This window comes from Mercenaria mercenaria, chromosome 4 (genome assembly GCF_021730395.1).
Source record: "Mercenaria mercenaria strain notata chromosome 4, MADL_Memer_1, whole genome shotgun sequence".
Classification (NCBI taxonomy): domain Eukaryota; kingdom Metazoa; phylum Mollusca; class Bivalvia; order Venerida; family Veneridae; genus Mercenaria; species Mercenaria mercenaria.
The window spans coordinates 49769132-49841220 of NC_069364.1; the positions used below are offsets into that span (position 1 = coordinate 49769132).

General features: G+C 36.4%; 1 protein-coding gene across 1 annotated transcript; it reads right to left on the reverse strand.

Moving 5' to 3' along the window:
- Positions 1 to 12363: 12363 nt before the first annotated feature.
- Positions 12364 to 40805, reverse strand: LOC123551635 (translocation protein SEC63 homolog). The gene is made up of 13 exons (XM_053542182.1): positions 40622 to 40805; positions 38328 to 38433; positions 37922 to 38036; positions 37347 to 37462; positions 36542 to 36603; positions 35861 to 35919; positions 32440 to 32490; positions 31928 to 32036; positions 30547 to 30641; positions 30043 to 30178; positions 29708 to 29800; positions 29054 to 29265; positions 12364 to 12558 (listed from the first exon to the last, which is right to left on the reverse strand). The coding sequence occupies exons 1-13, from the start codon at positions 40743 to 40745 to the stop codon at positions 12364 to 12366; spliced, it is 1473 nt and encodes a 490-aa protein (XP_053398157.1). The 5' UTR covers positions 40746 to 40805.
- Between the last annotated feature and the right edge of the window lie 31284 nt (positions 40806 to 72089).

A 72089-nucleotide genomic window follows, 5' to 3' on the forward strand; every position in this document is an offset into this window, starting at 1 on the left:
GAATTTTAACAGGTTCCCCAATATTTAGAGGGCTCATTCGGCGTGCATTCTTATCATAGTGCTGTTTGCTACTTAATTGCAACTCTTTCATTTTCTTTCTTGCGTCGTCATGATCTATGGTTTCTGGCAATAGCTGCTTGTTAGTTGTTGGAATAAGTGACTTTAGTCGTCTGCCCATAAGAAGTTGAGCGGGCGACCATCCACATTTAAGTGGCGTATTCCTGTATTCCAATAGGGGCAAGTAAGGATCTTCGTTGTCACCTTTAGCTTTTTGAAGTATGCGTTTTGAAATTTTGACATACACTTCACTGAGACTGTTCGAACTCGCGTGTGTAGGGTTTGAAGTTTCAACAAGTACCATAAAACCTTGACCATTCCATGTGAATAGATCACATGATAAAAATTGCCACGGTCTTTGGGCCACATCGTGGGGATGCAATGGTTCCTTGGCATTTGAGTCTCTGTGCTTGTTGCAAATCTGACAACGAAGTACGTATCCTGTAATTTGTTTTGATATTGATGGCCAAAACATTACACGCTAGCCCGTCTAGTCGTTTTTTCTACTTCAAAATGACCTACATGCACAGCGATAGTCATTTCTTGTCGTAATGACTTTGGTATGACGATTTTGACCCTTGAATACTATATCGTGTGTAAAAGACAATTCGTCTCTATGATTCCAGAAGTCTAACACAGCCAAGGGACAATTTTATCTCTCTTCAGGCCATCGGTTAGAAATGACACTGATAAGCGTCTGTAACTGGGCATCAATGGAGTTGCAGTTTGAATTTCTTGCAATTTCAGATCGCTAACTGGCAGCGATATCACTACTGTATGTACGTTAGTATCTGATCCATCAGTCAGATCAGGAAATGTGTCAGTTATTTAATTCCGAATGAGAGCATCTCCAAGAGGAATATCTTTACCTCTGCAGTGTATAACGTCAAGGTCAAAATCTTGAAGTTGTAAAAACATCCGTTGTAACCTAGGCGGGGCACTATTAAGTGGTTTTCTCATTACTGATACTATCGGTTTACAGTCAGAATCAACAACAGTACGCCGTCCGTAAATATAGTGTTTGAATCAAATGTAGGCTTTGCAGCCAAATAATATTGCAAGCATTTCTTTCTCAATTTGAGCATAACCTGTCTCAGTCATTGTCAGTGTCTTTGAAGCGTATGCAATAGGTTTTCCATTTTGCAAACAACATATTCCAAGGCCTTTGGACGAAGCGCGTCTACTTGCAACCTAACAGGCTTGGATGAGTCATAGTAACTAAGTACAGGTGCTTGCGTAATTACCGCTTTGACCTTGTTGAAAGCTTCAGTTTGTGCGGAATCCTATCTAAACTCTTCGTCATTACGTAACAACTCTCGCATGGGGCTTGTTTCTTCAGCAAGGTTTTGCTAGAATTTGGTCAGGTACGTAATCATTCCCAGTAGGGTTTCTAGCTCAGCGCGGTTTGCTGGAGTTTTCATATTGAGAATTGCGCTAATTTTCTCAGGGTCAGGTTACAGTCCATCGGCACTTATCACTTGACCGAAATACTTAACCTCTGTCATACCTATTCTCAGTTTGTCAGGGTTAAATCGTAAACAAACTGCCTTTGCTCAAGGACATTCCTTAGGTTGATGTCATGATCTGCACGTGTGAATCCGAACACTAGCAAATCGTCAATTATTGACGTCACACCTGGTAACCCTTCGAACGTCTCGTCAATTTTCAGTTGAAAGATGTCTTGAGAACATCGAATTCCCATAAGCAGCCTTAGATATTTGTAGCATCCAAATACTGTGTTAAATGTTGTAAGTGAGGAGGAGCGGTCATCTAGCTTGATCGACCAGTAGCCTTTTGTCACGTCTAGTACACTAAAGGACATGGCACCATGAAGGTTTGACGTAATGTCGTCAATGGAACGTTGTGGGTAGTAGTGTTTTTGTATGTTTTCATTTAATGCTTTAGGATCTAGACAAATTCTTAGCTTCCCAGATGAAGGTTTCTCAACACATACAAGCGAATTAACCTAATTTGTAGGTTCAGTAACCTTACAAATGATTTGTTTAGACTCCATTGAGTCGAGCTCTGCTTTGAGCTTTTCTGTCAATCCAAAAGGAACTTTTCATGGTGGACAAACAACGGGAACAGCATTTTTCTTAAAATGCAATGAACATGTCCCGGGAAATAACCCTATCTAATGAAACAATTCTTTGTATTCGCTAAGTACATAGTCCTTATCAAGGCCAGATTTACCCATGGATTCATTCTTATTGATTGCGTATGTTAACTTTATCAGATCTAAATCTACAGATGTTTTTGAGGCTTAACAGTGGGGAAGCAGAACTCTCGATAACACAGAAATCTGAACACACTGACCTGTTATTGTATTTACAGTGTAACTGTATTTTCCCAAGCACTGATAATCGGTCACCTGTGTAGGATGTTAACCTTGCATTGGATGGTTCCAAGGGGTGCTTAAGGTTTAACTGCTTAAATGTGTGATTTGGGATGCAATTGATTTGTGACCCTGTGTCAATTGAGATTTAATTTTTAGTGAGTAGTTAGTTTCGAGTTAAAAAAGTAAGTTTCGAGTTAAATTTAAAAGAGTGAGTTTCGAGTTAAAAAAGGTGAGTTTCGAGTTGAATTTTAAAAAAGTGAGTTTCGAGTTAAAAAAGTGAGTTTCGAGTTAAACTAAAAATGTGAGTTTCGAGTTAAATTTAGAAAATGAATTTCAAGTTGAAAAAAGTTAGTTTCGAGTTAACAAAGTGAGTGATCGACGAGTAAGAAAATGCGAGCTCTAGACAGAAAAGGAGTGTTTCAATATAGGTATGTTTCAAGTTTATCTATCAAAGGTCTGTGCTGGAACTGGTATTTCCAGAATCTGCTACTTTTCTGTACAGGACTTAATAATATTTTTATATTATATAGCATGGATTTACTAACTGATACCTTTTGAAGCACACAGGTGATTACTGAGTAAATTGTGAAAAATCTGTCTATCACAAAAAATCCTCTTAAACACCATTTTCTTAAAATTGCACAACTCTCTAACTCTAATCCCTGACTTACACAATGTGCTCATCAGGTATTGTGACCTTTGGCTGATTTCAACGGTCATGTACGTAATATTTATTAGTTCAAAGAGGCCATAATGGCTAAGGGGGATAATTAGAGACATCACATTTAGGAGGATATGAATGCATGTTTTATTATTTTTTAAAGTAACCTATAACCATATGCATAACAATGGATCTTGGAAATGGGTTAAAGTTATATCATGCATGTAACAGCTGTATAATTATATAGTTATTACTAATACTCGAAAAGAAAGTTAAGCAGACTCAAGAGATAAATTGACAGATAGTCAACTAACATCCTGCCAAATCCTCTTTTTAACTTTCGTTATTAAAACAACTGAATTAAAATATGTGCTAAGTGGCAACATACTTGCTGGATTTATTATATGTTTTCACTTCAACGCAAATATTTGTGGAACTGGTATTAATCCCTTTCTATAGATGTTACGAGGGTTGTCCCAGAAAATCGTGATCTTTTTTATTATTTCGAAAAAAAGCGACGCACCAAACAGTTATTATTACAGATATAATTTCAATGTATACTCGACAGGGATGTAGAGTTTAAAATTAAATATCTGTCATATTATTTGAGTATTTTTCAAATAATGGTCGGCAGTCAGTGCCTGTCGGCGAACGCACAGTTTTTTTCTCTCTAAAGATGCATTTCTAAAAGTTAGACTGGACACGTAACATAATTACGCGCCATATTTTGCCGTTAACGACGATATGAGTTTTAATCCTGTGAGATGTATATCAGGTAAGTTACATGAATTTAAAAGGAAGCCGCTTCTTTTTTGTAGGAGGAAAACTGAGCGTGCGCCGACTAGCACTGACTGCCGTCTTTTATTTAAAAAATACTCACATAATATCAATTATTTTATCTTTTAAATAATTGCTTTTATTTTTCACGAAATCGTCAGTTTGTCATCGCGTAAGTATACCTAGGTCAGTTTGTCGTTGTGCATCTATACCTATACATGTATGATCATGTATGTTTACTGTAAGCTTTGTGAGGCAAAACCAGTTTTGGTTCCAGGTCTATTATAAACGTTGTATATAAATAATACAGATTTGTTTGGAAACCAAACGTAAAATACGTACATATATAACACAGAAACACGTGCAATATTCTCAGTTAAACTTGTACTACCTACGAAGTAACAACTGTTAGATTTCATCGGAACGTCTGTTAGAATTTGCATAACCAGACAACTGCATATTAGCACTGATGCCACGTGGCAGAGCTAGAAGAAGGGATAGACAGGAGCCCGCCGGGAGGCAGGAACGCGCCGGCAACATCAGACGCCAACCGGCCAGAAACGCTAGACAACAACCAGCGGAGGAGGTTAGACAAGAACCCGCCGGCAATGTCAGACGCCATCACGCCGGAAACGAGGAACCCGCAGGCAACGCAAGGCGACAAACCGCCAGAAATGTTAGACAAGGGCCAGTCAGGGAGGTCAGGCAAGACCCTGCCGACGACGCGAGGCACCAAGCGGATGCAAGAGACGAACCCGTTGACCAGAGAAACGATGGCAGGGGCCGGAAACGAACGGCGGACGAGTTGGAAGGCTTAGTAGAGTACAGAATGTTGCAAGATAATGACTGTAGGTGTAATTTTATAGATTTTGAACACCTCATGAGATAGGCACAAGTTCTACCTAACAGACATGATGAAAATATTTTAAGGAATGATGGTATTGGGTGTGGCCAACCTATGTTAGTAAATTCTATGTCAGACAGAAACGCAAGGGCATTAGAGCATAATCAATTTAGTGACACTTCAAACAGTCTTGTAAATACACAAAATACCCCTTGTTAAACAACGCAAGCTCCAATAACATTTTTGACAATGTAAGCTTACCGTCGGTACGGTTAGCCGACGAAGACATTGCAGTTCACTTACCAACTGCGTTGAAACAACAAATTTGCAACGGCTCGTATGTTAATTTGGCTCTAATGCTCAAAGGAGCGGTAGAATTGTCTGAATATTGTAATGGTTCAGTTTTAAAGTTAAATTCAGACTTGCAGATTCAAACTTCTCAAAAAGAATGCAAAGAAAAAATCTATGATATAGAAAAATGGACAAACGCGTTTCTAATTTATGCATCAGTCTACCTGTCTAATCATGCTGATAAAGTATACGAATTGCTATATTACATGTACAATATTAGCTGCGATGAGACAAGGGTCTTTGAGCTGGCGGGAATATGATGAGCAATTTCGCTTACGTCAAGCTGTCTCACCGTCATCCTGGTCAAAAATCAATAATGATTTATGGTGGCGTTGTATGCAATTGAGGCCAGTTCCGAGAACCCCATTAAATTCATATAGGTATCCGTGCAATGATTTTAATACCGGCAACTGCACTTGGCCTAATTGCAGATTTAGTCATACATGCTCAAAATGCCAAGGCCCGCACCCACAGCTTAAATGCACAAGACCAGGCATACCTGCCCCAGTCCCAATCTACATCTAGCAATTTTTTTCGTGGGAGACCATTCAATAGGCGGGGCACCTTTAGGCCCCCAAGAAGAAATTAAAAGGGAATCACAGCACCAAGAAAATCAATCTAACTTAGATAAATACAATTTAGCGAAGTCGCCAATTAAAATTTTCCCATTGAAAAAATACTTACAATTTTATGACAAACAGGAGTCCGATTTCTTGCTTGATGGTTTTACGCACGGGTTTCCTATTCAATACACAGGGCCACGTGCACCCAGAAACTCTAAAAATTTACGATCCTCTGTTCTAAATCCTGATCTAATAAAATCCAAAATAAATAAGGAAATCTCTGCTGGCAGGGTACCGGTCCTTTTACAGAACGACCGTTACCAAATTTAATTGTGTCACTAATCGGCCTTGTCCCAAAGAAAACACCGGGTGAATTTAGGATGATTCACCATTTATCCTATTCTCCAGGCGAATCGGTGAATGATTTTATTGACCCCGCATTATGTTCGGTTCAATACACAAGTTTTGACGAGACCGTTAGACTGGTTCAAGAATTAGGACAAAATTATAAAATGTTCAAAACAGACATCCGCAATGCTTATAGATAATTACCAATAAAACCGGCAGATTTTGAATTAATAGGTTTTTGTTTTCAAGAAAAATTTTACTTTGATAAAGCCTTGCCATTTGGTGCTTCGATAAGTTGTATAACTTTCGAGAGATTTTCTAGATTTTTAGAGTCTTGTGTTAAAAGAAAATTGAAGTCGGGCGGATTAATACATTTTTTAGATGATTTCTTGGGTGCTGGGAAAAATACACAAGCCTGTACTCAGGCTTTGAAAATTTTCTGCGAAATTATGACAGAACTTGGCGTCCCTTTAGAGGAAGAAAAAACAGAGACTCCTAAAGAAATCTTGGTATTCTTAGGTTTAGAACTCGACGCTAAACATATGACTGTAAGAATACCTTTAACAAAAATTCAAGAAGTGATTCAGAAAATCAATGAGATGCTATCTCACCAAAAAACTACCTTAAAAAAGATGCAATCACTCATAGGCTCTCTGAATTTTTGCTGTCGTGCCATACCGATGGGCAGGCCTTTTTCTCGCCGTTTAATAGACTCAATCTGCGGTCTTTCAAAACCCTTCTACCGTCTTCGTCTTAAAAGGGGAATTAGATTAGACTTATATATGTGGCTGACATTTCTAAAGGATTTTAATGGTTTATCACTTTTTCACGACAGATATTGGGTTTCCAATGCTGACGTACAACTGTTCACCGAAAGTGCAGGCGGCGAAAATCTAGGGTTTGGAATTTACTTTCAAGGTCACTGGTGTCATGCAAAATGGCCGGCTGAATGGCACAGGCTAGGCATTACTTTGGACATTACAGTTCTCGAATTGTTTCCAATAATGGTTGCATTATTTGTTTGGGGTCCTCAGCTAGCCGACAAAAAGATTAAATTCAACTGTGACAACATTGCAGTCGTTCATATTTTAAATAAATTATCATCCAAAGCCGAAAGGGTTATGTGTCTGATAAGGTTGATTACATTACGTTGTCTAAAGCTGAATATTTGGATTAAAGCAGCCCATGTCCCAGGTCATGAAAATACTATTTGTGTCTGTTTATCTCGTTCACAGTTGACACGATTCACGGAGCTCGCCCCAGAAGCGGACCTCGAACCCAGTCTGGTGCCCTCTTTTCTGTGGAACATTTTCAGTCTAGAGCAAGACAACTCGTTTATTCATCTTTAGCACCAAATTCATCGCTAGCATACAATACGGCATTAAATGTGTTTGAGAAATTTAAGAATAATTATAACCTCGCCTTTTTATGGCCAATTCCATTAGCACATATTATATTGTTCATATCCTTTTGATTTGAAAAGGGACTATCACCAAGATCAATTACATCATATTTGGCGGGAATAAATTATTTTCATAAAATTAATGGTTATTATAGTCTAAATGACAACTTTCTATTAAGAAAGATTTTAGAAGGTTGTCACAGAAGTAGGTCAACTTACGATAAACGGGCGCCGCTAACTATGAATATTCTGGTAGAAATTTGCAACAAACTACCAACCGTTTGCTATGATAGATATGAAACAGTACTTTTCTCAGCTTTATTTACAATAGCTTATTTTGGTCTTTTTCGGGTCTGTGAATTGACAGCAACACGCTCGTTTCAATTAAATCACGCCATACACATTGACGATATTTGTTTTTATCAAAAAAATCAGTATGTTGTAATCCGTCTTCGTCATTATAAAACAAACCAAAAAGGAAAGCCAGCCTTTATTAAATTACCCAGGCAAAACAATGTTATTTGTCCGGTTTTTAAACTAATGGAGTTTTTGAAAATACGGCCTAAACATCAAACTCTCCTTTTGTGCCACGAAAACGGCACTGTTGTGACTAGGTCTCAATTTTCTAGCGTGTTATCAATGGCTATCGGTAAAACGCGTTACAATTCTGGACATTTCAGGTCACACAGTTTCAGAATTGGTAGGGCGACTGACCTGGCGGCTCAGGGTTATCCGTCAGAAACAATAATGAAACTGGGCCGTTGGTCATCAGATTGCTATAAGACATATATACGTTAACTTCTTAATTAAGGATATATGAACGATTCGGTATTCATAAACATATAGTTCAGTACCGTTATTTTTACATTTAGATGTTTGGATTGTTGGTGATTCAATCCCGTATTGGGCGGGGACACATGCTACAGCCACTGGAAAACCTAACTTAAACATAGAGGGAGTGTCAGTTGCATGGTGGGGTAAGAGAGGTATGGGTTGGAGCGGATTTAGACAACACATAGAGACACAGGTTCTTCTGTCTTCACCGCTTAGAGTAATCATGATCAATCTAGGTGGTAACGATTTACTCCAATTCAAAACCCCAGATATTGGAAATCTCATACGGCAAGAGATAGTTTACCTTAGAGACGCCTTTCCGCAGACAATGATTATATGGTTAGATATTCTGCCAAGACAGGTCTGGCCGGGGTCAAGAGGGGGATACATTCCTATCGAAACTAAACGCAAACGACTGAACAGAATCGGTCGTAAAATTGTATTAGAGTCGGGAAGGGCAGACATAATTTCAACAGATATTGACGCAGAAACAGCCTTTTCGTCGTCCCGACGGAGTTGATTTAAATCTAGTTGGCCTTGAATTTTATTTAGACTTCATTAAAGATGCCATTCTGAGAAACATATCTGAATAAATAAGATTTGCAAAATTATTGAAGAGCTCTTAAAATTTGCTTGAAGTATTGAAGTTTATAAGCAAGTATTTAAAATCGTTTCTCTCCAGAATTTTCGGGGGATAAATTTCAATAAAATTTATTGTGGCGGGGAAAAATTCTGCCGATCGGAAGTTGACTGGGCGTAGCATACTTTAACATTTTTATTTACTGTCAAGTAAGTACTTTATTCAAAATGTATATAACTCTGGTTCTGGTTTTCGGCTCGCGCGAGTTACCAACGTGAATCGGGGACTAGAGCCAGAGCATTTCAATTCTCTTTTGGAGGGTCATTTTTATAGACAACTTGCGTGGCATCGAGTAGTGGTGTACAAAAGGTATTGTCCTAGTACTCTGGTAATATCTTTATAGCGTTGCGTTATAGCCTTGCCTAGCTCTATATAGCCTTGCCCAAGGGATACATTGCCTTGCCTTGCCTTGCCTTGCTTTGCTTGGTGATTCTAGCTGGTTATCCAGCTAGATTTCCGTTATGGCTAAGGAGTCATACTTGCTGATGCTGGTCACTACAGTGCTGTGTCCGGTTTGGTGACACGTTTGGTATTTTTCATTATTGCTGTGGTTGCCCGTAGGATAATGGAAGATATCACTCGTCTGTCATTTCGTCCGTCGTAGTGAACCGTAGCATTGATGAAAGTTGTGTCATGTTAAAAGTTGTTTTTCTGTAAATAAGTAAATTTTGCTGGTCATGGGTTAGAATGTAGACTCGGAGCACGCCTGGTCTTCTTTTGGTCGGCTGATTTGTTACCTACAATTTGGGCTGGTTACCCGGCTGAATTGGCTGGTTTGTCTGGTTACTCGTTTAAACCTTGAGTGGCCACAATATCCCAATATTTTAGGAAAAGCTACTCACGCTTTTGAATACTTTGTATTGATTATATCATATTTATTCAAAGATTAAAAATATTGAATTAAATTGAGAATATTGCACGTTTTCTTTTGGTTTTGATTTCGGGTAATGAAATAATATGACAGATATTTAATTTTAAGCTCTATAGTCCTGAAATAACACCAGTTAAAACAATTATTTGTTGCGTCAGTTATTTTCAAAATAATAAAAAGCGTTTGCGATTTTCTGGGACAACCCTCGTATATAACACCAGAATGTCATTTTAGAGGCATGGTTCATTAATGACCATTTTATTGTTACTTAATAACCGCTTCTAGAATGTTCCATGTATAATGATTTAAGGGAGTCTCTTTTCAGTTATGTAGTTAAAGGCAATAAAAATTTCAATAATTTGTCAGAACATGAACAACTGAAATACCTATTTACAAACCCATTGTTAATAAGATCTGTTGCCAAAACCTGTTGCAAAATTTTAGACCGCCGCAATTTGTATTTGTGTAAATAATCTTACATAGAATTTAAGACTTTTTTTACATCATTTGATTAGTTTTAATCACTTTCTGAAATGCTATGATGGTAAAAAAATTTGGGGAAGCTGGCATTAACCAGGTTGCTCTCGATCTGATCTGAAGTATTATCCATTATCTTAAATATGTTTTTAATGCACTTGTGTGCCATTTTTTATTTCTAGTTTCCATAGTCTATGTAATCTTTCTTAGTACATGTACATCTTTTTTAAACATGAACCAGTCAGGATTAATGCCAGCTTCACAAATTTATCTTGTGTCTATAAATATGGTTCTTAGTACTAACTGTGATAATAAATACGTATCACTGATACAGAGTACGGTTTATATAAATGCTTTTTAAATATTTAATAGATAATTTTAATACTTATCTATGATAGTCATTTATAAGTCTGAAAAGACTGGCTGCTTACAATAGTTTTAGTTGTCTTTGTATATGAATACATTGTATATAACGTATGTATGCAGATTTGACTATAATAAACAAACAAATAATTAATAAATATCAATTCATAAATAACAGTTACTTGACCTTCGAGACCAAAATGGTGTGAGGAGCAAAAACATCTTGTCCACTAAATTTAATTATCTGATGATTCACATCAAGTTACCCATTACGTTCATTAACTAATGACCAAACAACAGTTATTTCGAGTAGCCTTTATCGTTAGAATCGAACATTAAACTGATCATTGGGAGATGTCAAATGTGCTAGTAGTGACAGTTCAGTTTTGGCATGGACATTAGCAGAACAGAACAGAAACGAACGAAGAATTTATTTAGATTTAAGATTGATCATCTATACAGATAGATACAATGCAAATAAATAACAGAATGAGTATTATCAAAATCATTAGAGGGTGAAAATTCTTTAATTGTTTAACACTGTAAACAGTCGTCTCTTACAATATTTGCTTGATAGACGATGTAATAATGTCTTATTAGAGATATAAAACTGTTCTATATTAGCTTGAATATACTTGTCCCCCGCGTATAATATGACGGAATATACTGCACTTCTGTCTCGAGAGTATTCGTCACAAACCAGTAAACATATATTCCCGTTAAATAGTTATTTATTTTTTTATATTACAGACTGTTTTATTTAAAATCATTAAGCATTTCATAATCCATTGTTAAAATTTAACTCGAAACTTACCTTTCTAAAATTTATCTCGAAACTCACTTTTTTAGCTCGAAACTCACTTTTTAAAATTGAACTCGAAACTCACTTTTTTTTTTAACTCGATACTCACTTTTTTAACTCGAAACTCACTTTTTAATATTTAACTCGAAACTCACTTTTCCAACTCGAAACTCACTTTTCTAACTCGAAACTCACTTTTTTAACTCGAAACTCACTTTTTAACTCGAAACGCACTACTCGAAAGAAAGAAATCCTCGTGTCAATTTTACAACTTACATTTGAAAAATCATCTTTCGTGCCAATCAAAACATTTACAAAAATTTGATCAGGAGTAGATGAAAAAGAATTAACCGTGTGTACAAAGATTTATTGGTCATTCTCACTGTCCGATTCGCATTTGTAATCCAAATTGTCACCATCATTATGTAATTCGTGCACTGATTTAGATTTGCACTGCTTTGAAAAGTGATTTAAACGTCCACAGTTGAAACACTTTTGTCCCTGTGCTGGACAGTTATTTAAAGCACTCGAGGCTTTATTTCCGCATTGTTCGCATTTTTTGTTCTGCCCTCGTTGATATCCTCTTTGTTGCTGCTGCGGCATCTTCCGGTCTTTCCGGTATGAAGTCTGATCATGCCTGCTGTTTCCTCGTCCCCGGTGTCGATTTATTGCGTCAACAGACTGTTGAGGTATTTGCGATCCGGTTGCGATTGCTTGCGCTTGCGACTGGCTCAATTCATACGTATGAGCTACATCCATGCATTTTTCTAGTGTCAGGTCAGAACTTTCCATGATTAACTTCTCTCAAACTTTGCTCGATCTTACTCCGAAAACAATGTGGTCCCGGATAAGATCATGTTGTATGCCCGCCGGATAATCACAGTCCTTGATTAACTTATTGAATTCTGTAACAAACTGTTCGAATGGTTCACTTTCTTGTTGCTTTCTGGATTTGAAAAGATACCTGTTTTATATGATGTTACTTTTTGGTTTGCAATATTCTTCGAATTTGTCGTAATATGATTTTAATTTCTTTTACTGCTCATTGGATAGGTCCCATGTTGAGTATATTTGTCGTCCCTTCTCGCCGACCCACAACATTAAATAGTTGCACTGAATTTCCACCGTTTTGCTAGCTAACGGTCCTTTAAACATGAACTCCGCATGTTCCTTGAATCTCTTAAACGCATTGTTTAAGTCCTTTGAACTCCAGTCCATTCGAGGATTTTGCTGGTGATTATTCACAGTCCTAAGTTAATTCACTTGTAAACGTTACAATTTAAAAAAAATCCCTTGATTTCTTATATGACTGTTATATTGTCAGAAGTTTTACTGTCACATACTGTATTCAAACTATTCTGCCACCATGTTTTATTTGGTGTTTATTCTGTTATTATATAGCCACAGATTGTGTGCTAGAGAGAGAACACAAACACGTATTGATCGTTCTAAATTTTACTGACCACTAGATATTCCAGGTATATGTGTGGCGGGAAGATACTGAGCATGCGCATTATAACATTCTAAATATATTCATATATGATTCATTGATTATACAACAAAACTATATATTGGTAATGGTATACATCTGTTCTGTTTTTTTAATTCATTTTGTACATTTATGCATGTGCGTAAAATTAGCCAGAGCAGCCAGAGTAGCCAGAGTTTAGCCAGAGTAGCCAGAGAAGTCAGAACTCTGGTTACTCTGGCTGGCCAGAGTAGCCAGAGTTCAGCCAGAGTAGCCAGAGTTCAACCAGAAAAGCCAGAGTTTCTAGGATGTTAAAATGTTCTGGCTACTCTGGTCAGCCAGAGTATCCAGAGTAGCCCGAGTCACCAGAATTTCATTTGCTCTGGTTAGTCTGGCTGACAAGAGTAGCCAGAGTTTCTAGGATTTTAAGAGTAGCCAAAGTAACCTGGTTCGCAAAACATTTTCCCTCTTAGCTGAGTTTGATTATGAAACTTAATATGTCATTTCTATCTAGATAGCATGGTTAAACTGAATTTTAAGTTTATTACTATTTTCAAGTGGCTATAGAGTTGCCAGAGTAGCCAGAAACCTGGTTTCTCTGGAGTAGTCAGAGTAGCCAGAGTTCAGCCAGAGTAGCAAGACTTTCTAGGAATTTAACATGTTCTGACTACTCTGGTCAGCCAGAGTACCCGGAGCAGTCCGAGTCACCAGGCTCTCATTTGCTCTGGTTACTCTGGCTGGCTTGTTTTCTATCACTATGTCCTGTTATAGGCAAAATTACATAACTCCATCAAGGATTTAGACTGAATTATAGCCCCTTTTGACTTAGAAATCTTAGTTAAGCTTTTCGTACGGATTCATAATTTTGTGTAAAGTGTTTGACATATGACTTTGAAACTTTTAACACTTGTTCAGTATTATAGTCTCTATCTGTAGGCTACATAACTCTGTCATCTATTTTAATTGAATTATGGCCCTTTTTGGACTTTGAAGTTGGTTCTGTTTTCGTACAAGTCCAAGTTTTGTCAAAATTATTTCACATATGGCTTTTAAACTTTAAAATCTTGTTTATCATCATGATTTCTAACTGTAGGCAAAAATACATACTTCTGACAACTATTTTTGCTGAATTATGTCCCTTTTTGAACTTGGAAATCAGTTAATTTTTCCATACCATTCCATATTTTGATTAAACTGTTTGACTTTGAAACTTTGAACATTTTATTACCATCATGGTCACAATTTGCCATTAGTGCAAGACTTATCGAAATCAACAAATACAGGAGCATGGCTTGTCTAATTTATTTTTTCTTTTGTCTGAAAATCTGTAGTAATATTTTGACCCCATTCTTCAATCAATTCTTCGAATAGTCGAGCGCGCTGTCATCCGACAGCTCTTGTTGATAAAATTGTTTTTGTACCACTCAATACATGAACAACGGTGTAAGGTTAACTATTTGCTTTTAGGAATTGACTTACCACACATGTATAAATGAATTTTCCAAATAGAAAACATGTATAAAACTTGTAGTACATTCAGTTGCTTTAATATAGTGCTGTTTGTAACATGCATGTATAGCTTGATATTTTATAACTTTCGAAAGATTTCTTGTCATTATTATACCGTTGCCATGTTTTGTTATTATTTGCTTGCAATTGCCACTTGGGTATATTGTTTTCTTGATATATTTGTATAACCTCTTGAAACGTTGGCATACCTAGTAAATCTTCAACAAAACTGTTACGAAACTATTAACATGTTATATTGGTAAAAAAATATCAATGTCATATTCAATTAGGACTTCACAGTACAGGCAACTGATATATAATATGTTCACATAGACAAATAATACATTAAATTCGTGTTCCTCATCACTCTAGCAGTTACCTTGTGCCTTCAGTCTGCTATAAACGTTGTCACATTAGGATGGTATCAAAGACAAGTTGAATAAGAGTCACATTTAGTCACTTACTAGGTCATGTTGTTAAATGATACCTTGAAGAATGGTTTTCAGGACATAAGTGGATACAAATTTACTAGTTCCCATTATATATTGATTGATCCTCATACATTATACTTGATTTTTTTTGCTCAGGTGTCACTGTGTGACAAGGTGAAACTTTGTGATCAACTTTTGTCTTGTCTATCAGATTGAGTTAGGTTCTTTGACTGAACTCAGTACTTATTCCATTTTATATAGTAAAACCTTAAAACTCTTCTCAAGTATCACAAGACCAAGAGCTTAGATATTTTGCAAGAAGCATTGGCTAGTACATCTCTTTCAAAATTGTTCAAATCATGGACTACGGGGTCGTACTGGATCTGCCTTGGGGCTTTAAGTCTCACACGGAGTAATATATTAAATCCTTTAAAAATATTTTTATTTCCTTAAGGCCCAGACTATATATATTTTGTATGTAGCATAACCTAGTGAATGCCTCTCTTAAAATTTAGCAAATCATGTCCCCTGATGTCAAAATAGTCCCCCGCTTGTGCTAATGAACTTGCAAAGTCTTACAGGAAATTCTTTTAAAATCTTCTCAAAATAATTGTAATGACAAGAGTTAAGATATTTTACATGTAGCATTGGCAAGTGGGACTTTTTAAGAGTCAAAATGGGGAAAAAAGAAAAAATATCATATTTCCATAAAAATTACTTAATCAAGAACTAAAAACTACAGAAAATGCTAAATATCTTGAGATTACTATTAGTTATGGCTTAACTTGGAAACACATATTGAAATTACATCTTCAAAAGCTAGTAACACTCTCAGATTGATAAAAAATATGTACAATGTAATAACAATAATAGCAAAGGAACTGCCTAAAACATACGTTCGCCCACAATTAGAATACTGTAACATTATATTGCATCCACTGCAGAAAAAAAACTTTTATTTTATTATTATTAGATTATTATTATTATTATTATTATTATTATACCAGATTTGTTGAGCGCCCATTTAATATAAGATATATGTGCAAGGGCGCTTAACAATTAACATGTGACATATCGCAGATATGTAGGAAAATCACAAAAACATGGCATATGCAATATTAAAACTGAAACTGAATGATTTAATTAATGGTTATTTGTACAACATTATTCACGATTCATGTATTCTTCAAGTTCTAGTGTCTGCCATTTAAGGACGCTCGCTACAGTTTCGTGTTTTTTTTCTCAATAATAGATTTTGATGAAATGTTTTGTATTAAAAGACCATGTTATGATGTATTGAAAAATGAAATAAAAATACTAGGTCACCAGCTTTGTTTCAATTATATTTGCCCCTAGATATGGTGCTATTTTAAACATTTTTCAAAATTTCTGTAATCCTAAAATATATTTCAGTAAAGTACAATAATCAGCATATATTTGATTATCTAAGCATTTTTATAACGGAAAACAATATGTCTATTTGAAACATGCTCAGAGAAATCAAAAGAACATGATTTTGTAAAGAAAGGAATACTTGTTCAGCAGACCCAAGGGCTATTTTTGCATATTTTTGTCAGTTTTAAGTTGGTACTTCTGCTATTTTATCGAGTTTCACATAATAGAATTTAATCAAACTCTGCACATACCTTTGGTTATGTCTACCTAATCTAAAACAAAAAGAAAATTGATAGGTCACCATATTAGATTTCGCTTAAATCAAATTACAACGAGGTGGGGTGTGGCGGGCATTTATACAACACAGGTTGGTACGAAATACTCTTTCAGTGTTTGAGCAAATGACTTAGAAATATACATATAATTATCAAACGGCAGATATCTTTAAAAGCGGATTTTAAGGTGTTTCTGAAGCGTTTTGATGGCATAGAACGATGAAAGTTTCCGCCCTTTTTTAACAAAACCTATAGTTTACGAATGTACGGTACGGGTACGGTACGGGATTAGAAACAACTGTGACTCAATGCAGAGTTTGGGCGCTGGTATAAATAACAGACTCCAGTATATGTCGGATTGAAGCAATTTGAACGAAAAGTACTTTAAATTTTGTAACCATGGTAATACTTATCCTAACCTTAAGTCAGTATATCATACATTTTGCACATTAAATGTATGCGAACATACAATAATTTGCGAAGTTTTGCCGTACGCGACATTAGATAATCACTTCCGGGCATGTACAGAAGACCGCACCAGCTCTGCAGTGAGCTACATCGATTACAAGTTGGCACGGTGTTAGCGTAAATATCGACCAGTCCGGAAAAACTGTAGCGAGTGCCTTTAAGAGTTTCAAGCATTGATGTTACGCTTCCCGGTATGAGTAGTCAGAACATGTTAAAATCCTAATTAAGTCTTGCTACTCTGGCTGAACTCTGCCTAATCTGGCCAGCCAGAGTAACCAGAGTTCTGGCTACTCTGGCTGAACTCTGCCTACTCTGGCCAACCAGAGTAACCAGAGTTCTGGCTACTCTGGCTACCCTAAATAGCCAATTGAAAATAGTTATTAACTTGAAATTCAGTTTTAAACATGCTATTTAGAAAGAAAAAACATATTAAATATCAAAATCAAATTCAGCTAAGACTGAAAATGTTTGGCGAACATGGGATCTGGTTACTCTGGCTACTCTGGCTTACCAGAGTAGCCAGAACATGTTAAAACCCTAGAAACTCTGGCTACTCTGGCCAGTCAGAGTAACCAGAGCTACTTTAGTTTACCACTCGAAAATAGTTATTAACTTGAAATTCAGTTTTAAATATGCTATTTAGATAGAAATGACATACTAAGTTTCATAATCAAACTCAGCTAAGACTGAAAATGTTTTGCGAACACGAGACCTAGTTTCTCTGGCTACTCTGCCAGAACATGTTAAAATCCTAGAAACTCTGGCTGAACTCTGGCTACTCTGTTAGAAATAGCCAGAGTAACGAGAACAAATGATATCCTGGTGACTCGGGCTACTGTGGCTACTTTGGCTGACCAGAGTAGCCAGAACATGTAAAAAGTCTATAAACTCTGCCAACTCTGGTTGAATTCTGGCTACTCTGGCCAGCCAGAGTAACCAGAGTTTTGGATAATGGCTGAACTCTGGCTACTCTTGCTGAACTCTGGCTACTCTGGCCAGCCAGAGTAACCAGAGTTCTGGCTACACTTGCTGAACTCCGGCCACTCTGGCCAGCCAGAGTAACCAGAGTTCTGACTTTTCTGGCTGAACTCTGCCTACTCTGGCTGAACTCTAGCTACTCTGGCTGCTCTGGTTAATTTCACGCACATCATTTATGCTGCATGTACACATGTTATCGTACATGTGTAGTAAAATGACGACTGACAAACATTTTCACACAAGCCTGTCAGAATGGTTTTGTAATCTAGACCGGAACTTCACCAGGGAAGTTCAAGCAAGTCTTTTTGTGTAACGTTGAAAAAAACTGTAAACTACGCGTTGTTTTTCTAAGATAAGAAGTATTGAAGAAATGTGACCGGTACGCAACGCAAGATCAATTATCACTTGTTTAATATCCATAGTACACATTTACCGAACTGCGTGTTTTAGGTATTAAATGCGCGATTGACATGGGTTAGTATATTTTCCCGTTCACGACCATGGTTCTTATAGAATACCTATGGGTAGGGTATAACATGTACAGAGGCATTTTCTTTCTGGTCTGGTGCCAGTGGAATGGACTAATGCAAAACCATCCTATTACATCATTTTAAACAATAAATGAGAGACTACTTTTGAAAAAGTTCTTGTCCCTCACACTGCTTGATTTGAAATGACGTGGTATCTGATATGTATTATTTAGGTAAATGTTTGGTAAAGATTACATTTATGGTATGGATCTGAAAAAGAAACCCTTTTGAACTTTGACTGCAAATGTGATCTTGATCTTTGAGTTTGAGATCTAGGTGTTATGCATGACACAAAGTTTCATTATGGGGAACATTGGTGTGAAGTAATATTAAAATCCTTTGATGGGAGATAAGTTATGGGCTGAAAAAAAGCTATCGATCTTTGACATCTGAATGTGACCTTGACCTTTTAAATAGGGATCTTGGTGTTGTGCATGGCACATTGTTTCATTATGTGATACATTTGTGCCGTGTAATATTAGACTCTCTTCAAGGATTATAGAGTTATGAACCGGACAGGAACAAAAAAACACAACCGGCATTTGACATCCAAGTGTGACCTCGACCTTTGAGCTAGGTGGCTTGGTGTTACGCATGACCCGTCGTGTCGTTATGGGCTAAGAAAATTTAACTTACTTACCTTACACATTTGTGAATGGAAGCAACTAACCCAAAAATCCCTACGATTATGCCAATAACCATACCAACCACTGAAATGTGTAAAAGAGAATTAAATACTGACGGAAAGGACATTCAATGTATCCAGATCAATTGCCAAATACAGAATAATCCCGAATCAGCAAGTGCTCTTTTATTTGTAAGCAATAACTTAAAAATATCACAATATACACACGTAACATTGACTTTTAAAACACTCTTTTTGTTAAGTAAACAAATGTTCTCATTTTTTACTAATTCAAGGTTCATAACTGCTGAGATACATATATAAACTGGCCCGTAATCAAGCCAGATCAGCTTTTATAGAGATACACATTCTATATAAAGTATGGTTGAGTTCAAAGATTTTTTTAGAAATCATGTGATTCGCAATTTTAAGCAATGCAAGAGCCACAGCGACTTAGCCTGTCATGCTGATTATCAAAAGTGGCCGAAATACCATGTCCATAAACTTTCTGAGTTTGATAACAGTTTGATAAGAACTGGTTACGTTATTAATTAATCGGATATTGTCTTCTGTTTTCGTAATTTTAAGTTATTCAATGAACGCATGAGTGACAGGACCTATCCCGCTGGCTATCATATCTGGCACAGGTATTACACCCATAAACATTCTGGCCAACTTTAGTGAACGTTAAATAAGACCGACTCAAGTTAGAGAGCGGACGGTGCCAAATTTCGCAGTTTTGAGTAAGTCAAGGGCTGAACTATCCGGATGGATATCAAATTTTGCCGAGATATCATGCCTGTGAAACAAATTCATCGATAAAAGACGAAATTTGCGGGAGAAAAATAAGTTATCTATGCTAATAAAAAAGTATATATATGTATATATTTATACATTTGTATAGACATGTATTAGCGAAAGTGATAAAAGTATTAATGAACATATTGCATAAATGAACCTAAAATGAATCTTTTAAAATTTTTAGAGGGATTTTGTAGAAACTCCTGCGTCAGTTCGGATTGTGTTTTTAATATAAAAGCAAAATTAAGTTTCAATTAGTACAGAAAACAAATAAAATCGAGATCTTCTTCATTTTGCATTATACGTAAATTTTACGTATCCATGCACAGTAAAAAATACTCAAAGAAAATTTAGAAATAATGGCTCACATCAAAGCCAAGGTTTGCTTTAAAAGTTCCACAAAACAGACTTAGTTTCTGTTCATAGTAGTTTTGCATAGGCGTTAAGAACGTTTTTCTCTGGGCTATTCAGAGCATAAAGATTACTTGCAAGAGAGCTTCCATGCAACAGGCTTGTTAATGCAGTAAACTGCAAACATTGATGCTGTTAAGTCAACTTTAGACAAGCATGAGCGTTATCTAGTTTCTTAGATAGCATATCAACGAAGCATCTATACTGGTACTGCCTATCATATTACTTTTTTCTAACAAACTGCTTCAAATTAAAGCAGATTTGCGGTAGACATGTCCCCTTTTTAGATTCCGGACCAAAAGTGCAAACGTTTGAAATATAATAAAATCTTTAAAAACATATGAAAATTACAATTAAAGAATGATTTTTGATTTCGCTCACTTGGGATGTAACTGGGTACACTATTTTGAGCCCAAGTGACGAGTAAACGTCAGGAGTCCCCTCCTAAAGCAAATGGTATTTGATAAAGGTAACCAAGAAGAGGCCAAATTTTGAAATAACGCATAGTATGTAAATTGTTGTTCAAAGAACGCCAAGAAATAAATTAAAATAAAGTGAAAACAAGATTTAGTTTAATCATATTTTATTGCTTATATATACATGTATATACAGAAAGAAACAAAACCTTTACGATACAGTGGGGCCCAAGTTCTTACAATATTAACGATCAACCCTCCTCGACAAATATAACTCGGCCTTTTCAAAAGTTTCAAATTTACTAAACAGAGATATTTTAAGAAGAAAAGTAAGTAGAGTTATGGTTCTTGTGCAGTGCAGCTCCTCTCTATATCTTCTGCCACTGTGTAAAGTTTTAACAAAACCCGCATAATAGTTTTGCAGTTATACTTATAATGAAAATACATGTATTTACAGAATTGAACATGCTAGAGGCTGTCTTCCTCAATGTCCTCCATCTTTGCCATAATTTCAATAAAATCCCGTCAGTACTTAAAAGAGTTATGCCTTGAACATGTAAATTCAATAAAGGGGAGAATTAAAATAGTAAGCAAGGTAGAGTTATGATTCTTGTACATTGCACTTCCTTTAAACGACCTCTGTCATTGCGTAAGGGTGTAATAGAATCTCTTTCAAAAGGTTTGCTCTAAACAAACGTGTAATGAGTAAATTAAATAAAGGAAAGTAATTCCAAATGTAAGCAAGGTCGAATTATGGTTCTTGTACTATGCAGTTCGCCATTAAGATCTTTTATTTTTGTATGCAGTCTGAATAAAATCCCTTGAACACTTTAAGATTGATGCATTGAGCAAGTGCACTCGAAAAAGGGAGACAACTCAAAAAGTAAGCAAGACAGTTATGGTTCTTGTACAATGTACTTCATCCCCAATAGCCCCAGTCATTTGCTATCCCTTTTAAAGTTTTTCAGTTTTGTTGTGGCATAGAAACAGTAAAAAGAAAAACTGCGCGAATAAAATGGTAGTCGCACAATGGCGGATTCAAATACATGTAGTCCTCAGCTTTTTTGCCCTGAAGAGCTATTTTCTTTATTTTCTTTGCACATTTTTTTTCTGAATCATGTGACAGATCTATGCTTCACATGTAGGTAGCATTTTCATAATGACAGAATTTGTCATGGATACTTAGATCATACACCACCACTACAATTTGGGATCTCGTTATTAGCTAATTTTGCAGTTTGTGTGTTTGACTGAAAATATTTTTCTTGCATCAAAAATGATCCACAATTTTCTTTTGATTTTTACTCAGCACTGACAATAATCTTCAAGAAAATGTAACTAACAGACATTTAAAATGGGACCTGGTGTGTGCTGTAGACATTGGAAATATACCATTTTTATATAGAATAAAGAACAGCTATTTAGTGTGTTGTAACAAAAGTTGAAATGTGGTCAGATGAGGGTGGAAATGGGCTATTTTGATAAGACATTTTATACAAAATGACAAATGTATTTCAATTTTACTGCGAATGTTGATAAAACACAAAAAAATGTCACAGATTCACTGTTTTAGGTGTATTTTTCCAAAAACTGCATCCCAGATATTTGTAGCCTACGGAATGCTAAATTTTATCAATCAGAGGTAAAACTGATCATTTAGCAGTTTAAATAGGTAATTAATGTATACAGATCAGGTTTCTGATAAGAGAACAAAAACAAAAATGAATTCGGTCAGATGACGGTGGAAATGGGCTACTTTGATTAGAATTTTATAGAAAATGACAGATTTATCGCAATTTTGCTGTAAATATGGATAAAACACAAACAGGTCACACTTTCGCTGTTTTTGGTGTACTTTCTTTTTCCAAAACTGCATATTTGTAGCCTAAGTAGTACTAATTTTTAGCAGTCAGAGGTAAAATGGGTTCAATCAGGGCTGTTATATTTCGATCTTCTCAGATCGTTCAGCACGACTTTTATGTCGTGTTGTTGGTACTGTTTAGTTTCTCAACATGACCATTTCGGCCTGGGTGGTTCCAAGACTTCCGCGCTTTCATAGCCTTGGTATTGTTTAATCACCCCTTGGATATGGTGCCTGCTTTTTAATTTTGACTTTTGACAGTTCCTGTGATACGTAGGCTCCATAACCTCAGATCCGCTTCCTATATTCCAGTTTGTTTAGTTCTGCCCATTGTTTTCTCGTTTGGGGCAAACCCTTTATTTTATCTGGGGACCAAACGCCGCTCTTCATGGAATTACACGCCTCAACACGTGTATCATTGAAGGTTCCATGTTCACCGCCGTTTGAATACATCTGCGGATGGCTCTAAATTGCTTTTTGTAATTTTAGCATATGTAAATGTTGAATTCTGCTCAACCCGGGGCTAGAGGGCGTGGACGGTAGCATGCATTTCCACTACCGTCCATGAACAGGCTCAATCAAACCGAGCCTGCAACATTTTCGTTTTTGTTGTGTTGAGCGACCTGTGGAGTTTCCACTTTTTCTATTTTATATTTAAGTTTAAACGGGTAATTTGAATGCAGAATAGAGTAGAAAATGACAAAACATGGCAAAACTAGGCTGCGATTAGGATTATCTTACTGGAAATGCCATAAAACTTGAAAAATGACAAAAAATGAAATCTGGTCAGATGAGAGTGGAAATGGAAAACTGTTGGTATCAAGCTAAAACCTTGTATTTTTTCATGTATTAAGGTTACTTGTATATTTCAAATGAAACTGGCACAATTTCAAATAGTCTTCAGTCTTTTTGCCCTGTAGATCTTTTTCCTTATTTTCTTTGCATATTTTTTTGCTGAAAACACACGAAAGATCTATGATTTAAATGTATGTAGCATTTTCATAATGAAATAAGAACATGGCAGAATTTGTCACCGATACTTAGATCATAAAATATACCTACAATTTGGGGTCTCATTTTAGCTGATTTTTGCAGTTTGTGTGTTTGACTGAAAATATTTTTCGTGCATCAAACATGATTTCGTTTGATTTTTATTCTGCACTGACAATAGTCTTCAAGAAAATGTAAATTACAGACATTTAAAATGGGTCCTAATGAGTGTTGCAGCCACTAGAAATATGTCATTTTTATATAGAACAAGAGATCACAGAATGATCTTGGCGCCCACCAATGTGCCATTTTTGAGTGTTCCAAATTTTAAGACTTACTGACTAGCTCAAGGTCAAATTTCATTTCAGTAACAACACTGTGCATGTGGTGACAGGTCAATGCATGTGGTCTAAATTTGAAAGCTGTAGCTTGAGAAATGTGGAAGTAGGTCACTAGATCAATTTCAAGGACAAAGTTCTTTGTACACAAAACTATGCATGTGCATTAAGTTTGAAGACTGTAGTTTGAGAAAAAAGGTTACTAGGTCAATCTTAAGGTCAAAGTTTATTTCGGTACACAAAACTAGGCAAGTGGTCCAAATTTGAAGGCTGTAGCTTGAGAAATGTGAAAGAAGGTCACTAGGTCAAAATCAAGGTCAAATTTCACTTCAGAACACAAATCTATGCGTGTGGTCCAAATTTGAAGCCTGTACCTTAAAAAATGTGGAAGTAGGTCACTAGGTCAATCTCAAGGTCAAAGTTTGTTTTGGTACACAGTCCTATGCATGTGGTCTAAATCTGAAGCCTGTAGCTACAGAAATGTGAAAGTAGGTCACTAGGTCAAGCTTAGGGTCAAAGTTCATTTCGGTACACAAAATTATGCAAGTGGTCCAAATTTGAAGGCTGTAGCTTGAGAAATGTGAAAGTAGGTTACTAGGTAAAATTATATTTCGGAACACAGAACTATGCATGTGGTCCAAATTTGAAGCCTGTACCGTCAAAAAGGTGAAAGTAGGTCACTAGGTCAATGTCAAGGTCAAAGTTTGTTTCGATACACGAAACTATGCATGTGGTCCAAATTTGAAGGCTGTAGCCTGAGAAATGTGAAAGTAGGTCACTAGGTCAAAATCAATGTCAAATTTCATTTTGGAACATGAAACTATGCATGTGGTCCAAATTTGAAGCCTGTACCTTCAAAAATGTAAAAGAAGATCACTAGGTCAATGTCAAGGTCAAAGTTGTTTTCGGTGGACAAATCTATGCATGTGGTCCAAATTTGGCTGTAGCTACAGAAATGTGAAAGTAGGTCACTAGGTCAAAATCAAGGTCAACTCGTGTCAGGGTTCATCTTGCCACTTAAAACCATACAGGTGGTCCAAATTTGAATTTTGTAGGATATTGACAAGAAGATTTTAAAAGCTTTTCCCAATATAAGTCTATATGAACCATTTGACCCTCAGGGCAGGGCCATATTTGAACCTAGGGGGATAATTTGAACTAACTTGGCAGAGAACCACTAGATGATGCTACATTACAAATATCAAAGCCCTAGGCTTTGTGGTTTGGACAAGAAGACTTTCAAAGTTTTTCCCTATATAAATCTATGTAAACCATGTGACTCCCGGGGCGGGGCCATATTTGACCCTAGGGGAATAATTTGAACAAGCTTAGTAGAAGACCGCTAGATGATGTCACATACAAAATATCAAAGCCCTAGGCCCTGTGGTTTTGGACAAAAGGTTTTTCATAGGTTTTCCCTATATAAGTCTATATAAAGCATGTGACCCCCCAAGGCGGGGTCATATTAGACCCCAAGGAAATAATCTGAATCATATTGGTAGAGGACCACTAGATGATGCTTCATACCAAATATCAAAGCCCTAGGCTCTGTGGTTTTGGACAAGAAGATTTTCAAAGTTTTTCCCTATATAAATCTATGTAAATTATAGAAATAAACAAAGGGCCGTAACTTACTGCTGAACCAGTCTGATTTTCAGGGGGACACAACTAGGGTACCAATACATCATTCTGACGAAGTTTGGTCAAAATCCCCCCAGTAGTTTCTGATGAGATGCGGAAACGAGAAATTGTTAACGGACGGAAGGACGGACGGACGGAAGGACGACGGACCGCGGACGCAGAGTGATTTGAATAGCCCACCATCTGATGATGGTGGGCTAATAAAGAAGAACAGCTATTTAGTGTATTGTAACCTGATGCTCCTGACAAAAGTTGTGAATAATCAAAAAGGGAAATAATTCAATAAGTAAACAAGGTAGCGTTTTTGTATACTACACAATGTTATCTGTCATTCATTGAAGATTTAACAATATTCCATCAATAGTTTTGGAGTTATATGTTATGATTAAAGCAAGAAAGGGAGATCATTAAAAAAAGTAAGCATGGTGGTGTTCTGGCCCTTGTTCACTGCACTTCTTCGTACAAATCTCTTCCATTTAGTAAAGAATAAACACTATTACTCGAATAGTTTTGGAAGTATACTCCGGTCAAAAGGGTTATGGGTAAGAAAGGGAGACAATTCAAAAACTTAACAAGGTACAACACTGCACTTCCTCTCAAAAGCCTCTGTCATTATGTGAAGTTTCAACAAAATCAACCGTAAATATTGTAAACGAGTGTCTCAAGCGACCGAACTTCGAATTGATAAATGAAATTGAGGATATACATGTTTCTCATATAATGTATTTAATCATCAAAGAATACAATTGTCAAACTTAATATTATTTTCATAGCTATATAAATAGTGAAATAAGGTGGCAAAAACTGGACAGACTAACACAAAGTCGGGAATCAGTAATTGAATGATATCAAAATTAAACACCCCGTTCAAAGTTTGTATATAACGAAATGACAGGTCATATATTTTTATGCCCCCGAAGGGAGGCATATTAGTTTTCAACTGTCCGTCCGTTAGTTCGTTCGTTCGTTCGTTCGTTAGTCACAACGTTAACTTTTTGCATGAAGGCACTTTACTCATGAACCACTGCACCCAGGACCTTCAAACTTCTCAGGCTGATAGTACTTATTGAGTATACCATCCCTACTGACTTTGGGGTCACCAGATCAAAGGTCAAGATCACAGGGGCCAACGTTAATATTTTGCATGAAGGCACTTTACTCGCGAACCACTTCACCCAGGACCTTCAAACTTCATATGCTGATAGCACTTACTGAGTATACTACCCCTAATGATTTTGGGGTCACCAGGTCAAAGGTCAAGGTCACAGGGGCCAACGTTAACTTTTTGCATGAAGGCACTTTACTCGCGAACCACTGCACCCAGGACCTTTAAACTTCGCGTGATGATAGTACGTACTGAGTATACTACCCCTGCTGACTTTGGGGTCACCAGGTCAAAGGTCAAGGTCACAGGGGCCAACGTTAACTTTTTGCATGAAGGCACTTTACTCGCGAACCACTGCACCCAGGACCTTCAATCTTCACGTGGTGATAGTACTTATTGAGTACACCAAACTTTGGGGTCTCCAGGTCAAAGGTCAAGGTCGCAGGGGCCAACGTTATCTTTTTGCATGAAGGCACTTTACTCGCGAACCACTGCATCCAGGACCTTCAAACTTCACGTGGTGATAGTACTTATTGAGTACACCACCCCTACTGACTTTGGGGTCACCAGGTCAAAGGTCAAGGTCACAGGGGCCAACGTTATCTTTTTGCATGAAGGCACTTTACTCGCGAACCACTTCACCCAGGACCTTCAAACTTCACATGCTGATAGTACTTATTGAGTACACCACTCCTACTGACTTTGGGGTCACCAAATCAAAGGTCAAGGTCACAGGGGTCATCATTAACTTTTTGCATGAAAGCACTTTACTCGCGATCCACTTCACCCAGGACCTTCAAACTTTACATGCTGATAGTACTTTATGAGTACACCAACCCTACTGACTTTGGGGTCAGCAGGTCAAAGGTCAATGTGCTGCGGGGGCATTTGTCACCATTAGTGACAGCTCTTGTTTAAACATCAAATACAAAAAAAATCACATACATGCAAACATTAACAACGAACAAAATATTTCAGGACTGAAACCAGTTTGACCAAAGTGTAAAAAAACAATAATATCATAATAGGAGTAATTAAATCACCTGTCAGAGTGCTGTCCTCAGAGTCTACGGTAACTTGCATTACAGTGTCCTCTTCCTCTTCTTCTGTAAAGTATTGGGATGAAATAGGATAAAGTAGTGTTCATACTGCCACAAGGTATTTCCTTTTGAAAGAACTATAGTGTATATTAAATTAACTAAATCTTTATGAAATGAAACTGAAGAAAATCTGCAATTTCTTACCAAATAAGCTATTAGGCCCTAAATAGAGCACCGCCTTTTTTAAGAGTATTCAATTCCTACAATAAACTTACTTCGACTGATTTTTTTCAGGGGGGGGGGGGCGTAGGTAAAAGCCCCACTGGGACCTTATTTTCCAATTTTCCTAGCAGGTTTTTCCTTTTCATTATTAATCTATTGTAAACAAGTGAAAAAGTTTCATTTGATGAGCAATTTCTTGCTGTTCAAAGTGAATTTACCTCTGAAACATAAGGGGGCAGAGTTAGACATCTTTAAAAAGTACTGAGCACCCGCCCGGTTAGCTCAGTAGGTAGAGCGTTGGTCTACGGATCACGGGGTCGTGAGTTCGATCATCGGGCGGGGCGTATGTTCTCCGTGACTATTTGATAAACGACATTGTGTCTGAAATCATTAGTCCTCCACCTCTAATTCATGTAGGGAAGTTGGCAGCTACTTGCGGAGAATAGGTTTGTACTGGTACAGAATCCAGGAACACCGGTTAGGTTAACTGCCCGCCGTTACATGACTGAAATACTGTTGAAAAACGGCGTTAAACCCAAAACAAACAAATTAAAAAGTACTGAGTTATATGCGGTAAAAAATCTCTGTTTTGCCTTTACTCTTTAGATTACATATTGTAGAAGAAATGTAGGTAGGTTTAACTTCTGCCCCAAGATTATTTCTGAATGAAGTTAGCAAAATTTAAAACACTCCCACAGCACTCGACCATAATTTTCAATGTTGGAGTTAGAATTCTGTCTCATTATATCCGTTTACTTGAGGCCTCCTAGAAAAATATTGTGTTTTATTTTGTGTTTTATTATTGTTTACCAATAGTTTGTTGTTTTTTATTAAAATTAATGGTATAATGTATTCTCTGCAAACGTTTTGGACAGTGGACATCACTTTGCACTTTGTCTCTACTTGAGCTTGAGAAAATACCTTAAATTATACAAAATTGATTTAAAAAAACGGCAAGGTAAAGGCTATTTAAAATTTGTAACACAATGCAAAAGACAGTAAACTTTAAGAATATAGTTAGCAAATTTCATTTTTTAAATATTATTATTAGGGGTCCATAACTTAAATTCGTATTTCAAAGGCCCATTTTTGAGGACAATTTTTATGTACATTAATCATAATTTACTCTTTCAGTTGACAAGAAAAACTGAATTTAAATAATTAAAGATAAAACCTTTATTTATTGAATTTACAGAATAAACAGTAAACATTTGTGTTTACCATGACACCTTTCTGAAAATGAACAAAGTCATGGTATTTCTCAACCATCAGTTTAGCATTTGATTTCCCGGTGACAAAATGTCTCAACATATCAGGACGTATATGTGGCAACTGCTGTAATGGACTGGCCTTGGCATCCAATGCCTGTATCACCATCTGAGAAAGCTTTATACAACTCTCTACTGTCTCCAGCCGAGGCATCTCAAGTGGTCCTAAAACATTTTTTTGTACAATTTAATGGCACAGCATCAGAAATATTTGAGATTTTTTTTATGTGAGTACAAGAGATATATCAGCTTATGTTACCATGTCCCTAATCATACACAATTATAACTAATAACTGTAATATGTATGGACAACATTCAGGCAACTTTTAAGTACCCCAATGAATGTTTAGTTACAACAAGAGGCCCTGAAGACGTTCAGCTGAACCGGACCTTAAATATATATGTCATGACAAGCTGTATCTTTAAACGCAACAAACTTGTTAAATGTAAAAAAACCACTTAATCTGAAATGTGATAGACAAAGACCTTGGCAAGAAAGAGGAAGTCAAGCTGAACTATCTTGCACAATCCTGAAAGAATGCTTTTAAAATATGCATATCAGCTTTGATGGTATCCTGGAATCTCTAAAAACGACATGGTGACTTACTTTGTCTTGCCATTGCACTAGCAACAAGCTGTGATATAATGTTGATCATTTCATTGATAAGTGCTGGACATTTCTTCAAAATATACTTGCGATCTGCAATTAAAATTGATAGGTTACGATATGTGACTTGACATACTCTTTAAAACTATTACTACAAATCTATTACTTTTCTTTCTTTTAACCAAAAGCTAATGACATGACTAACAAAAATAAAAAATCTTTAGTTTCCTCCCTTAACCGTACGACCATAAAGTAAACTGCAAATATGTATTGAACAACATCAATATATTAAAACTGAGAAAAGAATGATCTAATGATTTGAGCAACATTTTTACCTTCTTCCAGTGAATTAGGGGGTAACTGGAGTCTTGCAAAATGTGCATGTAGTAATGCCCTGGCTTTCACACTGTAGCCAAAACACAGAGGGCGCTCCTTGTTCTTCTCGTCCAAGTTAGGTAACTGTTTCATTAGCTGTGAAGTAAAATACATCATATTTAAAATTTTGATCTTTTGACAAGTAAGAATAATTTTTGACCTGCCAAACAGCAACAACAGCCAAACAGCAACAATAGGGAGGAGAACTTTAAAGACATACAGTGAAAATATTGAAAGAGCTGACTGCATAAAATTTAAACTGAAGTAAACCTGATGTGTACGGAAAGGATACAAAGTTTAAGAGATGAACAAACTCTAAAATCAGTAATTAATGATGACAAATGAGGTCTTCCTTTTTCAGTTATCTATTACAGAAAAGGCTAATGGTGTGTTATCTGCAACTGATAAATATTTAGTAATGAGGCTGCTTTAATGACAGTATAAAAATACAACTACATTTATACCTGTGGCACTTCTTCATTATCACTGGGTCGTTCATTAATTTCTGGGTTGTTAGACTTGTCAAACTCAAATGATGCTCCTAGTACCATTATAACCTCTGTAATATAACAATAAGGCTATATACAGAATAGTTTACTCATACGTTTTGACCAAGAAACCTAACCTAGCATGGCGGGTTTCATTCTCATCCATCAGATGTTCGTCAAAATCCCGAGACGAACCTCTGATTTATTTCTGTCGTTTATTTGGTGAGCATGCGCACTCGTAATTACTACCGGGAGAAGTTTCAGCCAATCAATGTTCGCCACTATTTGGCACGCCAAATTGAAATTTCAAACAATATGTAAGCAAGGTAGTTGCTAACGATGGATAAAGGCGATATTCCATGATTGCGATTAATAAAGATTTATTTCTGTTATTCGATGTTAAGAAATTTACCTGAAGAAATAATAATATTCCTCGTAAGGCGGCATCGATATGAAAGGACGCGGTCACGCTTTTCACGGACGATTTTGATTGGTTCGCTACATTTTGTCGTGAAACGACGCTGATTGGCTGAAACGTTTTACCTGTAATGTAACCAAACCACAAATATCGGCGAAATGTGCCAGAGGTTCATCCGGGGAACCACGGTAGACCTCTGGTATGCGAGAATGGGCGGGTTTCTATTCTAAGTTATTTTAGTAAGTCCTCATAACTGTAAAATCAGATATTTTACTATTTCTATAATTTTATCAGTGCACATGGTAGAATATTTGTGTCATATGTACACTGTAGGCTTTATAAGCCAACTACAGTTAACCCTTACCCAGCTAAATTTCTGTAATGAACTTGTCCATCTTTCTATTTGGACAGTACCATTAACTGTTAAAAGGGGTGCTTACCAAAAAGATACTGACTGAATGACAAACAGTGCAGATCATGATCAGACGATGTGCAGGCTGATCATGATCTGCACTGGTCGCAAAGGCAGAATCAATCGTGTCCAGCATGATAAGGGTTAAAAGAGCCAGAAAGCTGATCAAGAGCCAACTCCAGTAGTAGATTAAACATTTAGCCCGCTAAAGTTCTAAAATGGACTGGTCCATCATTCAATTTGGGCAATACCATTTATTATTCGAAGGGGTGTTTTTGGTTGGTTGGGTTTAACGTCGCACCGACACAATTTTAGGTCATATGGCAACATTCGAAGGGGTGTTCACTGAAAATTTACTGACTGAATAGCAAACAGTGCAGACCATGATCAGCCTGCACAGATATGTAGGCTGATCTTGGTCTGCACTGGGCGCAAAGGCAGAATCACTTGCCGTCAGCAGGCTAAGGGTTAAACATTTTACCTGAACAAACGTTAACCAAGTTAAACAACTACTTTACGTCACTTACTTTTCAGGATCATCTGTGGGTTTTTACTAAAGAAGTACAGGTAAAGCCTGGAAGTGTTCAAGAGGACCTGGTCCTTGCTGAACTTGATAGATCTGTACCACCAAACACCCTGTAACATAACATATATACTGTGGTATTGTACAATCACATAAATACTGTCAACAAACCTAGATGCACATATTTAAATCTTAACAATCTGCTTCAAACAACATTACAAATGCAAATTATATAGATGTTAAGTACATAAAGGTGGATCTACATTATGCATCTCATCGCTGTTAAAAAGTTTAACATCAGCAGAATAATGACAACTTTGCATCACTGTTGTGATTGTGTGAATCACAGTGACTGTTAGTAATTTATATCTACTGTTGTGATTTTGTGAATCACAGATAGTGACTGTTAGTAATTTATATCTACCAAAAACATTCAGACAGAACAAATTACTGCTTAGCTAACATACATGTTACAGTGAAGTGTTAGGAGAATAATTGATAAATTGGAAGACTTACCACAACCACAGGCATGATAACCATGAAAAGAACAATGTAGACCATCAACACCTGAAATATACATAAATACATGTAGACCATCAACACCTGAAATATACATACAAGTAAATAACTGTAGACCATCAACACTTGAAATATACATATATAATATATAAGTAAGATTTATTTTCAAGTACTGTATTGACAGCTTGAAGCCTCTATAAATCACAGTACTGGTGGCAAGTACTGATGCTATATATGGAGGTACAAATGTATTGTCATTTTTCCAGTAGAATCCCCAGTTGAACCAGTCGAAATCTTATCTACTAGACTACATCTCCTTTTATCATATTCTGATATACCAAGGGCTCTACATGTATACATACTTCATGCCATTTAGGCAAATGAACGGCTCAAAAATTTCAGGGCATACTACATGTTTCTTATCACTGTAAACAAGTAAATTTCAAGAGGGAAAAGTCCCTATACTGGTGATAATACTGATTTTTATATGTATTTTTATCTGTGTATACATTCTTAACAAGAGGGTCATGATGACCCTGAATCGCTCACCTGAGTAATAGGAGTCACATGTTTCAAATGGCAAACTGATGCTAAAATATTAGAAAGTAGGTCAGTAGGTCAAATTCATGGTCACTGAAAGTCAGTTTTAAGATCGGTATGCAAAACTGTACATGTCATCCAAATTTCAAGGCTGTATCTTAAAACAAGAGGGCCAAGATGGTCCTAGGTCGCTCACCTAAGAAACACACCATAACAGTGTAAAACATGTTTGACCTAGTGATTTCATGGAAACAAATATTCTAACCAATTTTCATTAAGACTGGACCAAAAAATTGGTCTCTTGCGATAAAACAAGCATTTTCTTAGATATGACCTAGTTTTTGACCCTAGATGACCCATGTTCAAACTCAACCTAGATTTTATCAAGGCAATCATTCTGACCAAAATTTATGAAGATCAATTGAAAAATACAGCCCCTATCACATACACAAGTTTTTTCTTTGATTTGACCTAGTGACCTAGTTTCTGACCTCAGATGACCCATATTCAAATTCGACATAGATTTCATTATGGCAATCACTCTGACCAAATTCCATAAAAATCAATTGAAAAAAACAGTCTTTATCGCATACACAAGATTTTTCTTTAATTTGACCTAGTGACCTAGTTTTTGACCTCAGATAACCCATATTCAAGCTCGACCTAGATTTCATCAAGGCAATCACTCTGACCAAATTTCATGAAGATCAATTGAAAAATACATCCTCTATTGCATACACAATGTTTTTCTTCGATTTGACCTAGTGACTTAGTTTTTGACCCCAGATGACCCATTTTCGAACTCGGCCTAGATTTTATCAAGGTAATCATTCTGGCTAAATTTCATGAAGATCAGTTGAAAAATACAGTCTCTATTGCATACACAAGGTTTTTCTTTGATTTGACCTAGTCACCTAGTTTTTGACCCCAGATGACCCATTTTCGAGCTTGGTCTAAATTTCATCAAGGTAATCATTCTGACCAAAATTCATGAAGATCAATTGAAAAATACAGCCTCTATTGCATACACAAGGTTTTTCCTTGATTTGACCTAGTGACCTAGTTTTTGACCCCAGATGACCCATTTTCGAACTCGGCCTAGATTTCATCAAGGTTATCATTCTGACCAAAATTCATGAAGATCAATTGAAAAATACCGCCTCTATCGCATACACAAGGTTTTTCTTTGATTTGACCTAGTGACCTAGTTTTTGACCCGAGATAACCCATTTTTGAAACTGGCCTAGATTTCATCAACGTTATCATTCTGACCAATATTCATGAAGATCAATTGAAAAATACAGCCTCTATCGCATACACAAGGTTTTTCTTTGATTTGACCTAGTGACCTAGTTTTTGACCCGAGATGACCCATTTTCGAACTCGGCCTAGATTTCATCAAGGCAATCATTCTGACCAATATTCATGAAGATCAATGGAAAAATACAGCCTCTATCGCATACACACGGTTTTTCTTTGATTTGACCTAGTGACCTAGTTTTTAACCCGAGATGACCCATTTTCGAACTCGGCCTAGATTTCATCAAGGTAATCATTCTGACCAATATTAATGAAGATCAATTGAAAAATACAGCCTCTATCGCATACACAAGGTTTTTCTTTGATTTGACCTAGTGACCTAGTTTTTGACCCGAGATGACCCATTTTCGAACTCGGCCTAGATTTCATCAAGGTTATCATTCTGACCAATATTCATGAAGATTAATTGAAAAATACACCCTCTATCGCATACACAAGCTAAATGTTGACAGACGACGGACGACAGATGCCGGACATCGATTGATCAGAAAAACTCACCTGAGCATTGCTCAGGTGAGCTAAAAAAACAAGAAAGTAGGTCAGTAGGTCAAGGTCACAGTAAGGTGACCCGTAATCACTTGGGTACATCAGGTAAATATGATTAAACAGTCTAGGAAATATGATCTGATAATTCATGAAGTATTTTTTCTTACATAACTCGTATAACAAGTGACCCCAAGGGCAGGGCCTCTTTTTAGCCCAGGGGAATAATTTGAAAAATTCTGTTAGAGGTCCACTAGGCAATGCTACATACCAAATATCAAAAGCCTAGGCCTTTTAGTTTCAGACAAGAAGATTTTTCAAGTTTTCTCCTATGTAAGTCTATGTAAAACTTGGGACCCCCAGGATGGGGCATTTTTTCATCCTAGGGGCATAATTTGAAAAATCTTCATAGAGGACCACAAGGCAAAGCTACATACAAAATATCAAAGGCCTAGGTCTTGTAGTTTCAGACAAGAAGATTTTTGAAGTTTTTTCCTATGTAAGTCTATGTAAAACTTGGGACCCCCAGGGCGGGGCCTCTTTTCATCCCAGGGGCATAATTTGAACAATCTTCATAGAAGACCATTAGATGATGTCACTTGCCAAATATCAAGGCTCTATGCCTTGCAGTTTTGGACAAGAAGAGTTTTAAAGTTTTTCCTTCCGGTTGCCATGGCAACCAGAGTTCTGCATGGAATGAAATTCTTTTAATAAGTTTGAAAGGGGACCACCCAAGGATCATTCCTGTGAAGTTTGGTGTAATTCTGCCCAGTGGTTTTTAAGAAGATTTTTTTAGAAAATGTTGACGGACGCACGACGGACGACTGACCGGTCACAAAAGCTGACCATGAGCCTTTGGCTCAGGTGAGCTAAAAACATGAGTATGGATAAAAGAAATAGTTAAATTTACTTGAGTCAGTATCCGGCATTACTGTTGTAAAAAGCAACACTAAATACCTACAGCATTACAGTTATATGAATGCATTAGTAAAGAGCATGTTCAAGATATATTAACTTATTAGTATATCTTTAATGTGTTTTTATTTGGAGCTAATACTTAATTTTCTATACATACCCACATGGAATTTTCCTTTTCTACAAGCCACCTAGGTAAACCTATGCCAAACCGGGTCACTGAAAAAATATTATAAAATTAATACAACAATTCTCTTTTTATAGGCAATTAACTCTTTAAAAAGACTTTTTAAGTAATTCATGGACAGTATGAATTTGTCATTTCTGAGTTAGCTTGTGCTCTAACATCTAGGGAAGTTGCCTTTTTTCCAAGTGCCAACTAAAATAGAATTGGGAATTTTACACAACCTACCATCCCTTGCCTGGTAATTAAGGGTAGACAGAACAGTCCAGCTTAATTGAAAGCAAAGAAAATAATGAAATGATCTGCTGTGAAATAGATGTACTAGGTGAAGAAAACATAGTCTTAAGCCTGTCAAGACATAGGTCACCAGAAGGCAAATACTTCCAAAATTTCAATCATAATTCCTTATAATAAGTAAACACTGGAAACACTAATGAAGCGAGATGATACTTTCCATTTCTCTTCACATTTATCTGGCAGCATTCTCAAGAAACACGTAACTGCAAACTTTCCGTTGGAATTCTTTATAAAAATTTTGCTAGAATTACAATGAACAAGAATATAAATTTCTTCCCCAAAAACATGTGGTAACTCCTATTTTTCAAAAAATACATCGAAAATTGAATCTTATGAAGACAGTTTATCATGACACCTTACCTCCTGGCCCATCAGGATTGCCATGTTCTTCCCAGTTCTTCCTTGATTCTTCATCAGTCAACCTGCACATACAAAGAACAATATCTTGTCTCTATCATAATTCATACAAGACTTAGTATCCTTTGAATTTAACTTCAACATCGAATAAAGCTGTCCTCCATATTTTTTTAAAAGGAAAGAGAATAATGTATATGCTGAAGAAATTAACAACACTGATAGTTCATTCTTCAATGGGCAATACAGGAATGATATTGTAAAGGCTATAGAGTCTAGTTTACCCACATCAACTGTGTTCAACTGCAAAAACACACTGAATTGTAGTGGTAAATTGATTCCTGGTTTAACATGGATTTAGAGTAAAAACTAACACAGATATGTAGAAATTCAAATGATCGAATTAGAAGGTATTAAATAGTCTTCCATGCGTTTAACTATATATTGATCTGCCACAATAACCTCCATTAGTAATTATTTGGTTTGTTGATGGGTCAGTATGATAAATACGCTTAGTGTGTTGGGGGTTGGCAAGGTATTAGCTGAGTCCCAATATTTATCATACTGACCCCACATATTTCCATAGGTCACTAACTAACCCAATAATAATTTTGTTTTACTGACCATTTATTTTTTAGCTTAACTCAACATGAAAATTTACTGACTCTTCACAGAAGATATAGAGGGTCACCATGTGACCATATTTTAACCAATGAAATTGCAAGAATCTTGTGGAAGGTAAAAACATCAATGCTAAGACTGGAATGGAATTTTAGATGAAAATTTTATCAGAAACTGAACAAATACTTACGCAGCATAAGCTTTGGCAACTTTCATGAACATTTTACTATCCCCTGTCTCTTTGTCAGGATGATACTGTAAACTGAGTTTTCTGTATGCTTTCTTTATTTCACGGTCACTTGCACCCTAAACATACAAAATGTGTAATACGACTTTATCAACATGGCAAAATATACTCTTTGAACATCAGTTATCAAACAGAAATAAAGGCGACAGACGATCCGATTACTACATGCTGCCCCTTTGAGAGTAGGAGAGGGTGGGGGTGGGGGAGGGAATAATAATACCATATAGCAAAATCACATTTGGTGAAAAATTCAAAACTGATCAAGATATTTTGAAATTTTAAGAAGTTGCTATTACAATGCTAGGAGTTGTTAGCACAATGCATGATGATACTGTCATGTGTATAACAAGAATTTAGAAATCAACTAAAAAACTTGTTACAGAAAAGATGGGTCAAACAATACTAGTGCTTTGTATTTACCTCCAAAATGATATAGAAAACTGCTAAATCTCCTCCTTTTTTCTAACTATGTAAAGAGGAAGTAACTATCATGAATGAGTACTTAAAGAGTTACTTACCCTGTCAATCTGAAGGATCTGGAATGGATCATACTCTGTGTAGTCCACTTGAATCATGGATACCTTGTACGCCAATAAGAAAAATATCACCCAGCCAAATATTAACAGAAATTGCCTGAAAACAAATAAATATATTTTGCTTCATGTTTTGAAAATTTACCATTGCATTTGTTACTTTCATAAGAAGCTATTCTATCATTATAATTTATCACTTTCTTCACATTTTCCTGTCAAAACCACAAGCCTACTACTGCAGAAAATCTACAGAAAATAAAAACTGATTGTCTGTACACAGCAAATTGATAACAACTGGTTGCAAATATTTATTTTCCATCGACAATTCCAGTAGTATTGCATTGTAAGAACTGCGATTCTGGTTCTGTCTTAAGTGGGATTAATGACTTACACAAGTCTGCGCCTGGTTTTTACCCACGATGTCTTTGCTTGAACTCTTTGACGTTTTGCATCACATGGTGTACAGTGACATTCTCTTCTGGTTCGTTCTTTCTCATCTATAAACATATGAAATCATTTCATAGGAAAATTCAGAAAGTTCAAAAAAGAAAATTATTTTCAAACTCTTTTTTCTGTATAACATTAAGAAAGGATCAATGCACAAATTATATTGGACAACTTGCACACTTGCAGGTTTTTTTCCTTCTAAATTTCCTCAAAAATTGACTTAACATCAGTTTTTTCATCCTCCTTTGCCCAAATACCGAGCTATTTTTCCCCAAATCACCGGCTTGGGCCCCTTCCCCTCCTGGTAAACCCACCCCCATGACTTGCCTCAAAAAAAAAATTAGCTAACTATGATGAAAGTAAATCATGTTTTGAAAAATACTTACCAAAAGAAAGAACATGAATAGCAGTGTTTAGAGATTTTTCTAGACCTCTAAAAAGGGCAGGGTGCTGCTAAAAAGGGGTAGGGTGCATTTTGCGCGTTGCGTACCTTTGTCTACGAAAACATAAGGTAGATTTCCATTGTTTTGTTGTAATATCTACATTGTAAGGTACTACAGAAAGATTTGCAATGAATCTGAATGTCAGGAAAAACATATTAATACCCGTTTGTCTGTATAACATGCTTATCATTTATAAATACATGCAGTTTGTTTTATGTTTGCATACATTATTTTTGTCTGGAAAGTTTTCTCGATTAGAAATATACCATAAAGATACTATTGAATAATTTAATAATTCTGATGCAATCACTGACATTATACATTCATTATAATATATTACTAAACGTACCGTTGATAATTTTTTATAACCCGGCACCGGGTGATTTCCAAACTAGAACAATTCTGATATTCTTGCATTTTTGGCTAGTTACTGCCAGTTTTGCAATGCAGTGGAAATGTTCATTAGACTATGAAAAATCTTTAAATTTATGGATTATAAAAACAACAAAATCCTAGCTAAAATAATTCAGCTTCAGAGATGTTATATCTGTTGTAGATCTCTGAGCTGAAACGAACCCTGTATTGAAACCTAACCAGGAACTGTGCAAGAAGTCTGTCACGCTATAACTTCATCAAATCAAAGGCCACAGACTCACCTTTCAATTTAATATATCTTTATTCCATTTTTCTTTTGATTGGTGTAAATTGAACAATGCAACACCATTTGAAAACAAAGGTGCTCGAGGTAATCTTCATTTTGAAAACAAATCTAATGGTAAAGAATCATTACTGCTGGATATTTTTGTGAATTCAAACCTTCTATGGTATGATTTTATGAATTTTCTTAAAAATTCTTACATTTCTGAGTCAAGTAAATTCATTAAATAAAAAAAAAATTGTTTCTGTAATTAAAAAATAACCATGTGCCACAAACTTCGTCATCGGTTTCCTGCGAGAGTCAGTGCGCTGATGTTGCAGTTCAACCTGGTTAGTAGTCCAACAAAGTTGACGCGATCCTAGGAAATATTGAGATAATTTTTTCATACAGGCAATATCGTCAAACACTCGAAAGATCAAAATAGTGGAAGCAATTTCCGATGAAATTTTCATCACTGCCAATATTTTACATGCTATAGGTTTAAATGCCGATTATGTCACGAATTGGCCATAAATTTAAATAAAACTTAAATGTATTCAATTCCTCATTGATTTATGTAAAAATTATCAAATAATATCCAAAATTACGAATGTTCTTGCGATTTAAACCTATGTATGTACTGTACACGATTAACGTTTTTCATGTCAACACGCCAATATGCGCAAGTGATAAAACCAATAACTTTACACGACTGTGTACTGTGATTTATCCTCCATTATTTTGGTCCTTCAAAGTTTTGACATTTACCTTGCCCCGTTACAAATATAAAACAATCTGAATGTCGTATTATTTTGACTACCTGGTTAGGTAAACAAATGGGGTTATGACATAACTTAACAGACGCGACCATCAGAATATAAAAATTGCGACCATCAGAATATAAAAACTGTGTTAGTTAAGTTATGCCTTATGGTAGCCAGAACTAACAAAATCCTAGACTTGATAAATTATCATGGCTGATTAATAATTCTAAACTTGTAGGCAGTCTGATGATGCCAGCTGGACGATCTGTTCTTGCAACTGAAAGATCCTAATGAGTCTTAAATCTCTTGAAATAACTCTTCACCGAGCGTCATAGCCTATCAAAAATAACAGCATGTTCGAGAAACCAACACGTCACACTTCTGCCATATTTACCTTCAGTAAGCCGTCTTGGCCAGCCGTAGTATGTTGCAGGTATGATAATGAGTGCCCAAAATGATAGTAAGAAGTAATAGAAGGTGCTTCCTTCTTCGTCGTACTCAAATTCCATTCCAGCCATGATTTTATTCGTCTGTGGTCTGTCTTCTCGCTGAATGTCAAAGCGGAAGTGAAACGAAATATTATTGTGTCTATTCTCACGGGAAACAGGCTGATTCGGACCGTGGCTGATTTGGACCATGGCTGATTCGGACTATTCTCACGGGAAACAGGCTGATTCGGACCGTGGCTGATTTGGACCATGGCTGATTCGGACCAAATATTTTGGCTGATTCGGACCACATACTTTGAATAAAAGTAGAAAATGACCATATATTTTGGCTGATTCAGACCTCAAACATTTAATTAACAGTCAATAATGACCATGAATTTAGGATGGTTCAGCAATTTTCAGAAAATAATGTTGATTATAGCTTATATAGAGGTTTAACTTGAAAAAAGGACATAAAATATACAGCGTACAAGCAGGCAAGAAGTTTTGACAAACTAAAATGCATCATTTATGCATTTAAAGAAGGACTTTAATTATTCTTTGCATTAGACATTAAACTTAATACTCATAAATTTATTTTTACTCATGACATCAGTGTCAGGAAAACTTAAACAATTTGGGCCGAATAAGCCAAGTAAATTTGGTCCGAATCAGCCATGGTCCGAGTCAGCCTGTATTCTTCTCACGGTGTCCGTGTTTCGTTTGGCTATCTAAACGACAATTGTTACTGTGTGACGATAAATTTTAAAGTCGACCAATTCCTGCAGGGGTGTTATGTAACGGCCATGCTAAATCCAGTAAAAATTCTGCAAAACCATTTCCGATGAATAACTAATTATAATGCCCTTTTTGTCCATTAATATCATTGGTATCAAGTCAACTCGTCCCCCAGTCAACTCGGCCGCCATTTGGTCATTTCGTTCCCCTCTTGATAAAATTTGGTCAACTCGTCCCCATTATTATAATTAAATCCATCTAAATATACGAGTCATTTTTCCCTTTTTTCTTTTTGTACTTTGAAAATTGGAATTTAAAATCGTATTTAAAATCGTGAGGTCTAATATAGATCTATTTGATATTGTTAGCTTTAAATAATTACGTTTTACACCATATTATTCAATATCTAAATAATAACAAAAGAAAATTATTCTGCTCATTCATAGACTTACAACAAGCCTTCGACACGGCCTGGGGAAATATTTTAAGGGAAAAATTAATAAATACTAAAATTAATGGAAAGTGTCTCCAAGTAATCCGAAACATGTATAATGACATTAAATCCTGTGTAAGAGTCAATTCAAAATTTTCTAACCTTTTCTCTTGTAATACTGAAGTTCGTCAAAGGGAAAATTTATCATCTTTGCTTTTTTCACCATTTCTAAACGATCTAAAAGACTTTTTTTTCAAAATAATAGTAATGTACAAGGAATAATAATTAAAAATGAACAAAATACAAATGAACTCTTTAATCTCCTAAAAAATTATTTTACTTTATGCTGGTGATACAGTAATAATGGCAGAAACAGCGAACGATTTACAGGAAGCTTTAAATACTTACGAACAATACTGTGATACTTGGTTTTGCAACAAGTGTTACTGTTTAATGTGTACATTTGAACTTAAAAGAACAGATGTCCATAAGAGAACACAATCAAGTAAGATATTTTGAACATGGCTGGGGGCAAGGTTGGTGCAGTTACAAGGTTTGAACGTTTAAAAAAAAAAAGGAATGGAAATATATATATGTGTTTTTTATTTGGGGGTGGGGGTGTTGAACGGGTGAGGAAACAAAACTTCACATGTTGGTTATAAATATTAATGAAAAATTAAAAATTAAAAAAAAAAAGTGAAGTGTGTGTGTGTGGTGGGGGTGTGTGGTGTGGGGGGGAGGGGGGGGGGGGGGGGCGCAGAGGATGCATGATCAGTGGTGGGCATGACTGGGTGGAGGAGCGAGGTGGGAGAATGGTACAACTTGCATGTTGATAAATATTTATGGAAGGTTTGAAAAAAATCTAAAATAAGGAATGAAAAAAAAACAACCTTTTTTTGGAGGGGTGGTGACTAGGGTAAGGGGGTGACCAGGTGTGGGTGCACAACTTCACATGTTTATAATAAATGTTCATGGAAAAGAATGGAAGAAATTCAATGAAATTCTACCAAATGGTAAGTTTGTTATGTCCAAATATGTGGATTTTTATACAATTAATGGGCAATAACCCTGAAGTTACAACACAAATCCGAACAAAATTGTGTGTGCACAACCACATTATGGTGCTCTAAATCGTGATTAAGTTTCATAGTTCAAGGTCAAATATATCAAAAGTTATGATGCAGAAATTGCCATATTTATAGTACCCTACAAAGTTAACGCTAGAAACTTCTAAGGGTCACAACTCTGGTGTTACTTGGGCAATCTGACTGAAACACAACGGGCCCCATAACCTCATAGTGGTGGACATTATATATGAAGTTTGTTTGAAAAAATTCTTAAGAAAGGCATTTTTTGGTGGAGGGGGTGTGACCCAGGGTAGGGGGTGACCAGCTAGGTGTGGGTACACAACTTCACATGTTTACAATGAATGTTCATGGAAAAAAAATGAAAGAAATGTAATGAAATTCTACCTAATGGTAAGTTTGTTATGTACAGATATGTGGATTTTTATACAATTAAAGGGCAATAACTCTGAAGTCACAAAATACATCCAAACGAAATTGTGTGTACACAACTATATTATAGTGATCTCAATTCTATTTAAGTTTCACAGTTCTGGGTGAAATATTTCAAAAGTTATGATGCAGAAGTTGCCATATTTATAGTACCCTATATAGTTAACACTAGAAACTTCTAAGGGCCATAACTCTGGTGTTACAAGGGCAATCTAGCTGAAGCTTGACAGGCCGCATAAACTCATAGTGATGAACATGTATATGAAGTTTTATATAAATATTCCCAACCACTTCCTAGATATGGCTCCAGACGGACGGACGGAAGGACAGCACCAAAACTATATCCCTCCGACTTTCGTCGGGGGATAAAAATGAATCCCTATAGAGGTCAATCGTGAACGAATATAAATATCTTGGTCTGTATTTTAATAGAAGTGGTTCTTTTCTTAGTTGTAAAAACGTATTTCAAACCAAGCAACTAGGGCAATGTATAGTCCTATTAAAAATTCTAATCGTCTTAACCTTCCGATAGGTTTACAAATAGATCTCTTTAATAGAAATGTCAAACCTATTTTACTTTATGGAGCTGAAATATGGGGTTTTGGTAAACTAGATTTAATAGAGCGTGTACAATTAAAAGTTTTAAAATACGTATTAAAATTAAAAAGGTATATTCCTAATTATTTTGTTTATGGTGAAATGGGATGTATGCCATTGTCAGTAGATATAGAAGAAAAAATAATTTCTTTTTGGTAAAGACTTTGTGTAATTGAAGGTGGAGACACCCCAAACAAATTATCAACTGCAGTTTATAGAAACATCTTACAATCAACAGAAACCATACCCGAAATGCATAAAAAGAAGTACCCATGGTTACACAATGTTCGATCTATTTTTATTAAATGCAGTCTTATTAATATATGGACCGAACAAAATTTTCCGAATGCAACATGGTTAAAGATGGCTTTTAAACAAAAATTACAGGATTTATTCTTAATTAATTTGAATTGTTTAGTTGAAAATTCAAGCAATAGCACATTCTACAGAGTAGTTAAGAAATCTTTTGGAAATGAGCCTTATTTATCCAAACTAAAACCATCCTTATTATATAATTTCATTAAATTTAGAACAAGGAATCAAAACCATCTTTATTATATAATTTCATTAAATGTAGAACAAGGAATCATCGCTTACCTATTGAAACGGGAAACTGGTCAAGAATACCAATAAATGAAAGAACTTGTAACTCCTGCAGAAACAAAATTTGGGATGATTATTTATTTGAATGCGAACAGTTCTCCAATGACAGAGGACAGTTTATTAAACCGTATTTTTATCGACGTCCGAATATGTTTAAGTTAGGGTCTTAACTCTTAACACTTGCTTTTGCAATAACTCTGTGATTCCAGCAGGTATGCAAATTTTGATTCCATACCTCATGTTTTTATTTCGATGTAAATGAGATGTGGAACCAAAATTTGTAGTCCTGTTTGGCGCCATATAACTTGTAATATGTTGGTGCTCCGTAAAACCCAAATAAATAAATAAATCATATTTGCATGTGTGTCCATGTATTGAGAGAATAAAATAAATAAACCCAAATAAATAAATAAATCATATTTGCATGTGTGTCCATGTATTGAGAGAATAAAAGAGATGGTCTGTTCTGAATATGTTTATATATGTTAGCCTCGTAATAGATCATGCGCGCCGTAAAACCCAAATAAATAAATAAATAAATATATAAATAAATCATATTTGCATGTGTGTCCATGTATTGAGAGAATAAAAGAGATGGTCTGTTCTGAAAGCAAAGGAAAATTAAATGATTAATAGAATAACATGTAAGTAGTCAAACAGATAACGCGGCATTGTAAAGGTGATCATTATATTATTACAGAGAGGACAATTAAGAAAAGAATTTGGTAAAAGTACAAAACTAAAATACAACATCAAAGCACCGAAATAATAGACAATAACGATTGCAACTGTCTTTGAACTACCGGCGACCATATAATATTATTATGCACAATACCGTGATAATTAAGAAGAAAGTGATTGCTTACCTCATATCGAAAGTTTATATATATTTTGACGAAGGATTATTAGATATAGTAATTTTCTGTATTAAATTTAAATATAAATGAACTTAACGTTAATTTTGTGCAAAGACAGGATTAATATTGATTGACTTTGACATAAAGTGCTTGGCATGCAGTCACCTGCACCTCTATGCATCTTTGGCAGCAAGAGTGCATGCTCACCATCATGCAATTTCGTGTGTATATGTGCGGCAATTAGCAGCACAGAAAATGTGGATCAACAGGTAAGATTCTTTTTTTAAAGATCTTACTTTTCGGATATTTTCGGACATGATCCGTATCATCAGCCGTTGTCATGCGAAAGCACACCGTAACATTTCTCAAACCCATTTTAAAAGCGAGAAAAGATTCCCCAAATAGAACTTTGTTAGTTAACATAGCAAGAGTAATGATAGAATTATATCAATTGTGTTACCTGTTCATATAAAAAGGAATAGATTATCGTAAAGACCCATCACAACCTAGTGACCTACCTTTTTAGATAATGTCATCAGGGATTACCGTGAAACAGTATAAAGCCGCTGTTGCTGCTGGGTCAGATTTGGCATATTCCGGCAGTAGACGAAGATCTTGATAGATTAACAGATGACGAAATTCCAATTGAGCTTGAACATGTATTATAGAATAAAGGCTTAAAACCCCTTTTATTCAAGTATTTGTATTCCACTTATGACAACATCATATGAGGTCATTAATTATCACAGAGTATTTGACTCATAGCATACACACATCACTAATTCACGCAGTGTGATTATAATGCTTATAGACGGTGAGTTATTCTCAAAATCGTTCTCAACACAAAACTTTTGCATGCAGACACGTAAAATTTGAAAGGATAGGTTGTACTTTTATTTTTTTTAAAAGATTCCGAGGATCACACTCGTACTACAGACAACCTTAAGAGGTCTTCATTTGAATCAACGACTTCAGACGATGGCGAGATATAGAAGTCCATGGCAGTTAATGATGAATCCGAGCATCACGCTCGTACTAAAGACTTCATTGAGAGGTCTTCATTTGAATCAACGACTTCAGACGATGGCGAGATACAGGGAGTCCATGGCAGTTAATGCTGAATCCGAGCATCACGTACTACAGACATCCTTGAGAGGTCTTCAGTTGAATCTACGTCTTCATACGATGGCGAGATACAGGAGTCTATTGCAGTTGATGATGAGTCATTGAGAATCGACGTTTCTTTTGCTGAATCTCACGTGATTGTCGAAAGGTAAGTTGTAATAGACGTAAACAAGAATGTAATTTCATCGATCCTAAGTAAGTTTTATTATGATTCGTACTTCATTAAGTGAATGACTTAGTTTTTCCATACGTACATATTAGAGTTTATATAAATACATTTTAATGGGCAGGTTTATTTAACGTCGCTTGAAATCATCATATAGTACGAGCTGCAAAGCTCGTCCGTAACTTTGAGTGTTTAATTTTTGCGAACAGACAGGTATAAAGTGAGAAAGATAATTTTAGAGCATCCAGTTAGGCAAAGAATGAAATTTGTTTGTTACAGATCTATCACCGATCCACTTCCAGCAACCGCCATGATCGATGATAGACTGATTGAGTTCGAATTGATTCCTAGCGGTAGGCAGAGGAGGAAGGACTTGCTGGTGGATTCTAGAGGATACGCATACAATGTGAAGGTAATTAAATGAAAAATGAATGCATTAGTAACTTAGAGCTGTATGAAATGTAATTTAGCTCAAAATTATTCAAAGCTGATTCTGTCTGATTCTAAATATCTATCTGGTTTAATAAACGGACTAGAACCGCGTATATAACGTCTCTCAGTTTCTTGGCATTGTGTATTCACTCATCCGAATTTATGTTTGTCCAAAATTCTGTATACTTTCTGATATTTTGCTAAATCATGGTAGATTTTTTTTTTGCATGTTAGGCAAGTATTTAAACTGAAAAGCTTAAACAATCAGTGTAAGCACTAAACTGCCTCAAAATCAAATATCTGTTCTTTCTGATCGCTTGATAAATATCGAGGTCAGCGAAACCGAAAGTACACCTTGGCAGGTGGCGCTAAAATGACGCAATTTTAAGACTGGTTTGCATATTCTTTTAAACAATACCAATCAGCGAGTTTGATGTTATTGGATCAGTCTAAAATCACTCGTGCACATGTTTTTGTAAACATTTGCCTGCGGGTACGATTAAACGGTTAATTGTTTGCCGATTGTGACAGTAGGTGGTAAGATAATTAAAGCCTCGGGCATGTATCTCTTGATAAACAAGGGGATTATAGACAACTATCAAAATTATATTTGAAGACTAAATTATTGATTTCCGGGCTACTCGATACGGAGTTTCAAGGTAGTCCGGCGGGCACGCTCTGAAAAAATTTAGTAGCCCGACAGAATTTTCTGGTAGCCCTCGGGCTCCGGACATGGGATTTCTGAAACCCTGACTTAATGTATCCTAGGCCTGTTTCACAATACAGAAACAATACAGTGAGAAGTAGAAACATTTAATGAAAACTTTTGTACAGTTATAGATAAAATCCTAAATAAATAACAGTATGATTTATTATATCATTTTATTCAACTTAAAAAAATATCAAGTATTGTCCTAGTGTAATAACTTTCTCCTTTAAAGTGCTCAATGTGAGCTATTGTGATCAGTCGCTGTCCGATGTCCATTGTGCGTTTGCAATCAATGTTTGCCTTGTGAACACTCAAGATGCCACATTCTTGACCCAATCTTTATGAAACTTGATCAGAATGTTTGTCTTGATGATGTAATCATGTTCAGATCTGTGTCAAAAATTATGTCACCCAGTCAAATCAAATGGAAAGCTTGTGAACAATCTAGAAACCCCAGTTGATCAGAATATAGGTCCCATGTGGTTCTGGGATGAGTTTTGTATGAAAAGAATTGGAACCACTGTCTTACCTTTGCAGGATTGTAAGAGGCAACTAATAGGGTCTTAACACTTGGTTTTGCAGTAACTCTGTGAATACAGCTTGTATGTAAATTTTGATTCCATACTTCATGTTTTTAGTTCAATGTAAATAATATGTGAAACCAAAATATGTAGTCCTGTTTGGCGCCATATAAGCTATACTGTGTTTGCGCACCGTAAAACCCAAATAAATGAATTATTGTCAGAATATTTGTATTAATTAGTTGTAGGTCAAGTTTGATTCAGGGTAATGTGGAGTCAGAAACTAGGTCAGCATGCCAGATAAAAGGAAAAACTTGTGAACACTCCACAGAGCACAGTTGTGACCCACTGTTTAACTTTATGATTTCTAGGTCAAGGTTGAAATTGGGTCAAGTGGGGACAAAAATTAGGTCAGTAGGCCAGATAAACGGAAAATATCGTGAAAACTGTATAGGCCACAGTTGTGACCCAGTCTTAATGAAACTTGGTCAGAATGTTTGTCTTGATGATCTCTAGATCCAGTTTTAATCTGGGTTATTTGTGGTAAAAAATGAGGACATGTCACATGAATGGTTTGTTATGGTACTTAGTTCGTATCAAGATATGCACCATATAGTTGCAACTGTATCCCACTATGTATTGTATCGTGAGACTTGTGTATCGTTACACCCCTAAATGGACTTAAATCTGTTTCAGTTTGCATTTTCATTTACTGTTATTTCCCAATTTTTTTGCTTTGCAAGAGTTATGCTGTTAACTTGATGTTTTATGCCTGCAGGCTCTCCAGCCGTTCCTTCCTAGTTTTCCTTTTTTCCCCCTAGTTTTTTAGCTCCACTATTCGGAGAATAGGGGTGCTATACAACTCGCTCCGGCGTCGACGTGGACCTTCTTGGTTAAATTTTAACACAACCTTTGTTTTTCTGTCGTATCTTTGTTACTATTGCTTATATGTTACTGTAACTTCACATAAACATTGTCCAGTATAAAAATGTATGTTTAGGGGCTGAGCCCATTATACCCATGGTCAAGGTCACCAACTTGTTATACGTAGGTTATTTTTAAGGTTAAAGTTTTTAGGCAACCTTTGTTTTCCTTTCATATCTTTGTTAATATTGCTTATATGTTACTGTAACTTCACTTAAACATTGTCTAGTATGCAAAAAAAGTATATGTAGGGGTCGAGCCCATTATACCCAAGGTCAAGGTCACCAAGGTGGTGTACTTTGGTTATTTTTAAGGTTAAAGTTTTTCTGCAACCTTTGTTTTTCTGTCATATCTTTTTTTGTATTGCTTATATGTTACTGTAACTTCACATAAACATTGTTCAGTATACGAACAAAGTATGTACAGGGACTGGGCCCATCAATGAAGGTCAAGGTCACTAAGGTCTTATACTTAGGTTATTTTTTAGGTAATTTTTTTTTCGGCAACCTTTGTTTTTCTGTCATAACTTTGTTACTTTTGCTTATACCTTACTGTGAGTTCTCATAAACATTGTCCAGCATCCAAACATAGTATATGCAGGGGCTGTGCCCATTATACCAAGGTCAAGATCCCCAAGGAGTTTTACTTGAAATTTATAATCATCATCTGGATGTGTGGTAACATGCCCCATAACTCTAATTGTATTTTTGACAGAATTATGCCCCTTTTGTACTTATATTTTTTTGCAATATTTCCTTTCTGGATATTACTTTAATGCAATATAAGATAATGACTTGAAACTTAAAATGTGTCTTATATCTCCAGCATCTGCATGTGTGGTAACAATCCCTATAATTATGATTTGTAATTTTGACTAAATTATTCCCCTTTTTCACTTAATTTTTTTAACAAACTTAATTTTCTGGACATAACTTTGGTACTATATAAGATAATGACTTGAAACTCAAAATATGTCTTGACCATCATCTTCTACAATTGTTGTAACAATCCTGAAAACTCTTCATTTGTGTATTTTATGGAATTTTGCCTCTTGGTGTATTTTCCTATTATAGAAGAAATCTAATATTCAGACATACATTCATTTTACTGTCAAATCCCCGAATAGTGGAGCGCGCTGTCTTACAGACAGCTCTTGTTAAAAGTGCTTCTAGTGTTTCCTAGTTCTGTAAAATGCTCCTAGTATTCCTAGTTTTTCATTTGCAGCAATATGTCTGAAAGTTTCCTTTTTGTGTTTTAAATGTGTTTTGAAGATTTACTGGCAGAAAGGAATTTAGAGATGTTCAGCTTATCCGTGCCCCACGTTGGCTGAGAAGTGACGTATACTCATCAAAGATACAACCAACTGTTTTGGCAAAGGATTAAATTTCTTTCAAAATTTACACCCAGAAACGCACCAGAGGCCACCATTTCATACCTGTAACCCGCCCGCTTAGTTCAGTAGATAGAGCGTTGTCTATTTGATAGACAACATTGTGTCTGCAAAAATTAGTCCTCCACCTCTGATTCATGTGGGGAAGTTGGCAGTTACTGGAGGAGAACAGGTTTGTACTGGTACAGAATCCAGGAACACTGGTTAGGTTAACTGTCCGCTGTTACATGACTGAAATAGTGTTGAAAAACGGCGTTAAATGTAAAACAAACAAACAAAATTTCATACCTGTATTTCAAATTTTCCAGGGTGACAGTGCCCTAACCCCTCCCATCAAGATACCCTTACCACCCAAAAATAAGGGTTGTACAGCCACCAATAACTGGAAGCAGAGGCCACCATTTCATGCCTGCATTTTAATAAAATCCAGAAACCCTCTAATATGAGAAAAGGCACCCCTTAAATACCCCCACTAGGCTTCTTGGTGGTTTCACCTTTCTAGACTGTTGACTGCTCCCCCTCCCCCCACCCCCCACAAAAATGTCTTTATAACTTATATGTATGGTAATTGGTAATATGGTAATAGAAAACAGCAGTAAGGTAACACTTTATCTGATAATACCTCCTAGATTTTGTCTCAGTATTCCTAAAATCTTCTATTTTTTTCCTAGTTTTCTGCTTGATAAATTCCTAGTTTTCTCTTCTTTTTTTTCTTCAAATGTATTGCTTGAGAGTCTGTGCCTGTTACATTTGTGTTTATAAATATAGATAAATCTATCTCATGCTTCATGCATTTTATTTTTGTGTTATATTTTTTCCAGGCAGCTGATGCTAAGAAGAAGCAGTAATTACGTGTTCCTCACATCATTTAGGCTTTCTTTTCTTTTTTTCTTTTTTCTTTGATAATATTGAGTGTGCGTTCATTGATGAATGACGACCTGAAATTGGCTATTATTAATAATAGAATATGTAATCCTTGTTTGGTTCATTCATTTAATGGTCAAGCACTTTTCAGGATATGTTTGAAGGAAACAAGATATTAAAACACAATTTAAAAGCTTCATAATGCTTCAGTTTTGTACACAGAAACAATCCTGTTTCCTAACAAGAGATGTTATCAGATTTGTACACAAAATTATTCATTCAGTTCTCCTAGTACCTGTCATATTATAATTTATTAAATTAGTACATTAAAAAAAAGTTTATAACTTAATTCCTTTCAGTATGGCTCCAGATTTCTGTTCATATATCAGTCCGCAGAGCAGAAGCGGTTGTTACAACGTTATGGGAGTACAGTTTTTCTAGATGCGACATACAAAACTACTCTTTATGACTTGCCATTGTTTTTTTTTGGCTGTAAAAACCAACCTGGATTACCAAGTTGTTGGTACATTCCTGACAGAGGATGAGACTATTGCATCAATATCTGAAGCTCTCCAGATCATCGGCAGCAATTTGCCAGAATTTCAACCAGCGTTTTTCATGACTGATTTTGATGAGTCTTCAATATCTGCAGTTGAAAATGTCTTCACTGGTAATGTATATCTCAAATTAAGAATTATAGTTCCATATTACAATTAGTGAATGGATGAAAAAACATCTCAAGGCCAATTGTAACCTGCTGATTTTGGAATAAGTGGTTAAAAGATCATGCAATGAACTTTTTGTAACTGTTTATACACCTGTAGGAATAACAGGAAAAATATAGTTTTCAACCTTTATAGGGGGTGGGGGGGGGGGGGGGGGGGGGGGGGGTGCAGATAGTTCTGTAGTTGGGTATCATTGTGGTCAAATAAAGAAGTTTTGACTACTCTAATTTGTCAAATTCCTGAATTACATGTTGGAGGGTTTTTGTCCAGGATGGGATTGTTCGGCTTCAAGAATTGCTTTGTATTTTAGGGTCATGTCACTGAGTTGACATTTACATTCCTGTACAGACAGCATGAGGTAGTTATGTTCTGGACGATGTTCTTGAATTTTCAAAAATAACAGTTTTAATTACATTCCGCCTAAAATTCATTGTCCAGGTAAAAACATTGAAAATGCTAAGTGAAGTTAGTAAAGATGTGTATGGACATACATTTAAAGGCAATTCTGTATTGCCATACAACAACGTTTTGATCAAATTTAATAGAATATTGTTCTTTAATTGTAATTGACATTTACAAGCCAGCTTTTCAAACAATATATTTTGCTTTTTTAAGGGTGCATTTTTATTTAATTTTTTGTCCTGTCTGCTTGAGGTGATATAGAGTGAGTTGGCATTTTCGTGCATGTGTACATGTGTGCTTGTGGATGTATAATTTTGTCCAGACTATAACTTGACATGCAAGGACCAATTTTGTTTATAATTTGCATGAGTGTTTACTCCAAAGGGAAGGAGCGTCTGCACAAAGCCCATGTTCCTATCTAAAACTTCAAGGTTACTGGTGGAGGTCAAATGTCAAATAGAATTTACTTTTAAGCATTTCTTACATACATAGTGAGATTTTGATGTCACTTGGCATGAATGTTCATTCTTATGTCATTAGTATTTTTATTTAATCATCACGAGTTCACGAGGAAGAAAGCAAGTACATTGTACAGTTTGCACCGATACTAAGACTTTTGAAATAACACATTGAATTGGGGAGCAGCAGTACGCCCAAAATCCGAGGCTAGCAGCTATAGGTCTATATCCTTGGCATGCATTGCCTATGAAATGATGGAACATATTTTAGTTTCTAACACCACGTCCTACTTTGACAGAAATGATCTTTTCAGTCATAAAACCAATATTGAATCAGTTCAGAGCTTACCTGTGAAACAAGAGTTATGTGTTACACAAGAGGTCTTCGAGAATTCAGAAAATGGCCAGCAATCTGACAATTATGGCAATGCAATTTGCTAACGCTTTCGAAAAGGTTGACAACCATAAAATAATACAAACTCCACTGGTAGACCATCCATTAGCATCAGAGAGCACATACTCATTACTAGAAGACAAATGTCATGTTTTTTTAGCGAATCAATATAATTCGAACAATCTTGGTAGAGGGTGACATAAGGACCATTTGTGTGAAATTATTTCAAAATCGGATCACCGGTTTAGGAGAAGTAGTCGTTTGAAGATTTTTCTATTTTTAGCTCTGACGGCAACTGAATGTAGGGTGGGATGGGGGCGAGAGAGAGGCATGCTTTTTGACGAATCGATACAATTTGAACAATCCTGGTAGAGGGTGACGTAAGGATCATTTGTGTAAAATTATTTCAAAATCAGACCATCCGTTTAGGAGGAGATGTCGTTTGAAGATTTTTTTCTAGTTTTAGCTCTGGCGGCCCGTGTGCAACCAAGCGGAACCGTTTGAAAAACTTTGGTAGAGAACCATCGAAGCCAAATTCCATCAAAATCCATTCAGTGGTTATGGAGGAGATGTCTTTTAAACACTTGTTGACGACGGACGGACGCACGACGGACACAGCGTGATCAAAACAGCTCACCCTGAGCATTGCATTCATGAGCTAAAAACAAGTGAAACTTATAAATTTAAGTTTTTATTAACTAGAATGTGTCTGTTGGACACAGGGTGTTCCCCCCATTGGTACATTTGTTTCAAAAAAGGGAAAATAATTCAAATGTTTGCAGTCCTAATTGGGTGTAGCCTCAAAAAAAAAATATGAAAAAGATTCATTATTCTGTATCATATACTTTTTGAGCTATGAGCATCACAAACAAAAATCTACTATTTTGGCTATTTCAACGGCCATAACTCTGTAATAAACAGTAAAATTCTCAAAAAGAATGCCAAGTGTGCAAGGTCACATAATGATAAAGACTCAAGCAAGGTTTTATGAATTTACATTAAATACTTTTTGAGTGAGGCACAAAATTAGGTGAAAATGTGATTTTTTGACTATTTCAGGGGCCATAACTCTAGAAATAGGGGGCGGACCTAGATGAAATATAGGAGGTACGCAAGTTCATATCATAATTAAGACTCCTGCAAGGTTTCATGAATCTATATCAAATAGTTTTTGAGCTAGGCATGTCACAAGGTGAAAATGTGCAGTTTTGACTATTTCAGGGGCCATAACTCTAAAACTAGGGGGCGGAGCCAGACGAAAAATAAGAGGTGCGCAAGTTCATATCATGATAAAGACTCACGCCAGGTTTTATATCAAATTTGTTTTGTTTGTTTTGGGTTTAACGCCATTTTTCAACAGTATTTCAGTCATGTAACGGCGGGCAGTTAAGGTTTAGAATTAGGCTTTGAGAAACAAAAATCAAACAACACCAAATCATAGAACGAAAGAGTTGTTTAACATGAAAATTAAACAGCATGTAAAACATGTATATTACTTTACGAAACAAGTGTCAGTATACTGATATAAACATTGAATACCGGAAAAGGACTGCCTAAAGGGGCCCCACTCATGCTCGTACTAAAGACATCCTTGAGAGGTCTTCATTTGAATCAACGACTTCAGACGATAGCGAGATATAGGAGTCCATGGCAGTTAATGATGAATCCGAGCATCACGCTCGTACTACAGACATCCTTGAGAGGTCTTCATGTGAATCAATTAGTTTTTCCATACGTACATGTTAGAGTTTATATAAATACATTTTAATGGGCAGCTTTATTTAACGTCGCTTGTAATCATCATATAGTTACGAGCTGCAAAGCTCTTCCGTAACTTTGAGTGTTTATTTTTATGCGAACAGACAGGTCTGAAGTGAGTGAGAAAGATAATTTTAGAGCATCCAGTTAGGCAAAGAATGAAATTTGTTTGTTACAGATCTATCACCGATCCACTTCCAGCAACCGCCATGATCGATGATAGACTGATTGAGCTCGAATTGATTCCTAGCGGTAGGCAGAGGAGGAAGGACTTGCTGGTGGATTCTAGAGGATACGCATACAATGTAAAGGTAATTAAATGAATAATGAATGATGCATTAGTATCTTTATTTAATCATCACGAGTTCGCGAGGAAGAAAGCAAGTACATTGTACAGTTTGCACCGATACTAAGACTTTTGAAATGACATATTGAATTGGGGAGCAGCAGTACGCCAAAAATCCGAGGCTAGCAGCTATAGGTCTATATCCTTGGCATGCATTGCCTATGAAATGATGGAACATATTTTAGTTTCTAACACCACGTCCTACTTTGACAGACATGATCTGTTCAGTCATAAAACCAATATTGAATCAGTTCAGAGTTTACCTGTGAAACAAAAGTTATGTGTTACACGAGAGGTCTTCGAGAATTCAGAAAATGGCCAGCAAACTGACAATTATGGCAATGCAATTTGCTAACGCTTTCGAAAAGGCTGACAACCATAGAATAATACAAACTCCACTGGTAGACCATCCATTAGCATCAGAGAGCACATACTCATTACTAAAAGACGTATCCCAAAGTGTTGTTGTTAACGGCTGTCTTATGCACTCTACCTGTACTCGCTGCAGTTCCTCAAGCTTCAGCGATAGGCCCCGACTCTTCCTGATTTCCCTTAACCGTTTAACGACCCAGTTAAAAGTAACAGTAGATAATTGGCATATAACACCTTTGTGTTTCTTACGCGGAAATCCTAACTTGTTACACAAATTCTGCAAAATGATAGCCATTCCCTAGAAGCATAGGAATGGGACTGGTCAATAAAATTCAACCCAGATAATTATAGGGTACTAGAGACAACTTGAAAGAAAGAAAAAAAAACAAGTATTTACAATTACACAGATATATTATAGCATAGAATGAAAATGCTAAAGTGTGAAACAGAGTAGCTGTTCTTTCAGATCACAGACTATTCTAACACTTGAAAAAATGTTATTGATTTATTTAAAAGATTTTCAGACAAAATGTGTGTTTGTTTATATATTTTGTTTTGATAACTAATGGACTTAAGAGGTGTATTTCTTTAATATTTCAGTTCTCCTTTCAACTTAAAAAAAGTAGGTACTGTCTACGTGAAGTTCTTCAATTATAATGTGGTATGAAAACAAGAGGGTCATTGACCCTTAAACGCTCACCTGTGTACAAGGCTTCAAGTATGCTTGTATAAGTACAGAGTTAGGTTTCTTCTATGTTAACCTATATTACATACATGTCACATACACTTTTGAACCTAGGGCAATAATTTGAAAAATTACGATAGACATTACAAATCTGATATCACATGTCAAATATCAAGGCTCTAGCTATTATTGATTCTAATCCAAAGTTTCTAATATAAAAGCCTATAGTAAGTACATGTCAGACACAGCGGTGTTGCCATCTTTTGACCTTAGGGCAATAATTTGGACAAGTATGGTATACATAAAGGGAAAAGTGACCACGCCCCCTGGCAGTCATGTTTTTGACAAATCGGAATAATTTGAACAATCTTGGTAAAGAGTCACACAAGAAGCATTAGTGTAAAATTATTTTAAAACTGGGCTAGCAGTTTCACACAAGAAGATTTTGAAGTTTCCACTATATACATATAGGGAAAAGTGACCACGCCCTCTGGCGGCCATGTTTTTTGATGAATCAAAATAATTTGAACAATCTTAGTAGAGGGTGACATAAGGACTATTTGTGTAAAATTATTCTAAAATCGGGCAAGCAGTTTCACACAAGAAGATTTTTTTTAAATTTCCACTATATACATATAAGGAAAAGTGACCACGCCCTCTGGCGGCCATGTTTTTTGACAAATCAAAATAGTTTGAACAATCTTGGTAGAGGTTTACACAAGGACCATTTGTGTAAAATTGTTCTAAAATCGGACCTGTAGTTTCACACAAGAAGTTCTTTTAATTTACCACTTTATACATATAGGGAAAAGTGACTACGCCCTCTGGCGGCCATGTTTTTTCACGAATCAAAATAATTTGAACAATCTTGGACCAGGTTTACACAAGGACCATTTGCGTAAAATTATACTAACATCCGGCCAGTAGTTTCACACAAGAAGACTTATAAAGTTTCCACTATATACATATGAAAAAAAGGAAAAAGTGACAACGCCCTCTGGCGGCCATGTTTTTTAACGAATCAATATAATTTGAAAATCTTGGTAGAGGGTGACATAAGGACCATTTGTGTGAAATTATTTCAAAATCGGATCATCGATTTAGGAGGAGGAATAGTCGTTTGAAGATTTTTCTGTTTTTAGCTGTGACGGCAACTGAATGTTGGTTGGGGTGGCGGCGACAGAGAGGCATGTTTTTTTTACGAATCAATACAATTTGAACAATCTTGGTAGAGGGCGACGTAAGGACTTATTTCAAAATCAGACCATCCGTTTAGGAGGAGATGTCGTTTGAAGATTTTTTTCTAGTTTTAGCTCTTGCGGCCCGTGTGCAACCAAGCGGAACCTTTGAAAAACTTTGGTAGAGGAGATGTCTTTTAAACACAATTGTTGACGACGGACGGACGCACGACGGACACAGCGTAATCAAAATAGCTGAGCTAAAAACAAGTGAATTTTATAAATTTAAGTTTTTATTAACTAGAATGTGTCTGTAGGACACAGGGTGTGCCCCCCCCCCCCCCCTCCCCAACTGGTACATTTGTCACAAAAAAGGGGAAATAATTCAAATGTTTGCAGTCTTAATGGGGTGTAGCCTCAAAACAAATTATGAAAAGGATTCATTATTCTATACCATATACTTTTTGAGCTATGAGCATCACAAACAAAAGATCCACTATTTTGGCTATTTCAAGGACCATAACTCTGTAATAAACGCTAAAATTCTCAAAAAGAATGCCAAGTGTGCAATGTCACATTATGATAAAGACTCATGCAAGGTTTTATGAATTTACATTAAATACTTTTTGAGTGAGGCACATAATTAGGTGAAATTTGTTTACTATTTCAGGGGCCATAACTCTAGAAATAGGGGGCAGACCCAAATGAAAAATAGGAGGTGCGCAAGTTCATATCGTGATTAAGACTCATGCAAGGTTTCATGAATCTATATCAAATACTTTTTGAGCTAGGCACCTCGCAAGGTGAAAATGTGCATTTATGACTATTTCAGGGGCCATAACTTTAAAACTAGGGGGCGGAGCCAGACGAAAAATAGAAGGTGCGCAAGTTCATATCATGATAAAGACTCACGCAAGGTTTCATCGATTTGAATCAAAGACTTTTTGCGCTAGGCGCATCATGAACTTCGGACAAGAGCAAATCTATATGCACCCCCAATATCATTGTACTCAACTCGTTTAACAAATTCAATGTGCTGTACGTAACGGTACTATGATGTGTCCAGCAGGGGTCATACACAGAGCGGGAGGGACAGTTCAAATGTAGTGGAGCGGATCATATACACGAACCGGACCCAGCTCGTTGTGCCGCTTCCAAGATCACAAATAAGGTAACATAACAAAAGCAAAGAAAGAAAGAAAGAAAATAATGAAACAAATGACATAAAACATCCGAAATACGCTTCAGTTAATGCTATTCAGGGAAGAATTATATTGAACATTCCATTTAATTCTAAGCATGTCGGGTCATTGCACAGTTACTTCTTTTCAGGTAAAAGATTTGGCTTTGAAGAATATGTTCTAGGCGGCTCGCACGATTACTGAGGAAGTGTCTGATGGAGTGACGGGAATCACGTCGAACCATTCAACAAGGAGTATATTGCGCGTACTGGAAAGATATAGGACCAGAAAATCCAAAAGACCTGGACTTTGAGGTAATATTGTGTTCTTTTAAATATTTACATTTTTAATTGACATGTCATGAATTGCGAAATGTTGTAAAATGTGTATCGACTCTTTCAGTTCTATGAAACGTTTTTGTTGTTGTTTCATTTTCAGCGGTGCCACAGGTCGCTGTCATTCGACCCTGATTATTCATTATCTCCTTGATACTGTAAAAGGTAAAGCTCGCTTATTTGCTGACGAAACAATTGTCAACTTTTCAATTGATTCCGACAAGAGCCGAACAGTTATAAAATAATTTCCGCTCTCTGGATTCTTGGGGAAAAGACTGGGCCATGGAATTTTACCCAGATAAATATGAGGTGCTGAGAATCAACCGAAAGAAAAATCTAGTTATCTACCCTTACAACGTCCATAACATTTTTTTTAAAATTCCTCTGTTGTTATCTAAGTACATTATGGTGCACATAATTGTGGTATACAGTATGTTGGGCAAACGAAACGACCTCTAAAAAAGATTTCGGTTTTAAAATTCGTAAATTTCTCGTAAAACTGGATATCATGTTAAAGATATTTCTATCCAACCTGTTAACAATTAAAATATGAAGTTAACATGACTTTGGTACATGGTGGAGGTAAAAGTGAGGTTAGGTGCGCACCCGGGTTTAATCTCCCAAATGATGTTTTTGACACTGACCGTTCCATCTGTATTCCTTTATTCGTTCATTTTGTCCTGATATGTTTCTTTTGTTTGTGGCTGTTTGCAGTGTGCAAATCTGTGTGCTGTGAGTTTCGTTTTGGGAAGTCTGCGTTTCTGGAACGTGGCATTCTCTGCTTGTTGTTTATTCTTGTTTTTGTTTGGTTTCAAGGCTAAGCTTACACATGTCTCTGAAATTTACCAAATAATCTCATTAAAACCTGGTAGCTTTATTTGAAAATAACATTTGCAAGAGAAAACGTTAATTATCTGGCATGTAATGAACATAGAATATTTTGTTCTAACAGTGTGTGTGTGTGTGTGTGTGTTCGGGTTTAACGTCTTTTTTAACAATTTTAAGTTTATGCAGCTGTGATCATTGGGTTTAACGCCGGTTTTCAACAGTATTTCAGTCATGTAACGACGGGCAGTTAACCTAACCAGTATTCCTGGATTCTGTACCAGTACAAACCTGTTCCCCGCAAGTAACTGCCAACTTACCCACATGAATCGGAGGTGGAGGACTAATGATTTCAGCTGTGATCAGGTTTGTGAAGCGCTAACGTTTCTTTTAGGTAACATATTGATCAAATTTGGCAATAAAACTTGCAAGACAAGGTATTGGTATTCCAATGGGGTCTAACTGCACCCAGCCCATACGCTTAGTTCAACCAGGAGAGCGCAGATCGCGGGGTCGCAAGTTCGTTCCCTGGGTGGGGCATATGTTCTCCGTGACGATTTGGTAAGACTATCGGTACTCATTCCTTCTCCACCTCTGATTCATGTGGGGAAGTTGACAATTACTTGCAGAGTACATGTACTGATACAGGATCATCCAGGAACACTGGTTTGGTTAACTGCCCGCCGTTACATAACTGAAATACTGCTGAAAAAACGGCGTTAAACCCCAAACAAACAAACTAACTGCGCCCCACTCATTGCTGATTTGTTTTTATACTGTTATATATGAGATTTCATGCTGTCTGTCCACTGAAACACACTTTGACATTATTAGAGCTTTTAATGGAATCTCGAGATACCTTGATGATGTTTTGAATATGGACAACCTATATTTTCCGAAATGGTGAAGCACATTTATCTAAAAGAGCTAATACCTCAGATTAAGAAGCGCCATTTTTGGACTTAATTTAACTGAATATTAATTTAGAAACAAAAATGTATGACAAAAGAGACGATATCATTTTCTTCTTCACCTTGATGGAAAAGTCCCTCGAGCGACATCATACGGTGTCTATATTTCGAAACATTCGTTTTGAACGAGCTTGCTCAATTTCATATTACCAAAAATTATTATAACAGGGTAACCGATATCATAAACTACGGAAAGCTTTCACTAAATTTTACTACAGATTGTTCGAATTTTAAAGATATATAACACAAACCTTAATCCACTTTAAACTTGGTCTTACATCCCCGGTATACTATTGATATGTAGTTTATAAAATTCGGAAAATTTAACATTTATTTATTTATTTGGGTTCTAGGGTACACCAACACAGTATAGGTTATATGGCGCCAAACAGGACTACAAATTTTGGTTCAGCATTTCATTTACATCGAAATAAAAACATGAGGTATGGAATCAAAATTTGCATACATGCTGGAATTACAGAATTACTGCAAAACCCAAGTGTTAAGACCCTATTAATCGCCTCTTACGATCATGCAAGGGTAAGCCAGTGCTTCCAATTCTTTTCATACACAGATCGTCCCAGAACCACATGGTGCAAAATTAAACATAATGCTAAACATAATGCTCACTTTAATCACATATTCGTAAATTGTTAACAAATTATCAGAAAAGGATACAATGCGAAACTCGTTAAGCACAGTTCATGTTTGGTGATTGGCCCTTCTACATTTAGTCGCTACGCTTTCCTATTTGATGGTGCGATGACTAATAAGTTTAAACCCCTTGACGTTCTTCTAAATCCTACAATAAATAGACGAAGGGAGCAGAATTTTGTCTTGCAGCTTGCTTAGTCGTGTCCTTAAAAAATTAGGCTCTTGGTGCTCTGATTTCAGACAAGTTTTTGTGTACATTGGCGTGATTATACCTTAGATTAACCCTAATTTTTATGTTTTACTTTATTTGATCTGTTTTTTTGTGTCACTCGCTCCCCAATTCCCCATTGTCACTCTTGTCTAACTTGTTGAAAATAGGGTAAGTGCGAGTTTACATGCCCTAAACGCGTTTAAACCCGAAGTTTCCTTTATATAGGCCACTGACCGTTCCATGGCGGGGCCCCTGTTTTCAACTAGTTTTCTGTCCGTCTCGTATTTTATGTTGCGTTGTCTTGTTTGTTGTTAGCGTTTATTTCCTCCCCCTCTTCGCCCCCCTCCCCCCTTGCATTTGCACCCAGTCTTCATTTACTGAGTGAGTTATCGTGTTTGTGTGTGTGGGGGGTGGGGGTGGGAGGTGGAAAGGGAGTCTTTGGTGGTGCACCTCTGTGTTTTTCTTCCCTTTATGATAGCTTTGAAAAAGTAAGAAGTGATTCAGGTGAGTTCATAAAGACAAATAATCTGATAATGTTCTTTAATATTGAGTTGGGATTGTCGCCACTGTAATGTTACAGTCTTTCCAAAAAAAAAAAAAAAAAAACCCTTTCCTTTTTATTGAACCTTTACATCAGGTTTCAAACAAGTAATTGGTATGGGAACAAATGGTGCACCCCTTGTCGCAGATTTATTTTTATATTGTTATGAAAGATATTGTTCTCGGTGCTTCCGAGGGATCTACTTTTCAGATTATATTTATGTTGAGCCTTTCTCCAGATACACAGGCAGACATTATAACTGCATTTACTAATACATCACCGTGATCACGCTATCTGGATGATATTCTAAATATGGATAATCCGTTTTTTGGTCAATTGGTGGATACTAATTAACCTAGGGAGCTTCAGTTAATTAAAACTAACTATTTGAATACTGGTGCTTCATATTTAGATTTACATCTCCCTATTTATGACAATATTATACATATCAAAATTTATGACAGGAGGGATGAGTTTAATTTTAGTATTGTAAATTTTCCCCATTTGGATGGGGATTAGTGAGTGAGTGAGTGAGTTGGGTTTTACGGCGAATCGACACAAAATGGTCATATATCGCCAAGAAGTCATATTGCAAACGCCAACTGTAAAGCCTAAACATTGATGTAAAAATGTAAAGCATACCTAAAAACATCCATGTAAAAATGTAAAGAACACTATGAATAATGTAAAACATATCTAAAAGCATCCATGTAAAAATGTAAAGCATATCTAAAAACAGTAATGTAAAAATGTATGTACGTGTGTGTTAAAATATCAGCTGCAAACATAATAATATTGCAAGATGTAAATAAAAATAAGAAGTGTTAGATCTTTTGATATATTCCTATCTGCTTTAAAAACGATAAAATATTTCCAACTGAAACGTTGTCAAATAATTCTCTCAAAGATTGAACGTCATAATATGTACTGCGTTGTGTAGCAAAGTCCACACAGTCGATTAAAATGTGTTTAATAGTTAGCGGTGTTTGACATGGTACACATTCGGGTTGATCTTCTTTATTCAAAAGGTAAGAGTGAGTCAAACGGGTATGACCTATTCGACAGCGAGAAAGAACAACTTCCTCCCTGCGAACAGATCTGTTCCCTTGGTGCCATTCCCCTAGAGTAGGTTTGATATCATGAAGTTTATTGAATGAAGCACGGTTCCATGACGACTGCCATTTAGATAAAATGTATTTGTTTATATTGGGCTTAAAATCGGTATGTGGTAATTTCAAATTAGATTGTGATAATAAAAGCGATTTCTTTGCTGCAATATCAGCATCCTCGTTTCCATGAATACCAACATGACTAGGAATCCAACAAAATATGATAAACTTTTTTAAAGATAGTTCATGAAGCCTGAGAAGAATATTTTGAATGAATGGATTTTCCATATTTCGGTTATAAATTGACTGTAAAACAGAAAGCGAGTCGGAAAAGATAATAATTTTTTCTGCACTATTTTTTGATATAAAATTTAGAGCTAAATCAATAGCTTTGGCCTCGGCTGAAAATATTGTTGCATTATTTGGCAAACGTAATTTTGATTGATGAAGGAGGCTGACAGCAGCACATCCAACCTTTGATTCATCTTTTGAACCGTCTGTGTAAATTGCAAAATAGTCATTGTAAGTTGATTTGATTTCATGATATTTGGACTTGAATATTTCAGGGCTTGTTTCAGACTTTCTAAAGGCAGTTTTTAAATCGAAAAGAACTGTAGGGGTATGAAGGGTCCATGGTGGTGTATCTGGGATTATCCCGGGCTACATCTTATGGGGTATGTATTTCTCAATTCGGTTTGCCAGAGCGTGTAGTCATGTCAAGGATTTCAATGAACGTAATTAATATATATCAAGCAATCTTCCTCAGCAAGGCTACCGTTATTACAAATTGCATAAATATTTTGCTAATGTTTACTACCGTAATTCTGATTAGGTTTTAAACTTCAATAGTAATTTAGTTTATACAGAATTTATTTTAGATCGATTGTAAAGGAAATTCTATAACTTATATTAATCACTCTCGACACCTCATTCCTGATGGAATCCATCGCCACGAGGGTATGAGGGAAGAGGCCAGTTTCCCATTTAATGCTGAGCGCCAAGCAAGGGAGGTACTGGTACCATTTTTCACGTCTTTGGTATGATGCGGTCGGGGATCGAACCCACGACCTCCCGCACTCGAAGCGGACGCTCTACCACTAGGCTATTGAGGCGGTTAAATAGTAATTTAAAGAGACTTCTGCGAGAAGGTATTTTAAAACCCGTTTTTCATGGCGATGTGGTTTACAAACTGTAAGATCTAGGGTCATGGTAATTTTCCAACTGTATTTGGTAAAATCATGAAACGTTTTATTAAGAAGTTACGACCCAACGGTTTTGAGACAAACCGCATGTTTAGTGTTCAGCCCATTTACAGTAGGACACTACGCTTCCCCCTGATTGTGTCTGACGGAAGAGAGAGAGGGGAAGCTCTATGAAAAGCAGTTTTTAAATCCCACCAGGACTTAACTGATTTGATACCTGTCTTCTTACCTGTTTCGTCGTGCTCTTAAGGGTGCTTCTCTTGATGCTCTGTCTTCTGCAAAGGCATTGAATACATACGTTATTGGTTCTTAAGATTTGCTTTTTATATAAATTTATAGTAGCATTTTTGTGTTTTACATGCCGTCCTTTTTTTGTTTCCATTATGTTTATTAGAGATTCACCTGGCGGGAAATACTTTTATTTACACTGTCCCGTGTCTTTGTAACATGATGGAGGGGTAACAGTGGGGTTGGTTGCGCACTATAAACCGGTTTAAACTCCACAGTGGTGGTTTTACCATTTTTTTTTTATTTAACGTCGCACCGACACATGATAGGTCATATGGCGACTTTCCAGCTTTAATGGTGGAGGAAGACCTCAGGTGCCCCTCCGTGCATTATTTCATCACGAGCGGGCACCTAGGTAGAACCACCGACCTTCCGTAAGCCAGCTGGATGGCTTCCTCACATGAAGAATTCAACGCCCCTAGTGAGGCTCGAACCCACATCGATGAGGGGGCAAGTGATTTGAAGTCAGCGACCTTAACTACTCGGCCACGAAGGCCCCCGGTTTTGCCACTGACCGTTCCGAAGCGATGCCCTACTGTGTTCCTTTATTTGTTTTTCCCTAGTGTGTCTGCTTTGTGTGTGAATGTGCGCGTGCGTGCGTGTGTGCGTTGTGTGTGTATATATGTATGTGTCTGTTGTACGCGAGTGTCTGTGCTGCTATGGTTTACGTTGTAGGGTAACTGTGATCGAGGAGTAGTTAGGGTCATACGTATATAGGAAACCTGATTCCTTCTTTATCTATATAAAACAAGAGGGCCATAAGGCCCTGTATCGCTCACCTGACCTATTGACCTAAAGATCATCAAGATAGTTTCATTAAGATATGGTCATAAATGTGGCCTCTAAAATGTTACCTAGCTTTTCCTTTGATTTGACCCGGCCACCTAGTTTTTGACTTCACATGACCCAGATTCGAACTTTACCTGGAGATCATCAAGATTAACATTCTGACTAAGTTTCACAAAGATATGGTCATAAATATGGCTCTAGAGTGTTAACAAGCTTTTCCTTTGATTTGACCCGGTGACCTAGTTTTTGACCCCACCTGACCCAGATTTGAACTTGACCTATAAATCATCAAGATTAACATTCTGACCGAGTTACATTAAGATATGGTCATAAATGTCGCCTCTAGAGTGTTAACTAGCTTTCCCTTTGATTTGACCCGGTGACCTAGTTTTTGACCCTACATAACCCAGATTCAAACTGGACTTTGAGATCATCATGATTAACATTTTGACCAAGTTTCATGAAGATGCAGTTATAAATGTGGCCTCTACAGTGTTAACAAGCTTTTCCGTTGATTTGACCTGGTGACCTAGTTTTTAACACCAGATAACCCAATATCAATCTTGTCCAAGTTTTCATTGAGAGTAACATTCTGACCAAGTTCCATTACGATTGATCCGAAATTGTGACCTCTAGAGTGTTAACAAGCTTTTCCTTTGATTTGACCTGGTGACCTAGTTTTTAAGCCCAGATGACCCAATATCGAACTTATCTAAGATTTTGTTGAGGGTAACATCCTGACAAAGTTTCATTAAGATTGGGCCAAAACTGACTAAGTTTTATTAAAATTGTGACCCCTAGAGTGTTAACAAGCTTTTCCTTTGATTTGACCTGGTGACCTAGTTTTTGATCCCAGATGACCCAATATCGAACTCGTCCAAGATTTTATTGAGGATAACATTCTGACCAAGTTTCATTAAGATAGGCCAAAATTATGACCTCTAGAGTGTTAACAGTCAAATTGTTGACGACGGACGGACGACGGACACAGGGCGATAACAAAAGCTCACCTTGAGCACGAATTTCGTGCTCAGGTGAGCTAAAAAAAAAGACAAATATCGAACAGGGAATGCCACGTACCAAAAACGCAGCCTCCACAAAACGAAACCCACATCACGTAGACGTGCACACCACTCACAAACACACACAGGACAAAACAAAGGAACACAGTGGGGCACCGCCTTGGAACGGTCAGTGGCAAAACCTCCACTGGGGAACTTAAACCGGTTTATGGTGCACACCCAGCCTCACTCTTACCCCTACCATGTTCAAAAGATATGGGACAGTGTAAATAAAAGTAATCCCCTCCAGGTGAATCTCTAACACACGTAATGGAAACAAAAAGGCACGGCAAGTAAAACACAAAAATGCTCGTCTACAAAATATATAAAAAGCAAACCTTACGAACCAAAAAACGTATGCACTCAATGTCTTTACGAACCAAAAAACGTATGTACTCAATGTCTTTTCAGAAGACAGAGCAATAAGAGAAACACCCTTAAGGGCCCGACGAAACAGGCCAGAGGACAGGTATCAAAACAGTTCAGTTCTGGTAGGATTTAAGAACTGCTTATCACAGAGTCCTCCCCCTCTTCCGTCAGACACAATCAAAGGTAAACGGGTTGAACACTAAACTTGCGGTTTGTCTCGAAACAGTTCTGTCGTAACCTCTTTTTATAAAACGTTTTATTTTACCAAATACATTTGGAAAATTACCATGACCCAAGATCTTACGAAGTTTGTAAACCACATCCCCATAAAAAAAACGGGTTTAGAAATACCTTCTCACAGAAGCGTCTTTAAATTACTATTGAAATTTAAAACTAAATCAGAATTACGATAGTAAAATTTGGCAAAATATTTACGCAATTTGTAATAACTGTAGCCCTGCTGAAGAAGTTTATTTATAATATATTGAAATCCTTGACATGACTACAGGCTCTAGCAAACCAAATTGAGAAATATATACCCCATAAGATGTAGCCTGATGTACATCCCCTTCCAAATTGGGAAAATTTACTATACTGAAATTAAAATCATTCCTCTTGTCATAAATTTTGGTAAGATGTAAATCTAAAATTGAAGCATCAGTATCCGAAAGGTTGGTTTTGATTAACTGAAGCTCCCTAGGATAAATAGTACCTATCAATTGACCAAAAACGGATTATCCATATTAAGAATATCATCCAGATAGCGTGAGGTGTTAATAAAGCAGTTATAACATTTGCCTGCGTATCAGGAGAAAGGCTCAACATAAAGTCTCTTTTATAACAATATAAAAACAAATCTGCAACAAGGGGTGCACAATTTGTTCCCATGGGAATACCAATTACTTGTCTGAAAACTGCATTCCCAAACCCGCCCGCTTAGCTCAGTAGGGAGAGGGTTGGTCTACGGATCGCGGGGTCGATCCCCGGGCGGGGCGTATGTTCTCCGTGACGATTTGATAAGACATTGCGGCTGACATCATTCGCCCACCTCTGGTAATTCATGTGGGGAAGTTGGCAATTACTTGCGGAGAACAGGTTTGTACTGGTACAGAATCCAGGAACACTGGTTAGGTTAACTGCCCGCCGTTACATGATTGAAATACTGTTGAAAAACGGCGTTAAACTCAAAACAAACAACGCTTTCGCCTCATGAGATAAGGAATAAGTATATTTTAACACTATAGTTTGAGGGATATTATGTTGAATTTTAAAGTCGCATTGAAACTGATACGAGTTGTACCTTCATCTTACTCTATAGCGCGAAATTGTCTATAGAAAAAGAGGAAACTCCACAGGTCGCCCAACACAACAAAAACGAAAATGTTGCAGGCTCGGTTTGATGTCGGTAGATTTCCCTTCTGGCTGTACATGTAGAGATTATAAGTCCACATTGAACTTATTAAACTCGTTGACTAATATTGATAAATTCAGTATGAAAAGACATGTAAAATCCGCTATATATTCACTTACTGCTGAATCTATTTCAAACACATATAAAGCCGATGTCACATGAAATGCAGGAAAAACTGTTATAACTGTGGTTTGGGTGCACTAAAAGAATTCTAAATTTGGTATGTTCAGGATATCAGTTTCGACAAGTCTAACCAAGTCATGAGACAGTATTTGGTACATCTAGAAACGCAACACTTTGTCTACAGTCAGTATCTTTTTAACCTGATAATTGACAATAAAACCACTTTTTCTTTCTTTTTTTTTTTTTTTTTTTTTTGAGGGGGGGGGGGGGGGTCAGGTTTCTACACAATTTTACAATATTGTTACTGCACAAACTTCAAATATCAAATATGCATGTAGATCAACAAGGATTTGTAAAAATATGAAATCGAGGGAAAAAGCCTTAAAATTGTGTTTCTAGATATACCGATCATATTTGATGAAAGACACCCTGTAATAGTTTTAGCCACAGGTGGCAGTAACGCAACTAGGATACAGTATGGGTCCATGAGCTATGTACACTTAAATTTATTACAATTATAATGTTTTCTCAGAAAAAAATGACGAAAATTCATTTTGAAATTTTGTTTACACCTGTGATAATGTGCCATAGCCCATACTACTAAACTTGGTATGTTCATGTTATCAGTGTTTTGATTTCAACAAGTCTAACCAAGTAATGAGACAATAAATAATATCTGTCACAGGTTAGAGGTCTGAAGAAAAATCCGACTAATGAAAATATTTTATATATCTAGAAACGAAATACTGTCTACAGTCAGTATTTTTTTAACCTGATAACTGACGAAAAAATGCACATTTCTTTCTTTTTTTTTTGTGGGGGGTAGGGGCAGGAAGATTTCTACATGATTTTACAATACTGTTACTGCATCTAAATTATTTTTGACAGTGTTGGCCCCTAAATAAAAAGCTAGCATCCCTATTTACTCTGCATTCTTAACAATGTCAAAGGACCCCTTGTTAAATCATGTACCACTGGTAAACGATGCTTTGCCAGCTGATGGTTCGTTAAATTTGCATTCGTACTACTGATTTAGCCCATTATCTCCGCAAGGAGAATGCAGTCCTGACGGCTGAAACTGCCTTCCCTTTCCTTTTTCTCCATTGTGGCAGTAAGTATATCGTCTGCAATAGGGCTGTAACGAGTATCCGAGTACTTGGATATCCACGAGTTTGACCAAAAGTTCGAGTACGGATATTCGTCATTGTAAAGATCGTTGGATCGCGATCTTTTTCATTAATACATGCAATTTGTAAAATTCTATCAATAAAATTAAATTAAAGCCACATTAAACGTCTTCAATGAATTTTTTTGCACATCTACATGTAAGACGATTACGCGTTTTTAGACTCGCGGATCGGATCGGATCGCCACTTGTCTGACGATCCACAGCCCTAGTCTGCAATGAGTTTCCGGTTTCAATTCCAAGCTATTTTTATCATTCCTGGATTTTCCAAATCCTATTTTTGCATGAAACATCGTTTCAATCCAAACGGTGACTGCACGCTGCTGTCTTATTTCTCCTTCAGTATGTGTTTAATATCCTCTAATGCTCCAAAAATCCAACAGTTGACGAGGTAGGATTGACATGCACCGCATGAGACTGGTACTACGGATTAAATAACAACGCATCAGCCCATGCTGTGAACGCAATCCTTTCAATCCTTCTGTGCTGTCGTCGCAAACCTTCTCTTCTGTAAATCAACACAATAAAATCCGCATTTTCTCACCACAAACAGTTTAATATCGCGATTTATCAGAGACATGTGGTACTGCACCATACATCGCCGCCATTTTTATGTCTGATGGGCTAAATCCCAAGGACTGAGGTATGAAATGTTCCCAACGATTGAGGATGTCCCGCCTTTCCGTTGTGGCCCCGCCTTTTAGCTCCGCCCCTTTCACACACACACACACACGCACGCACGCACGCACGCACGCACACACACAACTGGATATATTCAAAATCAATATGAAATAAGCAGGTATTTATACATGTATTAATTTTGGTTTGGATGTATCTTATGACTGTTTGCTACTTCTGTTTTAGGCTATACTGTGTGTTGGCCTGTTTGTGAAACAGAAATATTTAAAAACACATTACAGGTAATGTACAACAGTATTTCTTAAACTACTGAATTGAATTAATAGGCTCATTATACAATAATGACTGTTTTGGAAAATCAGACCAAAACATAGAACATTTAAATTATTGATAATTTCATTCAATCAGTTCATATTTATTATTGTCTCATCTATCTAGGTTTAAAAACTAGGTCATAGGCTCAATACTAGTAATATAAGTGCTTTGTTTATGCACTTGTGGCCACAATCTTTCACTGTAATTCTTCATCAATTACAGGGGAGCATATTTGAGGGAGGAATATATTGTTGCGTTAACAGACAAAAAATTGAAGAAAGCCTTTGAAGAAAACTTTCAGTAAGTACTCTTTTATTGTAACCAAGGGGTAAAGTGACTGGTACTTTTATAGATAAATGTTTTGTGTGGATGGCTGTGAAGCTCGGCAAGTAGAGCCTCGGGCGTAAATTTTGTTACTGTGACTGCCCCGGTTCGAAACTCGTCTGTTCAATTTTTTTCTTATTTTTAGCTCACCTGAGTACAAAGCGATCAAGGTGAGCTATTGTTATCGTTCAAGGTCCACCCGTCAGTGTGTCCGTCAACAGTTTCTTTAAATGATATCCCCTGTACCACTGATCGGATTTTGACCAAACTTCATAGAAGTGAGCCTTGGGTGGTCCTTTTTCAAATATTTTAAATTGTTCTGGTCCATTGCACAACTAGGTCACAGATGCTAAATATAGATTTTTTAAGTGAAAACTCCATAAATCTTCTTGTCTGAAACCACAAGGCCTCTAGGTTTTTCAAATTTGACGTTCAGCATTTTGAGTGGTCCTCTACATACAGGTAGGTTGTTAAAATTATGCCTCTAGGTTGAAAATTGGCCGCACCTGGGGATGGGGGAGGGGGTTACAAGACTTATAGAGGAAAAACTTTAAAAGCTTTCTTGTCTGAAACAACAAGACGTAGGCATTCCATATTTGGTGTGTAGCATTGTCTAGTGGTCCTCTACATAGATAAGTCATCTTATGCTCCTTGGGTGAAAATTGGCCCCGTATGGGAGTTCACAAATTTTACATAGACTTCTTTA

Excerpts from the sequence above, each read along its gene's own strand:
- LOC123551635 (XM_053542182.1), bottom strand. The coding sequence starts at position 40,745 with ATGGCTGGAATGGAATTTGAGTACGACGAAGAAGGAAGCACCTTCTAT. Across the intron at positions 35,920-36,541 it reads CAATCCTGATGGGCCAGGAG|TGACCCGGTTTGGCATAGGT; the intron begins GTAAGGTGTCAT and ends ATATTTTTTCAG. Across the intron at positions 12,559-29,053 it reads ATTTTCAGAAAGGTGTCATG|CAAAATCCTCGAATGGACTG; the intron begins GTAAACACAAAT and ends AATAATCACCAG.